The 72,089-nt window shown below is 36.2% G+C and overlaps 2 protein-coding genes across 2 annotated transcripts; one reads left to right on the top strand and one right to left on the bottom strand.

The window, feature by feature from the left end:
- Window positions 1-27,467: 27,467 nt before the first annotated feature.
- On the bottom strand, window positions 27,468-31,404 carry LOC108467762 (uncharacterized). Its single transcript, XM_017768519.2, has 7 exons — window positions 30,421-31,404; window positions 30,291-30,322; window positions 29,395-29,492; window positions 29,212-29,294; window positions 28,916-28,993; window positions 28,740-28,838; window positions 27,468-28,034 (listed from the first exon to the last, which is right to left on the bottom strand). The coding sequence occupies exons 1-7, from the start codon at window positions 30,502-30,504 to the stop codon at window positions 27,738-27,740; spliced, it is 771 nt and encodes a 256-aa protein (XP_017624008.1). The 5' UTR covers window positions 30,505-31,404; the 3' UTR covers window positions 27,468-27,737.
- Window positions 31,405-40,036: 8,632 nt separating this feature from the next.
- On the top strand, window positions 40,037-45,067 carry LOC128296621 (uncharacterized). The gene is made up of 3 exons (XM_053032053.1): window positions 40,037-40,306; window positions 44,535-44,765; window positions 44,885-45,067. The coding sequence occupies exons 1-3, from the start codon at window positions 40,037-40,039 to the stop codon at window positions 45,065-45,067; spliced, it is 684 nt and encodes a 227-aa protein (XP_052888013.1).
- Window positions 45,068-72,089: the final 27,022 nt, after the last annotated feature.

A 72,089-nucleotide genomic window follows, 5' to 3' on the forward strand; every position in this document is an offset into this window, starting at 1 on the left:
CTTTCAAGCACATATGCAAAATAAGCTTCACAACCTTTTCTTACATATTTTTGAGCTAATATCGAGGAAATCATTGCCAGTAAACTATTCAGATCATTAGATTCAATCCGAATAATCTCATCATTCTGGCACTGAAAATCAATAGTCTTTGTCTTACAGTTTACCACAGCATCATGCAAAGTCAACTAATCCATACCCAAAATTATGTCGAACAAATCAAATGGCAACAACATCAGATCAGCGGGAAAGCACGAATCTTGAATCATTAAGGGACATTCTTACATACTTTATCAACCATAACACACCGGCCCAAGGGGTTCGATACTCTAATAACAAATTTAGTAGACTAAACAGGCAAAGTCTTACTGAATACTAAAGTCTCACATACATAAGAATGAGTTGAACCAAGATCAATCAATGCAATTGCTCTAGTATCATAAAGAATCAATGTACCAGTAATAACATCTGGTGATGAAGCCTCCTCGCGTGCGCGAATAGCATAGGCTCTGGAAGGTGCACGAGCCTCAGATCGAACTGCTCTACCTTTCGTCCTTCTCTGACTGCCGCTCACATTACCTGAATGCCTGATGGTCTACCTCGTACTGACATATTACTCGGTGTCGTGTTCTGAATAGTGTTTTTCTCGGCTAACATCGAGCAATCTCAGATAAAATGATCCCTCGATCCACATTTAAAACAAGACCGATCATGCAATTTACAATCTCCACAATGCCATTTACCATAATGCTTGCACTCGACTCTAATTTGTCAAACATTGCCAACACTAGCAATCGAAGTGGCTCGTGAACTCACAGGAAGTCAGTCTCTATCTCGTCTAGAAAAGTCTGAAGTATTCTTAGATCGACTAGAATCATCTCTTGTAAATCCCCAAAAATCCTGAAAACCAAAAATCTCGAAATCCTGAATTTTCTTTATTTTCGATTTTGATAAAAATTGTGTTTAATATTCTTCTCCAAGCGATAATTTTAGTAGGTCTTAGCTAAGGTTGAGTTCGAATTAAAGGGTAGAATAAATTATAATTTAATTATTAAGAGAATCAGGGCTGACAAATAGATAGGCTTTTGAATAAATGAATAATCAATTGGACACAAAAGGAGCCTGTGGTGGAGTGGCTAAGTGACGCCACATAAGGTGTAGTGAGGTGGCGTTAGTAGCTAGTAAGGGGGTCCAAGGTTTGAATCCTAGCTTAGTATTTTTAGAGTTTAATTTTGTCCTTCTAGAAGGATGGAAGTGGCGTGAAGATGGACTCCAAGGGGAGTGTTTAGAAGAGAAAATTAAGGAAAGGATCAAGGGGTTATTAGGGAGAAAAACGAGGAGATGAGAAGTGAGGGGTAAGTGGAGCCGAATTGGGAACTTGGGCTTGAAGAATTCGGTTATAGGGATATAAATAGGTGCCGAATGGGAGGGTTGAAAAGCTAATGACGAATTTCCCTTCACTTTCTGCCAGAAACCCTTTTCTCTAAGAAGCCGAAAACCTTTTTTTTCTTTTCTTTCTTTGTGCCGAATTCTTATCCCTTCTCTACTCAATATTTTCTTTGCTTAAGTCGATTCTTCTTCCTCTCTTCTTTGATGTTGATTAATCAATTGTTGCCATTCAAATCTCTAAGAGTCGAATACCCTTGGTGCTGCCACTACTCTTTCCACCCAGTCGATTCTAGTGTAAGTGTTCACTCTCCCAATTGATTTTTGATAAGTATCGACTACTCGGTCCCTCACTTCTTTCTATTTGACTTTGGTAGGGAATTAGTGTCAGATCTCAGTTTTGGATTCCTGTCGATTTGCTCTTCAGATCTGAAAAATACGCATGTTTAGTGATCAAAGTAAAAGCTAGTAAAGGCTTGGCGTTTAGGTAAGGTTAAAGTGAGATTCCGGCTTTTGGTAAAGTAATCGATAAGTACATGTGATTAATCTTGAGTGATATTGATTGTAGGTTTGGGCTAAGGAGATCGCATCACGCTTGCTTACTAGGTGTGTACATACACTGCACACACATTATGTATCAACAAAAGCCGAAATGCAGAAAAGCCGAAAAGCCGAAATGCCGAAAAGCCAAAATGCCAAAAAGTCGAAAGTTTGGCTACGGTAGTCTTGCAAGTGTGCAAACACTCATAAGGGGGAGACCGATAGGTTGCTTGAGGCCCACGGGAGATTTCGTGGACTTGGGTTGTGATTTGGCCATATGGGTCGAAATGGGCTAAATGGGCCCAATGCACTGTTGGGCCCATAATAGGCAAAAACTGAATGTTGATGCTATGTGATAGGAACTTACATGTGAGCATGAATATGAATGTAACTGGGCCTAACGGACCATATAAATGTGATTTGGGCCTAATGGGCCATATACAAGTGATTTGGACCTAATGGGCCATATAAATATGATTGGGCTTAGTGGGCTAGATACAGGTATCTGAACTTGTTTGGGCTTTGTAAGGGGTTGTAGGCCTAGTATATGATATCCACATAAGACTTAATTAATATATTGCGACTGTGGACAGGTCAAAGGGGTTAAGGTGTGGCAACGGGTATATGCATGTCTAGGATTGGATCTAGGGAGAGCTTGGTACTTAAGCGGTCTTAATGACCCACCTCCTCTTCTCTGGAATCCTACTTGGTGCATAGTAGTCGTTCATCTTAGCTCGTGGGACTTGTTAATGGGCCAAGGTAAGTGAAAACCATAATTAAGGAAAAATTACAAACGCCCCTAAGGGAAAAAAATGATCGAATTACCCCTAGGTGTTGAATGTAAGTTTTATGGATGTGACATGCATACATATGATATCCTGCTTAGGTTGCATATGGGTGGGAATTATGGAACGGATGAAGTATATGAGGATCGCATGGTTGCTTAACAATCGTGGATCCACCGACAGCTTTTAAAGCCCAATATGTAAATGAAGGTAGTTCCGCAACCGGGCTACCATGGTGTGTGGGTTAGGTGGGTCGATATTTATATCCCCACATGGTGTGACGGGGGACGGAGCTAGTGTGTAGCGGATGGATAAGTTGGATGGGATTGCATTGCATGATTGATGAATAATGTTTTTTTTTATTTTGAATGCTTGTTTTTGCCGAAGGTTGTACACACTGAGTTTACGAAAACTCACCCCCTCTTTTATTTTATTTTCAAGTGACGCTCAGTAGAAGGTTCGGTGTTTGGAGGGACTTTAGGTGGCCATCTAGCAAGATGTTTTGGACTTGGGTTTTTTTTAGCATTTCAGTTTTTATTTCTTTTTAAGTATTTTTCAGACCAGATTGTAATAAGGTTTTCATTATGTTATTATTACTTGAATTATTGTTATTAATTTTCACTGTAATTACAAGAAGTTGAACATGGGTTTTCTAAATTATAATGTGTTTCTACGTTTCCGCAATTAAATTCTTAAATATTAAGTTTTCTTAAATCAAATGTTTTAAACAAGGTTTTCGCAACTGAAAGGTGTTTTTCTTTTCCTAAAAGTTAATTAGGGATTCTTTCAATTTAAGAAGGGTTTTCAATGGAAACACGGTTTTTGCTAAAACACTTCAATGTGACACACCAGATTCGGCCATAGCGTCTGGGCTGGGTTTGGGGTGTTACATCTCTAAACTTCTTCAATGCTGAGTGAAAAGTCTTACCTGATGATCTTTTACGGGAATCTTTGACTTTAAAATCAGCTTTTCTTTTCTCTTTTCCGAGCTCTTTAGCTTTGCAAGCTCGCTCAACAAGTATACCAACAGCAATTTAATGTCTTCGTTCAAACCGTCTTCAATCTTTTACACATGATAGCTTTAGTTAAAACACACTCACGGCATATCGACTGAGTCTCACAAATTTTCGCTCATTTTCTGTCACAGTCATACGACACTGTTTTAGTTCGAGAAATTCCTTGCGCTTCTGATCAATGAATCTCTGGCTGATATATTTCTTCCAAAACTCAGTCTAAAAGAATTCCCAGGTCACTCGCTCTTTCAGAACCACCGATACTAGTGTATTCCAGTAGTGATATGCGGTGTCTCATAACAAGGATATGGCACATTTTAAGCACTCATCATTGGTACAAGATAACTCATCAAACACACGAATAGTATTATCAAGCCAGAATTCAGCTCGCTTAGCATCATAATCAGGGGCTTAGGCAATCTCAACAAATCACTCATTTGAGGTATAGCAGGTATCGAAGATGGATTAATCAGGGGTGGAGGTTGTTGTGCAGTTGGATTAGTCCGGATATATTGAGTAAACCAATCATTCATCATTTGATAGAAGGCTTGTTTAGCCTCCCCTTTATGGCTACTCGAGGTCGGCCGAGAATCAACTGGCGCTGTCCCTTGTGTGGGAGTAAGCACTATACTCTCGACATCATTAGCTACAGCTCTGTCGGGATCCATTTACTATATGAAAGCAAATTTTCAAATGTCAGAAGTCATCACACTATCGCAGTAATTATTATGGCATGTATAGCTAGACTCACACATGCTATGTTAGTCCTAGAATCGACTAAACCGTAGCTCTGATACCAATAAAATGTAACATCCCTAACCCGTATTCGTCGCCGGATTGGGATTATAAGGTATTACCGGACATAACACAGTTCGATACAATTACTCAATTCAAAAATATTTATATAGAGATTTAATGCTTAACTTATAACCTGATACAATTCATTTCATATTCAAATGGAATATGTGAACTCAACAGTCAAAGCATACTAATAGTTTATAAATAAATGGATCTCTCAACTTCAAAATTTATAAAGTTACATATCATCATATTCATATAAGTAGCATATATCTCAATGTCTCATTCATTTCAATGCTAACCAAAATTTGTATACCAATCTCCAAAAACAAACATATTAAATAATACACATATACCAAAATAAATTCTAGTCATATGAATGTATAGTCAATACATTTTAATACTAAAACATGATATAAAATATACTTTTCAAAGATAATTTAATCATCGATTATGGATACATATGTATATTCAAGATACAACTTCCATGAGCCATATTTAAAAGAAACATACAATATATCTCCCATCATATTTGGTCATTATAATATATCCTTTATTACCAACGCATTTATAGCACGTTAACCTAACATAATAACCTAAATTTCATATAGAACTTTTCCTATACAAACTGCATCCAAGTTGAGCAAACATATTTATACATGTAATATGACCATTTCATTTATCAACCAATCTCAATATGCACACACACAACACGAGTTCTAATCATCCAAGGTATAAGACATAATATAAAAAATAGACTTAAACCATTATTTAACCAAAACAACTCAAGCATAGAGATTAAGCCATTTTCGTATGGCCTTTATACATAAACCAAAATACAGCATTCCAAAATGCATTCCAGCCCATACATGCCATAGTTCCAAAATGTAATTTATAAAATACCGAAGATGGTTGATAGTGTGATAAACTTTGCTGACGATCGCCGAGCTTGTAACTTGAATCCAAAATCTATAAAACAGAATGAACATGAAAACACAAAGTAAGCTATAATAGCTTAGTAAGTCATAAGCAAATAAGCATCCCATTGATATAATCAACTCATTTTAAGCTAATCCAAATTTCATTATCATTATCAAGCTTAACCTCAAACCTACAAATGAGATAAATAACACATTTACATACACAAAAATCTACCCTGGCCGAATGCTCACTTAATTAATTTGACCTACTATTATACATCTTTCAAAGCCAAAATGTCTTAATATAATCAAACGTACACATACACATTTATATAAGCTCAAGAACCATAATATAACATCATGTACATATACCGCTTATATGGCCAAATTTACATGATCACATATATGCACATATCCAAGAATCAATTCTACAATATTCATACTATTTATTTACAAGGCCGAATACACATACTAAATTCACATGTAATCTTCATTTGTATCACACATAATTAGAAACAAATATCAAGATACTTATTTAACTTATCTAAAGTAAACAACAAGCTAACTCATACCTGATCATTTAGCTCGTTTAACATATTCAATTACCACATCAGCATAAAGTCTTTTAGGCAGAAACTTATAATAATTCACCAGCATAAAGCCTGCTAGGCCTAAGCCTGTATTTCACACCGGCACAAGGCCTGCTAGACTTAAAGTTTGATTTTATACACTGGCAATAAGCCTGCTAGGCATAAGCCCTATTTAATTCACCAGCACAAGGCTTACTAGGCTCAAAGCCTGAATATCACTATTATAAAGTTGTCTCATAAACAATTCATATATCGAAAATTCTAGATATTCCATATAGTTCATACGGATTTTCAAATGTTATAACTCAGTCGAATTAAACTCAAATACATTATTTTCATGCTTAATCATATTCGGCTAACTCTACTATAATTCTATGAATTCCAAATCAACATATTAAACTAATTTACATTCAAAATTTACGATGTTTAATTGCTTAAAGACTTACCTCGGATATCAAAGAACAGTGTAAATCGACTATTCGACTATTTTTGCTTTTCCCCGATCCAAGTCTGATTTCTTCTATTCTTGATCTATACAATTTCAAATTAATCTCATTGAAACACAATTTCATTCAATTTAATCCAACAACACATAAATGGGAAAATTACTATTTTACCCTTGATATTTAATACTTTTACAAAATTGCGTAAAACACAAAATACACAAAATCTCACAACAACATAGTTAGGCCGAATCTTCCTTATATTCATATTGGCCCATATATTTCATTTATTTCACATTTTAGTCCCTCAATTTATTATTTTTACAATTTAGTCCTAATTACTCAAAATCATCAAAAACTCCAATACAAAACATGTTAATCTAAAACATATCTTTCATATTCCATCATTAACAACAAAAATCTCAAGCTCTCATCAATGGCATAACTCAAAATATTCATCAAAATCAGAAATTCAAGCATGGGTCGGATAGTATTCGAAGCAACGATCTCAAAAACGTAAAAATTATCAAAAATCGAAACCAAACTAACCTTGAATTTGAAACAACAATAGCTGAATATAATTTCTTTCTCTTTTTCTTTTCTTTTACAAGTTTTGGTCAAATAAAATGAACACATGCATGTTTTTTTTTATGTTTTATTATATTATAACAAATTAACTAGTTTGCATAATTAGCCTTGGATTTAAAATATAAAATCATGTTATATTAAGGCCATTACCGTCCATTGCATGTCATCATGGGCTAACTACCACATAAATCCCTCCATTTACAAAGACAAACACATTTCAGCCCTTACACATTAAACCATTAAATTTTTAATTTACGCGATTAAGTCCTTTTTTTTAATCAGACACTCAAACGTCCAAATTAAATTACGAAAATTTCACAGGCATAAAATCACACAAAATAAACACAGAAAATAATAATTTTTTAAAAAATTTTCAGACTCAGATTCGTGGTCTCGAAACCACCGTTCCGACTAGGGTCTAAATCGAGCTATTACACGAGCAAAGACACGGCTGTGTGTCTCAGCCGTGTGAAGGGCATGGCCTAGCACACGGGCGTATGCCTTGGCCGTGTGGTCCTTAAGGATTGCTGACATCAGAAAAACAATGTCCAAGTTTTAGCATACGAGCTAAGACACGGACGTGTCATGGCCGTGTGAAGGACACGGTTCATGGACACGGGCGTGTGTCAGGCCGTGTGAAAACCCCTGTAGGTTCAAATTAGAAAATAAATTTACACGGGTAAGGGACATGGGCGTGTCCCAATGTGCTTAGGCCGTGTGAGCCATACGGCCCATCAACACGACCATGCCTAAACGGTCACACGGTCGTGTTGCCCCTCTCACATGGCCTTGTGCCCCTGTATTAAGTATTATTTTTAGAATTCTTTAAAGGACCCAGATTGATTTTGAATGGGTTCCAATGGATGTTTTGAACCTCGTAGGCTCTTATTAAAGAGTTTATAATAAAAATTGAAAAAGTTTTTAATTTGACCATGTTTTGGTGATATGAAAACATTTGTATGCATAAGTTCAAATTAGGTAATGCCTCATATTCCGTCTGGCGTAGGGCACGAGTGTGGTGTGTTACAGCCTGACAACCCTAAGAAGTCATAAAGGTGGGAATTAACCCAAAATTGGTATGGCCTATCCGTGAACACCTCCACCCTAAGCCAGTCTAGATTGTGAGGTTGGAAGATAAGTAGTCCTTGCTGACTCGTTATTTTAGTGGATGTATCAGAAGCTCCTACAAACATATCGATTAGTTGATTGATGAGAAACTCAAAATAATAATTGATAAATATTACCGAAGTGGTCTAATTACCCATAACTAGATTTGATTAATTTCAATTTTCAATCTCTTGATATTTATTTCTTTATTATATTTTACTATTATAGAAATCCTAAAAATTCCTTTAATTTATATTTTCATATTATAACTTCTTTCAAGTATTAATTAGATCTTTTGGGGCTTAGGTTAAAATTGATCTAGCACTAGCCTCCCTTAGGTACTATCCTCAGAGTACTCACCTACTCTGTTGTAACTATATTACAACTGGACCCGTATACTTATGGATACCTCTTTATTTATATTTCTTTTAATATAGTATTCACACTCTGGATGTTAGTACATCTGGAGGCAGTCAATTTGTTGGTGTCGTTGCCGAGGAGACAACGTCACTAGTTTGATTTTAATTTTTACACTTTAGAAAGAATGAAATTTTAGGTTATAGATACGATTCTCAATTTATTTTGTTTAACTAATTAACATTACTGATATATTTTTGTTGTTTTAGGAGGACTTTAGTGAACATTTTTTAATACAAACCACAATCATAGTAACTATAGGAGGTTAGTCAATAAGACCATGGACAATTTTGATTATATGTGGTCAGATGAAGACTTAGATTATGATGCTAATATTTACGAAGAAGTGAGGACTGGGAGATACAGGAGAACCAACGAATATTAATGCTTGAATTAATTCAACTCTAAAGAGAAGCCTCAACTCTTTCCTAAAATGACAACAACATCAGTGTACACTTAGGAAGGCATCAAGATAAGTCAAACCAAGAATTGAGCAAGGAAGAGAATGCCACTATAAATGCTTGTGAGATGAGGGAACTCCTAGATAATTATTCATCCCTGTAAATAGAAGAATACACTAATGAATTAAACGAAAGGGCAACAAGAGAAGCTATAAAACTAGTCGAGGAAATGATAAGAGAATAGAAGAGTCACACAGGCATAGAACTTATCTTCCCAGCAACTTTAGCTTCTTTTGATGATGCCAAAATGCAAGAGTAGTGTAATACGAACCAACAATTAGAGACAATGATATTTGCTTCCAATTTAGTGGAAAAAATCCCAACGTCCTGAGATCTCACAAAGAAAAAGGATAAACCTGCAATTGCAAAAGATAAACTTGACTTGACTATCATTTGCACATCCTTAGTCCTAAACCAGGCACTTGGAAATTAAATAATCTAGGAATTTTCTAGATGCTGACAAGAATAAAAAAAATATGTATTGATAGGACTTATGATGACATGGCAGGCATCAACAGAGCTGGACAATTGATTAGCATGGAGATCAAACTGTGGACGCCACGAAATGTTCGATTATTAAAAGAACCACTCCAAAGAGTTATCTATAAAGAAGTGGAAGTATCCGAAAGCTCTCGGAGTTAGAATCCTAGTAGTGTAATACATAACTCCTTGCTAATCAAGACTTTAGAGAATATTCCTACAAAGTTATTCTTGATAGATGAGATGAACAAATATAACAAATACGAATTGCAATTCTCAACCTTCCTACGAGGAAATGATGTTTAGTAGAAATTAATGTGGCTACACGGTTACATAATCCTACAAGTGATTAATAGTTATAATCTGCGAAAAGAATTATTGATAGTTAGGGCAAGCCAAAAAGGTAAATTTAGAAAGAGAGATAACCGCAAAGGAATAGAATGTCATGATGGGTGTTAGACCAATGCAGACATAAATAATTTACAATGAGCATCTAAGTGTATATTAACTGAGCTGCCAGACAAATTCGACAGCAAGACTTGGCATTTTTTTACAAAAGCTCTAACTAACTATACAAAATTGCATATTTTGCTGACCAATTAATTGATGTATTATAGGAAGATAAAAAAGAAGGACAATAGGAATTTGAAGCACTCTAAAGATAAAAAATTTGGGAAAACAACGTCAACGTCAGGACACGATCACTCGTGTCGCAACACTATGTTCAGTAGCAACGAATTACGAAAATCATATCGACATTGCGACACCATTCTTTTATGTTGCGACATGGAGAACAAGTTCCCAGAATTCCAAAACTGTAGGGTGTCGCGAAAACAAACCACAGTGTCGTGACATTAGTAGTCTGTTAGGGATGTCGCAAAATAGAACCCTTGTGTCGCAACACCGCTACAATTTTTGAAGGGTTGACCCGACCCGTTTGTGCAACCTAGGTGTACAACCCTCATATTACCCAGTCATTCAGTCCAAAAACTCTTATTTTTAACCTAGAATCATCCTGATTCAAACTCTTAACCTCTTTTTAACACTAAACCCTTTTCAAATCCTTCAAAATCCAAAACATCTTTTCTAACCTAAAACCCTAACCATTCAAATCTCCAAACTACTACTAAAGCACTAGTGGGGAAAGCTTTATCAAGCATTTGGAAAGGCAATATAAACATTCACAAAGAAGTCAAGGTTAAGTAATCCATTACTCATTTTATTGTTCCATTGATTTTTTTTTTATTTTCTATTTACTCACTTTCAAATCAAACAATTGAAAATTCCTCCTCGCAAGAGCAAGAACCTAAAACTCCAAATTTTTCGGGTCCAATCAGATATCATCATTTAAATGTCGAGAAATATTTTCTCGAGTCTCAGGGGAAACCTCTCATACAGGAGCAAGGGTTCGAACCCTCTATGGTCCATTGCAAGGAAATAGGGGCTTTAGTCCAGTACCATCGTTGGAAACTATTTTGTATCACTTCCAAATAAAATGTAGTTATTCTCATAGCCCATGAATTTTATGCTTCTCTTAAACACCAGATAATTTGAGATGGAATTAGGGTCTATGTAACTGATGTCACAGTTTGAGGGGTAGAAGTCCCCTTAACCCCCAATGAAATATGCGATTTTTATGACACTCTGTACTATGAAAGCGATTTTCTAAATAGTACTGATTTGGATAAATTTGGAAATATTGATATGGAGAGTGTTATAAAATATTTGACTCAAGGTAGGGGTACTTAGAACTATAGACCAGATACTAGGTTCCCAACAAATTTTAATCAGACTATAATGTTTCCTGTAGCAAAATTGTGGGTTCAATTCATAGGTACTAGAATTGCACCTGGATTGAATGTTTATAATGTTAATACTTTTTGATCTGTTCTTTTGTAAAGTATTTTTTTAGCAAAAATAGGTATGCGCAGGAAGATGGATCATCCATGAAACGAAACGATGCGTGAGTGAGTAAAAAGCCAAACTTTTCTTTCCTCGCCTCATAACAGCATTGTGTCGAAAGGCGGGAGTTTGGACGAGCAAAAATAAGCAATTTATGAAGCCTACAAAAAGTGTAATTGGTGGTTTATTGTATATCCAATGTATTGAGCTCCAAAGAAAACAAATCATCGAATGGAACCAAAGAAGGAAAGAGAATATGGACATTTCAGAATCACTTAAATAGAAGGAGCAATCAAAGAGAAAAGGAGCAAGTGGAAGTGTTGAGGAAAAACTTGATGGGATGATTCGATAGATGCAAGAAACAGGGCCAATGCTTTAGGAGTTTGCAAAACTAAATAGGCTACGAGCCCCGAATTATCCAACTGATATGTTTGACTCAACCTCGACCCATCATGATAGAGAAGGGACTGATGAGGGAGGGGAATCGGAAGATTAAAGGGATACATAGGATCCCCCAAGAATAAAGGATGAGTATGAAGCGACATTTCAACTACAATGTTCTACTCCAAAAGGGCCCGTCATTCGAAGCCCAACCTGCCATGTGTCCTCGACAAGTAGGTGCTCTCACTAAGAATATGGCTTGGGACAGGGAAAAGCCCCAATATAAACGAGGTGGGCGCCACATTGGGATGATGATGAGGAGGATTGAATATAATAAGTGAAGATTGTATTAAACTTTTATGATAATTTTAATTTGTTTTTAGGATTAGCGACAAATATAGACTTTTAGTTATGTAATATCCCTAAACCGAGTCTATTAGTTTTGGGTATGTTTTCAGGTTTCGAGTGTGAAACTGGGAATTTATAGGGTTTCTTGTAATTTTTAACTTAATTTAAGAGGTTAATTCCTCTAAAATCAATTAAAAATAATCTAGAAAATTAAAATAAATAAATAAATATTTATGAAATTTTAATTTTAAATATTTTAAATAATTATTAGTGAAAATAATTAATTTTGGTTGAAAAAGGATTTTAAAATAATTTTTATTGGGGTAATTTGAGTAAAATTTAAATATTAATTAAATAGGATTTAATTGTAAAACAAGGAAAATTTAGAGTATTTATATGGAAAATAAACCTTAAAATTCAAAATTTTGGAGGAAAAAGATTAAATGGTAAAGTAAGGGAAATGTGGGAGTGGCCATTAGGCAACTTCCCCAATTTTTAAATTTTGGTGGGTGGTTTTAGTTTTAAAGCTAATGTATCTAGCCCATTTTTCACACATTTTACATCAGATTAGAGAGTATTAAAATTTGTTTTGTTTGTATGATTTTAAAAATCTATCATCAAAGAATAGATCCAACCAATTTCCTTCTCAAAATACTCTCTCAATTCACCCGAAATTATTCTCAAAAGTAGCCAAAAATATTCTGAAATTTGTCAAGTTTCTTGAATCAAGATTTTCAATCAATGAATAGAATGAATCAAAGGTAATATTCAATCCTAAACTTTTTTTTATAATGATTAGAAACATTTTTACATGATTTGAGAGTTAATTAAAGGATTTTTATCAATGTCATCTTCTTCCAAGAACACATGGTTCTTTAATGGTGGATCTTGAATTTTGAGAGGAAATCCAAAAATCAATGGATGTTCCAACTCAAAATGGATTTATTAATAGGTTTTTATCTTATTTATCAAGATTAAACATTATTTGAGAGGTAATTTAAAGAAAATCAAATTTCATCATCTTCATGAACCGATTTTCCAGAATTTTGTGAAATGGATTTAAATATGAAATTGATGCTTAGTATAAATGTATATGTATTTGGTCTAATATTGATGATTAAAAGTGTTTAGGAGGGTTGGAGAGATAGATTTTTTGAGGAATCGAGTTTCTGACTTGATGTTACAAGTCTGATAAGGTATCTTTGCGAGAGGATTTCAATTAGTATAGTTAATTAAAATTTGTGTTTATTATAGCATTGGAAAGGTGGTAATGTTTACTTTATCACTGTTGAAGCTCAGCATCTTAAAGAGGACTGAGCTAACCGAAATTGAAGCTTGGATTTTCTTGGTTGAACACTTGTTTGTGGTAGAATAAATTGTGTGGTGAGTGTTTCTAAGGGTGATTTGGTAAGTAGAACCTCATTTATGCTTAATTAGTAGCTTAATTGATATTACAATTGATTAATTATGGTTGAATGACTGATTTTTGCAAGATTGAAATTATATGTACAAGTGTTGAATTTTATTGAATAGTGGTAAGTAAGCACTTAGGTGTTTTTGGGCAATTTAATTAGGTTAACTATATTGATGATTAAAGCATGTTTATTGAAGTTTTTGATCATGATATATATTGGTGTTACAATTGATAATTGAACATTCGAAAATGGCAAATGAAATGCTTGATTTAATTGGATGTTGAATGGCTATGTTACATGTTACACATAAGCATTTTGTCACATTAAATTGAGCACAATAATGACTGATATATATGCTATAATTGACTGAATATATTGGCAATATGCATGGTGGATCCATTGGATATAGTTGGCATGCCATAGGATTTGTAAGTACTCACCTTTATTTGTGGCAATATGAGCATATAGCTCTAGGGGGGCTAATTTGATTGGAATAGATAAGGGGATGTTGAGGATGAGTCTCCACTCATTGGGTTATTTGAGGCACTATAAGGGGGCGTGTGCTTCAGCACGTTCAACTCAGTGGACTGCATTTGATATTTGTGGGAGTTCGAAAATTCGTTTATCCGATGTATGATCACCCAATTAAGCCATGAGAAGTGTATGTCAATATATTTATGTGTGATTGTTGTTATATCATTCAATGTTTGTAAGCCATGAATAATTGATTCTTGATATTGATAAAGCATATGGAAATTAAATTGACATGTTTCATTATTATAGTTGATAATTGGTGATTGGTTGGATGTGATTTAAGCATGATTTGGATGTTGCTTTACTAGTCATTGTTATTAACATTTATTGAGATTTTTAAAGCTCACACCCTAACAATTTGTGCAGATAATCATCGGGCTTATAATTCAGAATAGGTATTGGTAGTTTGCATTTGTTACAATTTAGTCCCTAATAATAAAACTTGAATTAGACATAGTAAACGAACTCAAATTAAGCTAAATATTTTTAGGCTTGTATAATTTGAATAAAAGAAGGCCGGTAAACATTTAGATTTAAAATAGGGTTAGTTTTACCATAGGTGGTAAAATGACAAAAATACCCTTCAGTTAAAGTACCTAGGAAAAGTTTCAAATTGGCTCATAACTTGCTTCCACAATAATAAATAACTAATAATTAGATAAAATTGAGGTCTTATAAGGTCAGTATGTGTCTTGGGTGGTCCCTAGCTAGAGAGTCACTTAGGTGGCTAATGTAATGCTTCAAATTCGAGTCGGTCCGTCCCTGTAATAGCCCGTTTTTAGTCAAATCGAAAAAATGGTTTTGAAACCACAAATATAAGGTTGAAATAATTATTTTATTATTATTTTAATGTTTACAACATGATAATATAATTTTTTGAATATTTCATTAGGAAATTTTATTGTTTGAGTGCTTAATTTGATAAAAAAGGACTAAATCGCGTAAAGTGTAAAACTTGAGTTCTATTAGCTAAAGGTGCCTAATAGCTATAAAACCTTAAATTGGAGGTCCTTATGTTGTAATTAACCCATTTTTAAAGTTAGTGGACAAAGATGGACATCTTTTAATGGCTTTAAAGGTTATATATTAAAGGTTAAATAAGTAAATTAGTTATAAAATTAAAATTAAGTAAAATAAAACCATATTTTATGTCCATCTTCTTCCTTAGCTGAAAATTAGAAGAAGAGAACTCCATTTTTATGTTTGAAGCATTCAGTCACTTCTCTAGCTAGCATGTAAGTAATTTTTAACTCGGTTTTTAATGATTTCTATGTTTTTGAGATCGTTGCAGCTTAATCTAGCTAGCCCAGGGACTATTTTGCAAAAATATTACAGGTTTAGGGTTTTTTTATTGATGAATATGTGTGTATTTTGATGTTTGATGGTAGAAAATGCATGGTTGCTGTTAGATAAACAACATTTATAAAGTGATTTTTGATAAAATTTTCATTTAAGGATTTAATTGAGAAATGTTGAAATTTTGTGGTTAAATTGTGAAATAAATGAAAAATGTGGGATGCTAAGGACTTAATTGAAATTCGGCTAGCATGGCTATAGGATGAATTGCATTAATTTGTATTTTATGAGATAAGGACTAAATTGTAAAAATGTTAAAATATTAAGGGAAAAAGTGTAAAGATGCCTTAATGTGTATTTTGGACTAAATTGAATAGAGTGATAATTAAATATGTTAATTTTGATTTCGTTTAGATCAAGAAAAGAAAAATTCAGATTTAGATCGGGTGAAAAATAAGGTTTTGGACTAATCGACTCGTTCCGTCTTTTTTGCATTTAAGGTAAGTTCGTATGTTAATAAGCATTTGTATAATTTTGTTTTAACTGCTTTACTATTGAATTATTTGTGAATACGACCCTGTACATATAATCGATGAAGATTCGTCATTGAGAAATCTCAGTTGAACCTTAGGAATATATTATGATACAAATGACATGTCATTAGGGTTTATGTGATTTGGGTGTTGGTCCATATGTCCTATCGGTGGCTGAGTTATCCAGCATGTGTTGTGGATTCTCATCAACTTGTGTGAGCAGCACCGTGGAGCTTCATCATGACCGTCAGCTTATGTGAACAGACCCTTTGATAGCTCGAGAGTAATCATTATATGTGATATGAGATTGAGATAGCTTCGGCTATGTATTGGCACTTAGGGTGCTAGACCCAAGAGTATCTAATGTATTCCAAATGGTTCAATAGGTATGTCAAAGACATGGATGGGTATGAGACTAGTACGAGTGGTACAGGTATGTATATTATAACAGCCCGTTTTTGGGTCAAATCGAAACAGTGGTCCGAAGTAGAAATATTTATTTTATTGTTTCTTTAAGGTCTACGGCATGATAAAATGATTGTGTGAAAATTTTGCCAAGAAATTTTATCAATTGAGTGCTCAATTTAACTTGAATGACTAAATTGCAATAGGTGTAAAAAATGAATTATATAATTTAAAGGTCTCTAATTGTTATGAAATTTTAATTTGAGGTCCTTAAATGGAAATCAGACCATTATACCTTTGGATGGACAAAAATGGACATGGTTAGGTGAAATTTCAAAGTTATACATTAAGGGTATTTTAGAAATTTGGCTAATAAGGACAAAATTTACTAAATAAAATATGTCCATCTTCTCAATTTCGTCCCCCCATAGCCGAAATTCACAAGGAGTCCATAGTTAGGGTTTTGGCCACTTTCAAGCTCGATTGTAAGTCTGTTCTTGCCCCGTTTTTAATGATTTCTATGTTTTTGAAGTTGTCTTAACCTAATCTAGCCTTTCCAAGGACTAATTTGAAGAAGGATTAAAGTTTAAAATTTGACCCATGATGAATATGTGTGTATTTTTATGTTTAATGGTAGGAAATGCATGTCTGATGTTAGATAAACAACATTTACAAAGTGATCTTCGATAAAAACGTTAAATAGGGACTTATTTGTAAAAGTCTATAAAATGTGTAGAAAAATGTGAATAAATGAAAAATGTGGGCTGTTATGAGAATAAATAATGTTCAGCTAGGCTTGGGTTGTAAAGAAATTGAAAGAAATTCATTTTACGAGCCTAGAGACTAAATTGTAAAATGTTAAAAAATTAGGGGCAAAAATGTAAATTTGGTCATATTAGGCTGAATTGAATAATGTGATGATTAAATAAGTTAAATGTGGTATTATAGATCAAGAAAAACAAAGTTTGAGTCTAGATCGGAAAAACAAAGTTCGAGTCTAGATCGGAGGAAAAATAAAGTAATTGACGAATAGATCCCTTTGGCCATTTTTGTAACCGAGGTAAGTTCGTATGTCAAACAAGCTTTACTTTAAATGTGTTTAAATGCTTTAATTTATGCATGAATTGTGTAATCGACCTTAGGGAAACATTTGACAACAATTTGGCAAGCGAGAAATCCCAATCGAACCTTAGGAATAGATTAGGATACAAGTGACATGTCACTAGGGTTTTATGTTATGTGATTTTGGGTGCTGGTCCTGTACGTCCTACCGGTGGCTGAGTATATCGACATATGTTGCAGTTACTTGACAACTTGTGTGAGCAGTACTGAATAGCTACGTCTTGACTGGCAACTTGTGTGAGCAGGCCTGTTGTTGGCTCGAGAGCGAGCATATATGTGATATGAGATGGAGGTAGCAATGGCTACATATGTGGCACCTTGTGTGCAAGGTTTCTCGAGAATCTAAATTTATTATTCCGAGTGGTTCATTGGGTATGTCAGTGATGAGAATAAATATGAAACTATTACAATATGGTACAGGTATGTACACAAAGCTTATGTTTAGAAAATTTTTGGATACGGAAAGCTTATGTTTAGAAAATTTGTGGAATGATGCTTTCAAGGCAAGTTGTGATGTAATGAATTATGGTCATGAGATTTTGGTAAATTGCATTACCTCATGTTAAATTACTTGCATGTTAATGTATGGTAAGGTTAGCTTATTTCTTTCATACGAGCTTACTAAGCTATATAGCTTACTCCTTTTTATATTCCATGTTTTATAGTGTCATCAAGCTAGCTCGAGTTAGAGATTTTCGGGGTTCGCATCACACTATCAACTATCATTTTGGGTACCGATGATTTTAAATATTTTGAGAATATGGCATGTATAGGGACTTAGTCATTTTGTTATATGTGTCATTATGAATTTGGCCAAATGTATTGGCTTGTAATTGTCAAAGGCTTGATACGGTGTTTGGCTATGTAACTTGGCTTATTTTGGTTGAATTGGTTGTAAGCTTATATATATATTTATATATGCATGCATGTACAATTATCTTTTGTGCGATATGGTTTATAAATGCTTGGTAAATGGTTGAATGTGGCTTAATGGTTTTGGTCGTTAAATGGTAAAGATTGGCTCATTGGTGTGCTAGGAAAACTAAGTAAAATTATGCATGTTATTGGTAGCCATATTAGAACTTGTGGAATGTGATGTTTGGTAGGATTTGGTTTGGCAAAATATGATGTTGTAAATATGTTGAGTGTGGATAATGAAATGACATGGTTTGGCCTTGTTTGTGGATGTTTTTGGTTACCTAAATATGCCATGATTATTGTAACACCCCGAACCCGAGACCGTCGCCGGAGTCGAACACGAGGTGTTAACAGACTTCAAACCACTTATTGAGAACTTCCCAGACAAGCTGCCAATCCGTGTACTAGTCGCTTCAAAAATCATAACTTGAGTTTTACAACTCGAAAATCAGTTTCGTAATTTTTCCCTGAAACTAGACTCATATGTCCATCTACAGATTTTTTTCTAGAATTTTTGGTCAAGCCAATTAGTACAGTTTATTAGTTAAAGTCTCCCATGTTACAGGGGTCGACTACACTGACCTTCGTGTGTTACAACTCAAATAAATCCCTGTGAAGGGCTTCAATACTGATGCCGTTCATTTCTGTAGAAACTACACTCAAAGAGGAATTTATACATATATGGTATAACTCCTAATTATCTCTGGTTAATTTATAATGAATTTTCAAAGTCGGAACAGGGAATCCAGAAACCGTTCTGGCCCTGTTTCACGAAAACCCAAATATCTTTTAACATACAACTCATATGACCGTTTCGTTTCTTCCATATGAAAATGGATTCATCAAGGTTCATTTACATAATTTATTCACTATTTAATTCCATTCTTACTATTTTTAGTGATTTTTCACATCCACGTCACTGTTGCTGCCAGCATCTATTTCTAGGGTAGACTTTCTCTAACACATAGTTTCTATGATTCAACCACCCCCTTTACATATATAGTCCAAAATATAATCATGATGACCCATTCTAATGGCTGGTCATTGCCAAACATTTCCGTGCTTCTTAATGAGCATATACATACCAAATGATTATAACATTATGCTCAAAACATTTATAAGCCATTTTCGCATGGCTATTCAAAATTTTACATACCAAGTTCAAACAAAACATAATAGCCTATACATGCTGAAATGTACTCCAAGACCAACTACGAAGAAAATACCAAAAGTTGTTAGCGGTGTGATGACTTCGTGACGGTCCCGAATACGCAAAAAGTCGAGTCCAAGAAACCTAAAATAGGTGACAAGCAAACACCGAATGAGTATATAACTCAGTAAGTCATAAGCAATGCACTAACAACCATTAATAACATTATCGCAAGAGGAAACAAAATGGAACGAGGCTAATTACTCCATTCAAACCGAACTATACCATAGTTCCTTAGACCTTTCGATTCAATCATACATCTACATGACCTTTCACTCATTCCGCGATAATTCTTATGTACGTGACTTCAATTTACATTGTCACATAGGTTCAAACTTACCAAGCTCGACCCCAAATATAAACATAGCGCCTATTAGCCATGAACTCAAGGTACTTACCCGATCCGCTGTCCGTGATCAACTCAATAGTGTCGCACACTCAGTGTCAATAGTGATTCAAAAGCATATAGTGAGTCCGCACACTTAGTGCTATATACTCAACCCGCACACTTAGTGCTGTACAAGTTTTAAACCCGCACACTTAGTGCCATTCTCATGATCACAAATGTTTATACCCGCACACTTAGTGCCGAAATCAACAACTCAATACATCTCACCTCTTTTCCTTCCATTCAATACTTCCATCACCACATACACACATGTATATAAATTCATCATTCCTTTCGGCATAATTACATAGACATTATGTCTATTCAAATCAACACAAAATCTATGCTTAGTGACTTACCTTGTGTTGGGTAAAACAGTCCAAGTCGGCTACTCGATGACCTTCGTCTTTCCCTTGCTTGATTCTCCTTCTTTAACTCCTTGAGCTTAATCAATAAATTAACTAGTTTAACCATCTTGCGAAACATTCATAATTCAATTACACATGCATATGTATGTTTGTATATTCGGCAACCATCCTCACTTATTACCCATTTAGTCAATTATCTAAGCCAAGATAAGGCTTCAATACGGTTGCCTCTAACCGAATACATGCACACCAATCTACTTCATTTGGCGAATATGCATGTCTATGTTGAGGCCAATTTTACACTTAATACCACACAAAAAAACAGCATACATTTTACTAACTAACGATTACATATTGTAGCTCAATACACATCTCTCATTTACTACATAACCGAAACATCATCACAAGCAAATATACACCTTGAAATAGTATATATGTCATACTAATTCATCATGTGCAAACACATATTCATGTAGGTGCAAGGGCGAATCTCAAGTTGTTTATATCCAAATATAAACACATATCCAAAGCTCAAATCTTACCTACCATGCAACATGCATGAATCATACTTATGGATATACCATGACCGAATACATCACAACACCATAATTTTGGTCATGATTAAGCAAAGAACTTAATGTCTTACTCAAAATACTAAAAAGAAAGTCCAAGAGCCATCAATCCCCATCACATATACCATTAACAAGCTTCATATTTAACATGCAATGGCATTAACACAAAATCCACCTTGGCCAAATACCATCCCCATGATATAACAAAGATTTGAACCATGGGCTAATAAGAACATCAAGCTAGTAACTAAAACATGCATGAATCTCATGGCACAACCTCAAACATACCTTAATCTTGATGCAAGTATAGCCAAACCCTTCCTAATCCTCTTCCAAACCAAACATGAAGCAAAAATTCTCTTCTTCCTTAGGATTTTCGGTCAAGAGAGAATGAAAGGATGATCAATTTTTTTCTTTTCTTTTCTTCAATACACGGCAATAGGGGTTCACTCACACATTTTTTTTCATTCTTTATTACCCATGCTTATTTGTTTATTTCTTTTCTCCCTAATGCACCAACAAAACATGTCTGTGACATGTTTTGCCCATCCTCATTGTCATGGCCGCCACCTCTTATAAAAGAGGATATTTGACATGCAAGGCCATTGTTTTGCATGCATGCTTTAATTAATCATTACACATTCCCCATCATACTTCCAAAGTTTTCTACTAGGTCCTTTCTAGTGAAATTCACATTTATAACTCTAAATCAAAACATCAAAAATGTCACACATGAGTTAACACATATTATAGGCAATAAAATAAATATTAAATTATTTTTATGCCTCGGTTTTGTGGTCCCGAAACCACATTCCGACTAGGGTCGTTTTAAGGCTGTCACAATTATACCATTAAAATTATGGGTGTGTATGTGCAAATGAGGGTGACAAATGGCTTGGTAAATAACCTTTATTTTGTCCACATAGGTAGACACACAGGCATGTGACACATGGTCTGCCCTATGGGCATGTGTTTCGGCCATGTGTCCCCTGCACCTTAATTTTGAGAAATAGAATGCTCAGAATTGAGCACACGGGCGTGTGTCTCAGCCGTGTGAGGGACACAGCCTTAAGCACGGGCGTGTGTCCCTACCATGTGAAGTCTGCACCTATTTATGAAAATTAAATTAACCATACAACCTAGCACATGGGCGTGTGACTCGGCCATATGACCTCAATTTGTTCATGCTTTGCAAAATAAAGAGTTATACGGGTTAGGGACACAGGCAAGTGTTACCACACGGCTTGTCCACACAGGCAAGTCCCAAACCACACGGGCGTGTGACCCCTGTTCATAGAAAAAATTTTCTAAGTTTGTAAAATTTTCCTAAGTGCTTGGTTTAGTCCTAAACCACTTTCGAAGCATGCTTTGGGTCTCGTAGGCTCGTATTAGGGACTTTGTGAATGAATACAAATGGTTTTAATTTGGATGAAAATTTATGACTCAAAATTTTATGTTTGCTTGTGATATGAGTCCGGTAATGCCTCGTATCCTGTTCCAGCGTTGAATACGAATAAGGGGTGTTACATATATGAACCATACAAGCATTGAAGTGAAGAAACTTGTGAATTTCATATCTAATCTTGTGAATGAACATGTGATAGGTTTGTGGAACTATATGAAATTATTTATTATATGTTTAATTGCATTAATTGTACATGTATGGTAAGTTAAGTTTATTAACTATATAAGCTTACTAAGCTTTATAGCTTACATTGTTTAGTTTTTTTTTTTTTTTGTGAAATCCTTAACTCGGATTTGGGTATCGTTGGAGACCTTATCACACTATCAAGCTATCATTTTGGTACTTTTGAATTTATGTTTTGGTTATATGGCATGTATAAGAGTTATGGTTATTTTGGTATATGTTTATATGAATTTAGCCATTTGAATTGGCTTGGGGATGTTAAGTGGTTGGTTATGTATATATAGCCAAGTGATTCGGCTTATTTTGGTTGATCTAGTTGTATATATATATGTATAAATGGCCTTTGTTATGCATATGGTAAATGCTATATAAATGCCTGTGATGAAAGGTAATTTGCATAACATATGTTTGATAAATTGAGATCGGTATGTATGTGATTTTAGATAAGATGATGCTTAAATGAATGTGGTCTTGTTGATGTTTTGAGAATGTAAATTGTTAGTGTTGAAATGGTATGAAATGTGCTTGGTTGAGGTTGGTTGATTGTCTATTTATGCCTTGTGTTGTGCCATTTGGTTTGGTGTAGGTGTATGCAAATTTGGGTGGCAAGATGGCTTGGTAAATAGCCTATTTTTGTCCACACGAGCAAAGACATGGCTGTGTGTCTCAACCGTGTGTGACACAAGGTCAGGTTACATGGTCGTGTGTCCCCTGGTGTTGAATTAGAAATCAAGTCAGTATGCTCCACACGGCCTAACACATAGGCGTGTGACTTGGACGTGTGGCATAAATCAGTATACCCTACAGGTTTAGCACGGCCTAGCACACGGCCTAGCACACGGGCGTGTGTGGCTATTTCGAAGGGCATACGAGTTGGTCACATGGGCACGTGGTTGGCTGATAAACGCCAAATTATACATATTTTTACCCCAAATTATACATATTTATGGATGTTTATTATTAGATTTATGGATTTTGGTGTTCTTAATCTGGTTATTTCATATTTTGTACTCAGGAGAGCACCAAGAGTCAAAAGGAGCCAAAAATGAGCTAAAAAGGGACAAAACAGACCAAATTGAGAAGATGACATGGCCTAAGCCTTGCCACACAGGCAGCTCACACACCCATGTCTTTCGAGGGTGTCGACCAAGGCTTTCACGATTGACACGGCCTGGCCATTGACCCACACGGCGGTGTGTAATTTAACGGATCGAACACAGCCTGGCAATCACGTCACAGGCCGTGGCACTCGGGAGTGTCCCATTTTCAAAGAGTTGTATTTTACACGGAAAAGGATACTTAGGGAGGAAGAAAGCCAATCCAAAGCCTATATAAACACCCTAAGGATGACTTAGAAAGGGGGCTGCTCTCTTTAGAACTTTTTTCTGGAGTACAGAATCGCACACCGGGAATTACTTGAAGAAAGCCAGACGATCCATCCCAAAAGTCGGAGCTACTCCAAGGCTGAAGATCTCTCTTAAAATTCCTTCAGGGTTTTAGAGTTTTCTTTATGTTTTGTTATTTTCATACTTTTGAGATGTACTCTTATTTTATTATGAACTAAAACCCCTAAATACCTAAGGGGAATGAAACCTAAGACAAATCTTGTTATTATTTTCTGAATCGTATGATAAATATTTAACTTGTTCTTAATTATGTGTTCTTAATTCTTGTTTTGATATCCCAGGATACTGATTCAAGACATGCTCTTATTTAGAGGAGGAATAGACCTTGTCTAAGAGTACTTTTGTCATAATTAAGCGGAGTTGATTGCGCGCCTAGAAATAGGGTGACAAGATTTTGCCGGATTAGGGTGAAACCTAATACGGGGATCCATAGATCGAGTTAATGCAACCCTAGAGTGTTAATTAGAGAAAAGTCTCGGTTATTCAATCTAGGGATTAGACATTATTAGTCTTGAATAGGGATAATAACATAACTTAGGGATATCTGCGGAACAAGTTGAATGAGTAAATCGTCCGGTTCGGAGCCAAAATAACAAGTAAAGTCTAGGTGGATTTTTCCTTAAGTATTGTCTCAAGTCAATCGATTTTCTCAAAAGCAATTCCCCAATTCTCTTCTCTGTGCGTTCTTAGTTTAGATAATTAGTCAATTAAAACAACCCCTCCTTATTTCTAGGTTAAATAATAAAAAGATAGTTATTACTAGTACTTTTGGTTCTCTTGGGTACGATATCCCAGTCTTGCCATTACTATACTATTGTTCAATAGGTGCACTTGCCTTTTCGTCGTGATAATAGTTAGTTTAGGTTTGATCTTCATTATAAATATTTATTACTTGTTACAAATCACGCGATCATTGGCCGTGTGACCTAAGTCACACAGGGTCGGACGCGGGCTGGGACACTGTCATGTGTTCCCATTTTGAATGTCCACACGGGCGTGTCTTTGGCCTGTGAGACATACGGTCGAGCCACATGGGCGTGTGTCCTCTGTATTTTGCAAAAAAAATTTAAGTTTTAAAAAAAATTGAGTTATCGGTTTAGTCCCAAACCACTCTTAATGCATGTTTTGGGCCTTGTAGGCTCGTATTAGGGACAATGTGATTGTTTATAAATGATGTTTATATTTGAAACGGAAAAGTGTATGAAAATTGTATGTGTATTTGTGTAATAAGTTCGGTGATACTCCGTAACCCTATTCTAGCGTTTAATACGGGTGAAGGGTGTTACATTTATTGGTATCAGAGCTACGGTTTAGTCGATTCTAGTACTAACGTAGCGTATGTGAGAGTTTAGCTATACATGCCATATATAACCTGCGATAGTGTGATATCTCCTGACAGTTTAAATTGTGTTTTCATATAGTAAATGGATCCCAATCAAGCTATAGCTGATAATGTTGAAAGTAATGCTCCAGCCACTGTTCAAGGGGTAGTGCAATCTAAGTTGAGACCCATATCGGGTAGTCAAGGAGGAGAAGCCAAGGAAGCCTTCTTCCAAATGATGAATGAGTGGTTTACGAAGTTTGTTCGAACAAATCCGGCTGCTCAACAACCTCCACCCCTACCTAATCCCTAACTGGTTCCCATAGCTCCTCAAGGTTTGGAACCTTTACGATTGAATAAGTCGCCTATTGATAAAATTCGAAAATATGGGGCTGAAGGATTCAGAGCTATTGTTGACCACAATCCTGAGAGAGCCGAGTTTTGGCTTGAGAATACTATCGAAGTATTTGATAAACTATCTTGCACACCAGCTGAATGTGTAAAATGTGCCGTATCACTTTTGAGAGACACAGCGTATCAATGGTGGAATACTTTAGTATTTGTATTACCGAGAGAACAGGTCACTTGGGAATTCTTTCAAGCTGAATTCAAAAAGAAATACATTAGCCAGCGGCTTATTGATCAAAAGTGAAAAGAGTTTCTGGAGCTAAAACAGGGTCGAATGTCTGTGACCGAGTATGAGAGAGAGTTTGTAAGACTCAGTAAATATGCTCAAGAATGTGTTTCCACCGAAGCAATTATGTGTAAACGATATGAAGATGGGTTGAACGAAGATATCAGATTGCTAGTTGAGATTCTAGAGTTGAAAGAATTTGTGGTGCTAGTTGACAGAGCTTGTAAAGCCAAGGAACTTGGCAAAGAAAAGAGAAAATTTGATTTCAAGGCTAGGGATTCGAGAAAGAGGTCGATGAGTAAACCATAGTTAAATAGGATTATAAAATTTGAACCGATTAAATGATATTTGAATTGATTTGATAATATGAAACAATACTACTAATGCATATATGTGATATGTGATTATCGGTAGCATGTGAAAGATCATACGAACCGGTTTATAAAAGCTTGGAGGGTTGATATGGAAACTTAGCGAATCAATAGATTCGATAGAGAAATGTGATATTGGTATAATCAAATGGTATCACATACATCCTTAATGGTAGAAAATTTGTCATGTTATGTTTTTATTGAATTGCTAAATGAGATATGTTTTTATTGAATTGCTAAATGAGATAGTGAATGAAATTAGCATATGAATCATGAATACATTATTTAAATTGGTTAAAATTGAATTATGCATCGGTTATATTCTTATTATGTTAATGTTTTTATTTATATGGTTTGAGCCTTGAAAGTACCACTGAGTTTTTTCATTTAGCGTACGGTTTATTTATTCTTTGCACAAGCATAGGTGGATCTCAAGGTTACGAGAAGTGATCCAACTTCCAAATCGTGACACTCGACTCAACAATGTTTTTATAGTCCTTTTGCTTTGATAAATGACATTTACTAGGTTTGAAGTCGATTTTGTATTATAAATGTTTAAATTGAAAGTACATAAATGGTTGGTTTAATGTATATGAATTTTATATAATAGTTGATCTAGTTGAAATGAGACAAATTTAATTGATTCAAGTTGTGAGTTTTTGGCACCATTTAGACCTTTTGAAAATAGTGACTGACATTGTGATGTCAAGCTCTCAACGTCACAAAGAGGACAAGTCAATGAGTTACATCTCGACCTAGAACCCCCAAAATCATGGCATCAACTTGATAGTTTAAAAGTTTTACAATTTGATCCTTATTCGATCTTGAATTATCTATTGAGCTTCCGTAAACTTATACAAGTCTCGCATACGATTGTATAACATGAAAAAAATGATGTTTTGAACTTAATAGTATGTACTAATTGTTAAATTGAATTGAAATTGATCATGGTTGCTCAGACGACAAGTATGATATCCCGTAACTCGGATTCGACAATTGAGTCTAGTATAGAATGTTACAAATTTATAATGTAGCAAATCATCCAGCGGTTTTACCTTATGCAAGAAAACTTCAGTGGCGCAAATTTCAAAACTCAAACCTTCATCTATTAAATTCCATTACAGAGCTTTTTTTCCCACAAAACTGGTTCGAAGTTTTGATATCAAAGAGTTTCCCAAATTATTTATATTATTATTTCTTTAAAGAGATGGATTCAAATAATTTCCTCCTTGAAGACAATACTAATGACACTTGTCTGTTCAGGAAATAAAAAAGAAAGAAAAGCCACATGACATCATTCATATCAACAAGCTATATGCAATTGAAAGGATACAAGGGTCGAGATCAAGAAATAAATTGGGGAGAAAGACTGGTGATACCCCGTACATGATAGTTTGTCCTGATCCTTCAGTAAAGAAAAGAGGACCTGAAATTATGCCTCTAGGTTCTACCATCCACATCAAACCCTGCCCCTGTCCAGCCAGGTGCTATAGATCCGCTACCCTTTGGCACGGCACCAATTCCTTTTCCTCTTCCATGAAAATGACTTTTTTTTGTTCCTTTTAGTTCTCCATCATCTGTGGGCAGTTTATGATGCAATTTCATTGCCGGAACATTTCCACCATTACCTAGATTAGGTACATTATCTGAAAAAGTAGGCCTCAGATCTGTTGTTTGAGAAACTGAGGAAGATTCCACAGTCGCAGCACCCTGTATTAATCCAATTGCTTTCACGTCCTAAACATGATCCAAGGGAAAACTTTTAAAATTCAATGACTTGTGCACATATACCCGAGCTTAGAAAAATCCAAAACCCTGACAATATAAAAGAGATTCAAAAATAATGCCCAAGAATGGAGCAGTTAAGACGACAATTAATTTTGGTTTCTGAAGAGTAGCCATCTCCACAATGATCCTAGGTCACCTGAGCAAACCAGGAAACTGTTCCAGGTATTCTTGAAATCAATGTCCATACATCTACACTCCAGAGTAGCTTATTACATAAGAACAAACATAATCGCAGAAAGATCAGCAAATTAAGATGATAATCTCGCTTCATTTTCCCCCTTCTTTATATCACAGATAAGGGGCAGTCTGGACTGATTAATAGAACAATTTTCTAAAGGGAACCAAACATTAACAATGAATCAAAAAGGACTATAGTAGGTAGTCAGGAAAAGTTCTTGAGTTTGTAAACGCTCAAACACATGAATATGACACCTCCTTATCAATCCAGTTTATAACACAGTGAATGCAAAAATGGTCAGCAATAGAAAATTAAAAAGCAGAGCACACAATAACAGAAAACCAATTTTTATCTGGTGGCATGCTTATTTTAATGATTGTTCTAAAGAAGTTATCTTCTCCTAGAACACCATATAAGTATTGGATACTACATGAACTACTTGTAGTGTAATAAGAAAGAATAAAAAGAAAGCTCACATGACTAGACAAAGCGGATGCCCTACTTGGGTTCAGAGCTTCTAATCGCCTTTTCAACTCCTCAAGTCGAGCAAACTGGGAGTTACTGCTTTCTTGAACCTATCAAATGAAAGAATCAATTTAGTACAGTGCAATAACGCAAGCTTATCCACCTACAGCAAAGAAGCAAAGTATACCAGATTTTTGAAGTCCTCACATAACTTATGCTTAAGTGCTTCCTCATCATTCAAAGCCTTCAATGCTGCTTCCCAAATCTGAAATACATATTAAAGAGCTGCAATAAAACTAAAGCCACGTGGCACTATACTTGCTAGTAAAATGGATTGTAAAAGAAACTGAAAAATTATTCAGTAGCCTGTAGCAAGTCCCAAAAAATCAATTCAGGCCTTAATTAATTCAAATACAACCATAATTATCATGTATAAGTAAATTCCAGAATCTACAAGAGAGAGAGAGAGAGAATGCAACAAACCTTTCGTGCTTGTTCTTCCTTCTGCTTCGCAATACGTATTCTCTCAGTTGACATTTCAATTTTCTTTCTCATATGTTCAAGGGCTGAAAGTATGTACCACACATCATACCATGTAAGAATCACCCCATTATAGAAAAATGCATATAAATGAAAAAATATTTATACAGGAAGCAGCACATCAACCTGCTTTTTTGGGCCCAGCAGTGAGTTTCATCTCCATTGTAAGATTTGCTAGTTCTCTTTCAACATCACGTATTTTAGAATAGTTTTCTTCTATGTATCTGGAAGTGTGAATCAATAGAGATCAGATAAAATCTCCAGCAATTGAAATCACGAGAAACAAACTGAAAGAACATTAAAGAGAAGGGAAATGACAACCATATAAAGCACAATCCTCTTTCAACCTTAATTTGTACAAGTAAATGCTACAGACTAGATAATAATTTTCCAAGATACAAACAGAATTCTTTTTTGTACTATAAATTGTTATATTTTAATAACTGAATCCCAAGAAAATAAACAAAAGAGCTTTCTTAAACTTGATTAATTGAGTAAATAAAAATTGTCATATTGAACTTTTTGTCAATGCATATACGTAAAAGATAATCCTAAACTTAAAGACACAAAAGAAATGCCAGAGCTTCTAAGCAAGTGCAATTCGAATCTGTTTCAGATTTGAATAATAAGACTTAGTGAAGCTGTAAATTCAATTAAGATTTAGGACTAAATTAAAGTTTTAAGTAGTATCAAACTGACATGAAAGTTAATGCACCAGCACACATCACTTCTTATCCCTCTAGATTAGTATTACAGTAAGGATTTAAGGTAATTCTTCAAAGGCTGACCATTTATAGAAAACTCATATATACTCTCATCTGTTTTTCTACCTAAACACGTGCATTGCAGTGCAGGATTAGAAGAACACTCTCCTTACTATTACTGGATTAAATCCCAGAATTGAACAGAGTCGTCCATATAAGCCAGGTTTACAACAATTGAACCAAGGCAAGTGAAAAATAAATTATCTAAAAAAGCACATATACAAAAATAGAAATTTAAAATTAACAAAATGAACATACTTCTTGAGTTGAACCCGCTCTTCTTCGATTATCTGCCGCCACAGAAGAAAAAAACCATAAGAATTCGCCATGACATTTTCAGCAGAGTAACAACGAAACACAAAGAGAAGAGAGGAGAAAGAGAAGCGACCTTCTCAGTGTAGGCGATGACAGGAGCTTCCCTAGCGAGTCCATCGGGTCCGATCTCGGGTTCTAGGGCACGATTCGTGGCCATTTTTCTTCTTTTTGCTTTGGTTTGGAATTGAAATATAAACTGGAAATAAAATGGAAAATAGTCTTTATGACCTACCTGGTAAGATTTACAAACACTAAGTGGACTCGTTTCATTTTAGGAAGCAATGCATTGTTGCCTCTTTATTGTTGCTTTTGTCTTCGTTCTTTCTTTTTCTGTTTTGGGGTTTCGCTCTCTTCAATAGATGAAAAAAGAAAATAAAAATAATCTCTTCCGATCGTGGCAAAACGTGTTTTTGCCTCAGATTTGGTAATTCAATTCTGCATATATATATATATATATATATCTATATGTGTATTTGATAAAATGCATATGCATATTTTTAAAAAATAATTCCCGGATTTAATTTATTGAACAACAGAGGGTTTACAAAAAGTAAAGACATATGAAACGACAACACAGTATCCAACAATCAAAGCAACAAAAAATAAATAAACCCTTTCTCTATTCCCCGTAATAACCCGGTCAATAATAAAGGAGTTGTTCATCCCTCCTTAGAGGCATATGGAAAAACAAAATCAGGGGCTTCTGCAAAAATCAATCGTCTCCCTCCATGTGTTCTGTTCACCGATTGTCTTCTTTATCGCTGCTATTGCATATGGAGGCACCCTTTCAACTAGATAAGTAGTTTCCTCCCTTCACAAATCACAAACCTTACCACTATGTTCTATGAACTTTGTTTACTTCTCAAAACCTTATAAGAAATAAAGGAACCTTTAACAACTACACCAGAGGATGCATTCCGTGTGAGGCTTATAGTGATTTTGTATTATACATAACAAATCAGAGTGGCATCAATGCTTGAAATCTGAAAAATAATATTTTGTAACAAAAATTGTATGCACCAAATGACGTCCTTTCCTTAAATCTTTACAATGAACTTTCTTGTTTTAAAAATGTTTGGGCCCTTAAGCTTAAATGTTTTATTTATTATAACTATAGCAATTACCTATTTGTTTTTTGTTTTTATAAACTTGAGGTTCCACCAATTACGTTACTGTAAGAAAAATACTTTAAGCTTGTAACACCCTCACCAATATTCAACGCCGGAATAGGGTTACGGAGCATTACCGAACATATCACACATTTAAACATACATTTCTTATACAATTAGTCAATTCAAATACAATTCATTCACAACCAATCATATTGTCCCTAATACGAGTTCAAGAGGCCTAAAACATGAATTCGAGGTGGTTTGGGACTAAACCGATAACTTTAGAAACTTTTAGTACACTTAAATTTTTTTTCCAAAAATAGGGGACACATGCCCGTGTAGCCCAACCGTGTGTCTCACAAGGCCAAAGACACGCCCATATCGCAGGTCGTGTGGACATTCGAAATAGGAGCATATGGCCATGTCCCAACCCTTTTCTTTCCCCGTGTAACTCTCTAACTTGGGTCACATGGCCAACACGCACGCCAGTGTTGTAACATCCTGAAATAAGGCCTAATCGAAATAGTGGTTTCAAAACCACAAATCCAATGTTAAAATAATTATTTCATGATCATTATGAGGTTTAGGATATGAAAATATGCATGTGTTAAAGTTTCATGAAAAAATCCTATGTGTAAGCTATCTAATTGGAAATTAAGGACCAAATTGAACAAGTTGCAAAACTTGGGTTCTAGAAGCAATTTGTATGAAATTACTTTGGAACGTTAATTAGAGGTCCTTAAAGAGTAATTTTCCTAATTTTTAAGTTTTTGGAAAAAAATGGGCATGCATAGAAAAGTTTGAAAGTTTAGTAAAGAAGGGCATTTTGGTCATTTGGTAATAAAGTTAATAAAAAGAGAAAAATGAAGCAAAATTCAGCCATTTCTTCTCCATGACTGCCGAAAATTAAAGGGTCTCCATAGCTAGGGTTCTCAACATTTTCAAGCTCAATATTAAGTGCTCCTTAGCCTCATTTTTAACGTTCTTTGTATTTTTGATATCCTTGTAACATGTTATCTCTATTTTTGCCCATATTTCAAGCTAGGGTTCATATTCAAAAAATTTATCCATGCATGAGATGTTTGTGTTTTGATGATTTATGGAGGAATATGAGAGTTTAAAGGATAGTAAACAACTTTTACGAAGTAGTTTTTCATGGAAATGGCTTAAGGGACTATTTTGTAAAGTTGTGAAAATGGATTGAAAAATGCGACATGAAAGAAAATGTGGGTTGTTATAGGCAAGAAAAATATTTGGCTAGGCTTGGGTAACTTAGAAATTTCATGCATTTCATTATACGGGCCTTAGGACTAAATTGTAAAAGTGTGGAAGGTTAGGGGCAAATTGGTCATTTTGCCCGGGGGTGAGTCTTACACTGAAAATGAATAATGTGAGGTATTAATAATTTATTTTTACTGATATAGACCCTGAGAAACCAATTCCGGAGGTCGACCGTGGAAAACGAAAGGTTTCAGAATAACCGAGACACGAATCCAAAACGACTACCAGATAAGTTCGTATAACCCGAAGTAAACTCTTAATATACTTAAATATGTTATGTTCTTGAATGTATGAAAATTTAGATATTCATTGCATGAAAATCCATAAAATGTGGTGGTGTAATTAAAAATGATGATAAATGTCCCGGTTGAAATAGAAAAGGAAATCCGATGGATAAATTATAACTTACATGACATGAGATACTGCATGTGTTGCAGAAAAGGATTTAGCCCGGACAGGTAATCCGATGATCTCAAAATAGAAAGGATCTAGCCCGGACGAGTGTTCCTTGAGTGATCGAACCTCCCGAAGAATATAGTGCATTAAGGATTTAGCCCAGACAGGTAATCTGATTGAGGACTGAATTTAGCTTAGACTGGCAAATCAAATCCGAGCTTATGAGAGCAATTGTCGTTGAAAGGGATTTAGCCTGGACTGGTAATCCTGACATTGCTCTATGAGTTATTACTACGGGGGATTTAGCTTGGACTGGTAATCCCACTGTGAGATATAAGGTTCACGGGAATACGTACTCGAGATGATCACTTGTATGACTTGACGGTGAATGGCTATCCATTGAGATTTTCGAGAAAGTTCAACGGCATTAACATGAGAAATAAAGAATGGAAATATTGAATTGATGAGATCATCTAATGACTAATAACATGATGTATTGTCATGAGACTAACTTGATGAATGAATGCATGTGATAGGGAAACTGTTTCATGCTTGATGGAATTATTGCGTAAATATGGTTGTATGCTAATTAACCGGTAAGTTTACTTTCCAGTTATCCAGACTTACTAATCATATAAATGCTTACCCCCTTCTCTTTTCTCTGTCTTACAGAGCTCGTGGACTCGTGAAGATTGGAAGATGGTTGGAGAATCAACATACTATCGACTTGTCCTGCTTTGGTATATAGATACTTGCATTTTGTTTAATGGCGTGTATAAGATTTTTGGTTATTTTGTTATATGTGTCATTTGGCTAGCCAATGTAAGGGCTTAAACGATATACCTATTCATTTTTTATATGGCCATAAAACATGGCTCATTTTGATGTAGGTTGTAACTTACTAATTGTGCAGGTTGGTGTTTAAATGTTCATTAGACGGTTAAATATGGTATATCATGAATAGACAAGTGGAATGTGGCCAAATTACTTGGAGATGGCTAGGTCATAATTGGCAATGAGTTATAAAATGAGCCAAGCCTAAATGTGTTTGATGGTATAGTAATCTTTAATACAAAAAGGATAATTTAGCATGAACTAAACCGATGAGATGAGGTTAAAGTACAATGAGTTATGCTAAGGTTGCTTAAGAGTATAGTTAGGCCATGTTAAATACCCTTCAAATCTTTACGTGTGTATGGATGTTAGAGGGTGACCAAAGGCTAGAAAAATAGCCCTAAAAAGGTCCACACGGGTATGTGTCTAGGCCGTGTGTGACACACGGTCAGCCCCCAGAGGCGTGTTACCTGGTTGTGTGTCCCCTGCACTTAAAATTTTAGGTTAGTTTACATTGTAGTAAACACACGGGTAGAGACATGACCGTGTGTCTCAACTGTGTGGAGGACACGGCCTAGCACACGGACGTGTATCTTAGCCGTGTGCCTCAAACTGAGTGATGATGTCATAAACAGAATGTCTAAATTTTTGGACACGGGTGTGTCTAGGCCTTGTGAGGGACACGAACCAAGGACACGGGCGTGTGCTCGACCGTGTGAAAACCCTTGTAGGTTTGAAATGGAAAATAAATTCAATTAATTCCACATGAGTAAGGGACACAGGCGTGTGCATTGCCTCTACATGGGCGTGTGAGGCTTGAACCTAGAAATTTTCCTAAGATTTTCTTAAGCTCTCGGTTTAGTCTCGGACCATTCTTAATGCATGTTTTGGGTCTCTAGGTCTATAATAGAGACACTATGAACGTGTTTTCTAACACCCTAAAAATTTAGAGTCTTTGATTTGATATTATCTAACACAAATTTCATGTTTTCTTTACTGGCTTAATGATTTGGGTGTGTTTGGGAGTGTTTGATAAACATGGGTCCAGGTCTTGGCTTTTGCAAAATTTTTAGTGTTGCTCTTAAATGAATCTAGACAATGTCAATAGGCCTTGTAAATAATAGTGCTTGTTTTATGACACAAAGAGAGCGTGTGGTCCTTTGGCAAGGTGGCGTGTTGCTTTTGCTAGGGGACTTAGGTTCGAGTCCTAAGTTGTACAGAGGAGTATTTATTTTGCTGTTGAGCTAGGTAGGTAGTGGAGTTGGATTGAGACTCTGAGGTTGAATTGCTCATGAGTGTTTGAATAGAGTTTGAATGTAATGTTGGAGTGATTTGTGGAGAGAATCAGGGAGAGATATTGGGAGAAAATCAAGGAATTAGAGGGTGTGGAGGTGGTAGTGCCGAATTGGGTTCTAGATACTCAGAATTTCGGCTGTAATTCCATAAGGGGGAGTATTCCTTGTTCGGTTTTTCTTTTGGTCATTTTTCCTCTTTTGGCATTTTTCTCTCTAGCCGAATACACTTTTGCTCTTCCCCATTACTCTATCCTTTGGTTTTCCCTCCTAGCCGAACCTCTTTTTTCCCTCTTATCTGTTCCTTTTCCTCTTTCCCTCTTTACTCCCTTTTGTTGGTAATCGATTGCTCACTACCTCTTCTCCAAAATAGATCTTCATTCTGGGTATCATCAGCTGAGAGTTAAAGAGACTGATGTGTATAACATAGCATTTAGGACTCATTATAGTCATTATGAGTTCTTAGTGATTCCATTTGGACTGACGAATGCACCAGCTACCTTTATGGATCTGATGAACTGAGCGTTCCAGCCTTATCTGGATCAGTTCGTGATAGCATTTATAGATGATATCCTGGTGTATTCAAGAACTGAGGAAGAAATCTATCCCACTGGTTAAAGTGCTTTAGCATAATCACAGATCGAAGGAAGCCACGTGGGAACCTGAGGAGGCTATATGGCAACAATACCCTTATCTTTTCTGATCAGGTAAATTTCGAGTCGAAATTTCTTTAAGGCTGTAGAGCTGTGACGCCCCAAAAATTTAGAGTCTTTGATTTGGTATTATCTGACATAAATTTCATGTTTGCTTTACTGTCTTAATGATTTGGGTGTGTTTGGGAGTGTTTGAAAAACCTAGGTCCAGGTCTTGGCTTTTGTAATATTTTTAATGTTGCTCTTAAATGAATCTGGACACTGTCATATAGGCCTTGTAAATAATAGTGCTTGTTTTATGACATAAAGAGAGCATTTGGTCTTGTGGTAAGGTGGCGTGTTGCTTCTACTAGTGGACTTGGGTTCGAGTCCTGAGTTGCACAATGGAGTATTTATTTTGTTGTTGAGCTAGGTAGGTAGTGGAGTTGGACTGAGACTCTGAGGTTGAATTGGTCATGAGTGTTTGAATAGAGTTTGAATGGGATGTTGGAATGATTTGAGGAGAGAATCAGGGAGAGATATTGGGAGAAAATCAAGGAATTAGAGGGTGTGGAGGTGGTAGTGCCGAATTGGGTTCTAGATACTCAGAATTTCGGCTGTAATTCTATAAGGGAGAGTAGTCCTTGTTCAGTTTTTCTTTTGGTCAATTTTCCTATTTTGGCATTTTTCTCTCTGGCCGAATACACTTTTGCTCTTCCACATTACTCTATCCTTTGGTTTTCCCTCCTAGCCGAACGTCTCTTTTCCTTCTTATCTGTTCCTTTTCCTCTTTCCCTCTTTACTCCCTTTTGTTGGTAATCGATTGCTCACTGCCTCTTTTCCTCCCCTTGTTCATCAATTTCGGTTTAGCCATTGGTTCATGACTGATTCTTTCCTCTTCATCTCTTCATCTTGATTGCAGCCTGACGACTATTGTAGGTACATTCCATTCTTGCTGGTTTCTTTAATCTTTTTCATGTTACCTCTGCTTAAAGCTGAATGCTTTTCCCTTCTCTTGTTCTCTATAGTCGATTCTTGTCCTCTTCTTTTAGGCAGGCTATTATTGTGATTCTCTGAATTTCCTAGAGAAGTAAAGGAGCTTTTCGTGATATTTAGCCGTCAAAATTGTTTCCTTATCACTCGATTTAATGTAAGTATGTGGGCTAATATAATAGGATGTTGGCTGAATGCCCTATCTCTGGTTTTGAGTTTTATGTAGGCAATAGGTATCAATTCAAGTCTTTGGTTGATACGATCGTTGTTAATGGGTTCCCTGGATGATGCAACTTTTCGGCAAAAGAGGGTGTGGCCAACCTTCGATTAATATTATTGGTAGGTTGAACCACATCCGTTGACTAAGGCAAGTGCTCTTTTTGGATTTAGTATTAATAAGTGGGTGTTGACCCTAGTGATAAACATTTAACCGAATGTCTTGATTAATGTAGGTTCCTATTCGAAGGCTTTTTGCAAATATTCGCAACCAAGTTTGTAATCACACCCCCTGTCAACTGTAAAACGGAAAATGCCGAAAATTCAGAAATACGGCGTTTGAGGCCACACGAGGGTGTGATCGCTCGTAAGGTAAACTGAGCCACAACACATGGGTGTTAGACGGTAGAGGCCGCCATGAGCTTTCTCATGGGTTTGGGCCGTTCTGGGCCACGATGAGCCAAAATGGGCCGTGTGGGCCTAATGGGCTTGTGGGTTCCACACGAATGAATTCCATAATATATGGTAATTACTGGACTGGGCAGTGTAGTTCGCATGGCCGTGGTAATTTCCAGGCCTGATGGGCTACACGGGCATGTGGGCCTACTTGGACCGCATAATGGGCCTTAGGCCCATTTACATTGTTAGGACTGTTAGGGTTACACGAGTTGCTCGAGGCAACTGTAGGCCTTCTGATAGGTTAATAAGAGTAGCTAGACCCCAAAGCAAGTTAAATGACCAAAATACCCCTATAGGGTAAAATGACTATTTTACCCCTCGAGGGTAAATGACTGATTTGTGCTATGATATAATCGTTCTTTCTGTGCATGACATTCTGCATACACGTATGATTTATGACATGACATTCTACATGGGGTTGGGATTCTGTTAAGGTGGAAGTGTACTGTTACTAGTGGCTCTACCACATATACTAATACTGGTAGCTTTGCTGCATTACTGTTACTGGCAGCTTTGCTGCGATGATATTACTAGCAGCTTTGCTGCGTTTTTGGTATGTTGACTGGGTGGGTCGACTTTGTCCCCACATGGTGTGTTGGTGGTACGGAGTGGTGTGTTGGCTGGATTGGGATGGGTTGCATTACTGTATTGTTTTGTTATTATATTAGACTACGACCCACTCTGTACTATTTCTGAATAGGGCTTAGGCCGAGACTGTTACTGTATGTTGTATATTGAATGACTGATAAGGGATTGCATACTGAATTTTCGTAAACTCACTCTTTCTCTTTGACTGTACAAGTAATCCCCAACTTTAGGCGATTTGGCGCTGCAAGGCATTCGGAGGTGGCCACACGACTGCAATTAATTTACATTTAGTTTTATTTATACTTAAAGTTTCGTTTTGGGTTCATGTTTTGTAATAAGGCCATTTATGGGTTATAATTTTTAATTGGGCTTTTATATATTCACTTAAAAACTGCTAGTTTTAAGAAGAAGTGTTTTCAAAATAATAACTGTTTTTCAAAAACACGTGTTTAAACTCCAAGGTTTTAAAAGGTCCCGCAAGTCTTAAATAGTTTAGCATATCAAAGGTAATAAAACATGTAAAACTTTTTGACAAGAAGATTTGGTAATAGCAAAAAACCTAACTCTCTAAAGTTTTCGTAATGACACTTCGGTGTGACACGCCAATTTCAGCCATAAAGTCTGGGCCGAGTTCAGGGTGTTACATTTAGTGGTATCAAAGTCAAGTTGAAAAACTCGACTGTGGAATGGGTTTTGAAAGTGTTTAGAATTTTTAAAAAACCGTTCTTGAAATATTTTGAAGGATTCGCAGGTGTGGCACACTAAGTCTTCGCGCCAAATCCGTAAATTTCTCGATAACTAATGGTTGATCAGACTGAAATACAATACTGAGATTACTCTAGATATGAGACTGTATTGTAATACTCTAGTTAGAGTAAACTAAGACCGTAGGAAACTGAAAACTGTAGTGAGACCTCAATCTGTGAAAACCAACTCTGAATACTATTTTTCATAAGACACTTGTTAATAATTACTGGAATTACTAACTGATATATCAAACTTCTAAACCAGATAATACGCGAATCGGTATGAGTACAAGGGGTACTTGCGGAAGGGGTACAAGAGGCCGTGGTAGAGGCCGTGGAAGTGCTAGGGTTGGGTCTTCAGCATTGAGCCATATGCCTAACGTTGAGGCTAGGGAGGGACTAGCCTCACCGGTAATTGAGATGGGATCATACGATCGAGCAACTCGGGATGATGCATTATCCCAGGCTATGTTCTGAATCCTGGAGAGAGTTGTTGGAACCAATAGGGGTGCTATGGGCCGAGGGTCAATCTCGAAACAACTCCGGTCAAATGGAGCAGAAATTTTTAGCGGTATTTATAGAGTAGCCCTTAATGTGGCTGAATACTGGTTGGAAGCTACGGAGATAATAGTGGACGATCTCGACTGCACTTCTGAGCAAAAATTAAAAGGTGCAATGTCTTTACTGTGAGACGAGGCCTATCAGTGGTGGATTACCGTAAGAGAGAGTACTCAGGCCAGCCGGTTAACATGGGATTTCTTTAAGGCGGCATTCCAAGGGAAATATGTGGGCACAAGTTATGTGGACGCCAGAAGAAGGAAATTTTTGAGCTTGACCCAAGGGAATAGATAAGTGGCAGAATATGAGGCAAAGTTCTTACGACTTAGCCGCAATGTCCGTGGGATAGTGGTGACTGAATATAAACGCTGTGTGCGTTTCGAGGATGGCCTACAAGATGAGTAATGATTCCTGTTAGCTCAGCAGAGGGAGCGAGATTTTGCTGCTCTCGTAGAAAATACGATGAGCGACGAGGATGTGAAGAGCTTTGAGCACGAGAACTGAGAAAAAGATAGGGGTAGATATAAGAGGGATTTAGGGTCCTCAGGTTCGTTTGGTGGGTCTAAAAAGAAACCAGATTTGATGGGCCAGTCCGAGTTGGGGTTCCTGTTGCGAGGTCGTAGCCTTGTGCAGATTGTGGGAGACATCACCTGGGTGAGTGTTGGAAGAAGATTGGGGCGTGTTTCAGATATAGGTGTTTGGAGCATCAAGTTAAGAATTGTCCTCAGAGACCTGTTCAGATGCAAGCTACAAAGTAGGGTTATGTGCTTCAGCAGCCACCGAGAGACCGTGGTCAGGCTAGAGGTGGAAATGGCATGGGGCGAGGTCGTGGAGCACCTGGCAGAGGTGCTGGTAATACTAAGGCAAGGCTGTAACACTCCTAACCTATATCCGTTGCCGGACTAAGGTTATGAGGTATTACTTGACTAAACAAAACTTCTATAAGGTCAAAGATACTTACCAGACATAAATTATCAACAATGCAAACATGTCTCATTGATTTTCCATAAGAGCTCTTATAAATTTCTAAAATGACTCACTATCAAAACATAACCGAATATCTAATAACAAATTAACTACTATCAAGTTATAGCTAAAACATTTCACCACATTAGTTCAATTATAAGGCTTCTCTAAACAAAATGAGCAAGCCATCTTCGCATGGCTATAATGTATACAAAGTCGAAATATCATTCTACCTATAGTCTATCCTATACATGCCTTAAACCATGATGATATACAATCTTCTCAACTCACATAATGACTAGATAGTGTGATGATATCTCCGTCCCTTCCAACTCGAGCTAAAGTATATACCTATAAGAAATGGAAAAGAGAACACGGAGTAAGCTTCAATGCTTAGTAAGTTTTAAGCAATGCAAACAATTAATTTACTTATAGATCGATTATTCAAATTTTCAAGAAATCATTCCTAGATAATTGCCATTTTGGCCAAGTATCCATGAACATAATGCATATTTAGCAAATTCACCTCACTTGAATCTAAACTCAATTAAAACCAAATATTGAAATTACAAATAAGATCATAAGAACTCGAAAAGCATCTCATTAACAAGTTTTAACCATGTTTGCAACAAAATCACAAATTCACTACAAGCTGTCTTCCTGAGCAACAGTCACTAAATTATTTATAACTGGAGCTAAGAAACACCAAATCAAGTGTCATTAATTTTCCCTGAAAATAGACTCATATATCTTCCATCCATAAAATTTTCAAAATTTTTGGTTTGACCAGTCAATACCAGGTTTTTATTGAAGTTTCCCCTGTTTCACTGTTTGACTAATCTGACCACTCTTCACTACGAATCAAATTTCTTATTATAAAGAATTAGAAATATGTTATCGTTTATTTCATTTGAAACTAGACTCATTAAGGAGTCTAAGACTATAAATTTTATCTTATAACCATTTTGTACCATTTATAATGATTTTCGAAAAGCAGAATAGGGACCTCGAAGTCATTTTGACTCTGTTCCACGCCACTTCAAATATCTCATTATTGGCAACTCTTTTGCTTACGGTTTCTTTTATAAAACTAGACTCATTAAGATTTCATGACATAATTTATTCAGCCTCTAACTCAACTTCAACAATTTATGGTGATTTTCCGAAATCACGTTACTGCTGCTGTCCCAAGCAGATTTATTACCCATTCTTTGGATTCATATTATTTAACATGTATATCACCAAATCAATCTCACATAACCTTTCACCATAACCAAATACACACATACACATATGAGATTGTCACATATACTTCTCATTTCGCATTCATGATTCAATTCCGATCAATCTAACATATAAAAGTATATAATACATACCTGACCGACTTAATGTATTGAACATATATATTCAATGGTAGTTTACTACTAACATTCGAAATCATAATCTTACTCCAATCATCGGCATTAAGTTTGCTAGATTTAAAACCAAAATCAAATCACCACCACAAAGCATGCGGGACTTTAAGCCGGATATAATACCAAAGACGAATGCCTTCGGGACTTAGCCGGATATAACACCAAAGACGAATGCCTTCGGGACTTAGCCGGATATAGCACCAAAGACGAATGCCTTCGGACTTAGCCGGATATAATACCAAAGACGAATGCCTTCAGGACTTAGCCCGGATATAATACCAGCATGAATGCCTTCAGGACTTAGCTCGGATATAACACCAAAGACGAATGCCTTCGGACTTAGCACGATATTTTTCCAAAGACTTAGCTGCGAACTTTAAGTCCGGATATATTTCGAAGATAAAGCCTGCGGACTTCAAGTCCGGATATATTTCCAGCATAAAGCCTATGGACTTCAAGTCCAGATATTTTTCCAATACCATGCATACTTAGTTATATAGTTAACACATCTCAATCAACCTATCACTTAGTAATCATTTAATACATTCGGATATAAGTTCAATAGGCACATCATCATTAACATTTCAACTCAAAAATTATACCTAATATCAAACAATCATTTCGCCATTCAAGCTTAAACTCAAAGTTACCATCGACCTCAAAGTCATATACACGCATTGTTTATTAAACAACTTTGTACAAGTGCTAACTGAATTTCAATTCACCTATTATACTCTTATAAACCAGCATCAATTATATATTAAAGGAAACTACTCAAAACTTACCTCGGATATTTTGAACAGTTGCAGATAGGCTACTCGACTGCTTTTTCCTTTCCCTTATCTGATTTAGACCCTCTTTGCTTTGAGCTTAATTAAAACAAATAGATTTATTTAATGACTTATTCAACTTTACTAAATACAAATATCAATTTTTTTCAAAACAATATTCAAACATTATATCCAATGAACCACAACTATCGAGTATTTAACTTATAATCGGACATATGATATTACCCGTATGTCATAAGTGATTACCAACCTATTACTTCAATTCATGTACATATCGAATGGAGTGATCCTTACTTGAACTATTAGTCAACCTTATCAAATGGACAAATATACTTAAGATACCTTATATATATATATATATGTGCATAGATACCATGTTACCGAAAATTATTTTTCTAGCTTAGTTGCCGAACCAATATACAAAACCCATATGCTAAACAACTCGTCAATGTTACCTATATATATATATATCAAATTCATTCCTCATCCATTCGACTAGCTAAGTTAATATCACGACACACTATCATATAATCCTTATGGCCACAAAGCATGCTCATTATTTATTATTTCCAAACCAATTTATAAGCTTATACAATCAAAAAAAGTCTATAATAAACCACAACCTAATCATATCCACCAACCACATTTACTTTACTTAAACCGAATAAGCAAGCACATTTAGTCCTTGGCCGAATATCACTAAACACAAGTCAACAATAGTCTTAATATTTATCACCCTATATATATCATTTGCAAAAGAAAAGAAAAAAAATGGATTAATCATACATATATACTACAAAAGCCGAATACAAAAATTTAACCTATGCATAACATTACTTACATTCCAATACTCAAATTATTCAAAATCAAACTCTTAAAAGTTTTGCACAAAGTCAATCCCTAATATGAACAAACCTCAAATTCATTCATTTCAAACATCCACACGGTATTTGTTCAAGTCATTAAGTAAATTTATGTTCGGATATAGTACTCATGAGTATTAAAAATTTATAACTTAACTAACTCCAACCTTCCTCTTCAACAATTCTTCATAAAACATAAAGACTATAATCCAATCTCCTCCTTTAATAACCAAAACCGAATGCTCAAATCATCACCAAATTTCAAAATTTTGACATGGGCTATGTATGAAACTATCTAATTAACTAAAATCAAGCTTAAAATTTCAAAAACTAACATAATTTACTAACCTTCCCCAAGCTTAAAGTGACCGAAAATCTTGTCCCTTTTTCTTTCTTCAATTCGGCCAAGAAGAACCAAAAAAAAATGAAGCTTTGTTTTCATCACCTCTTTTTCTATTATTTTTTTTATATACATTAATACTATAAAATATAAAGCCACTTCACTAATAAACAATACATATATTCTAAATAAAACCACATCATGGCCGGCCATTACACAACAAAATAGATATTTGACATGCAAGTCCATCTTTTTGTATTTATGCATTAATAGGCCACTTTAAAATTAACCTAACATATTTCACAATTGTCTCACCTAAGTCCTATTGAATAAATTTTACATACAAATGACAAAATTAAAGCATGAAACTTTCACACTTGCATGTACACATACTATAAGCATAGAATATAACAGTTAATTATTTTTTTATGACTTGGTTTTGTGGTCCCGAAACCACTTTCCGACTAGGGTCATATTAGGGCTATTACAAAGGCAACCACTCTATTATATGCTACACGTCACCGAAAATATAGAGATGCCCCAGATGTTATAATCGGTACGTTCCTAATCCATAATGTACCTTATACTGCTTTAATCGATATTGGGTCTATGCACTCATACATTGCATGCATTGTGTCTTGAACCTTGGGTATTTTGCGTGAGAATACTGTTAGTGAAATGGTTGTAATAAGTCCACTGGGACAGTCAATAAGGATAGATAAGTTGTTTAGGAATTTGCTCCTAGAGGTTCAGGGAGTAATCTTTCCAGTGGATCTGATGGAGCTACCGTTTGGTGAATTTGACCTTATCTTGGGGACGGATTGGCTGGTTAAATATGTTGCAAGTTTGGATTGTACTGCTAAGCGTATGGTGCTGAAGATTGCAGAGGATGAGAAGGTGGTTGTGATTGGGGAGCGAAGGGATTATTTATCAAATGTAATCTCTGCATTGAGGGCAGAAAAATATATGTTCGCAAGAGTTGTGAGGAGTTTCTAGCCTACATTGGTGTATCTAACTCTGAGGGTTCTTCGGTCAAAGGTATTAGAACTATTTAGGATTTTCCTGATGCATTTCCTGATGAACTCCTTGGGTTACCTCCGTCCTATGAGGTCGAGTTTGGTATTGAGCTCCTACCGGGAAAAGCTCCAGTGTCCATTACCCCTTATAGGATAGCACCGAAGGAGCTGGTGGAGTTAAAAGCTCAAATTCAAGAACTACTAGACAGAGGGTTTATTTGACCTAGTGTGTCTCCGTGGGGAGCACCAGTGTTGTTCGTAAAGAAAAAGAATGGATCTGTGGGTATGTGTATCAACTATCGGAAGTTGAACAAGCTAACTACCGAAAATAAGTACCCTTTACCGAGGATAGATGATTTATTTGATCAGTTGCGTGGAGTTTCAATTTTCTCCAAAATAGATCTTCATTCTGGGTATCATCAACTGAGAGTTAAAGAGACTGATGTGTATAAGATGGTGTTTAGGACTCGTTATGGTCATTATGAGTTCCTAGTGATGCCATTTGGGCTGACGAATGCACCAGTTGCCTTTATGGATCTGATGAACCGAGCGTTCCAGCCATATCTGGATCGGTTCGTGATAGTATTTATAGATGATATCCTAGTGTATTCGAGAACTGAGGAAGAAATCTATCCCACTGGTTAAAGTGCTTTGGCATAATCACAGATCGGAAGAAGCCACGTAGGAACCTGGGGAGGCTATGCGGCAACAAATACCCTTATCTTTTTTGATAAGGTAAATTTCAAGTCAAAATTCTTTAAGGCTGTAGAGCTGTAACGCCCCAAAAATTTAGAGTCTTTGATTTGGTATTATCTGGCATAAATTTCATGTTTGCTTTACTGTCTTAATGATTTAGGTGTGTTTGGGAGTGTTTGAGAAACCTGGGTCCAGGTCTTGGCTTTTGCAAAATTTTTAGTGTTGCTCTTAAATGAATCTGGACACTGTCATATAGGCCTTGTAAATAATAGTGCTTGTTTTATGATACAAAGAGAGCATGTGGTCTTGTGGTAAGGTGGCATGTTGCTTCTGCTAGGGGACTTGGGTTCGAGTCTTGAGTTGCACAGTAGAGTATTTATTTTGTTGTTGAGCTGGGTAGGTAGTGGAGTAGACTAAGACTCTAAGGTTGGATTGGTCATGAGTGTTTGAATAGAGTTTGAATGGGATGTTGGAATGATTTGTAGAGAGAATCAGGGATAGATATTGGGAGATAATTAAGAAATTAGAGGGTGTGGAGGTGGTAGTACCGAATTGGGTTCTAGATACTCAGAATTTCGGCTGTAATTCCATAAGGGGGAGTATTCCTTGTTCGGTTTTTCTTTTGGTCATTTTTCCTCTTTGGCATTTTTCTCTCTGGCCGAATACACTTTTCCTCTTCCCCATTACTCTATCCTTTGGTTTTCCCTCCTAGCTGAACCTCTCTTTTCCCTCTTCTTTGTTCCTTTTCCTCTTTCACTCTTTACTCCCTTTTGTTGGTAGTCGATTGCTCACTACCTCTTCTCCTCCCCTTCTTCATCCATTTCGGTTTAACCATTGGTTTATGACCAATTCAGTCCTCCTTATTTCTTCATCTTGATTGCGGCCTGACATCTATTGTAGGTACGTTCCATTCTTGCTGGTTTCTTTAATCTTTTTCATGTTACTTCTGCTTAAAGCTGAATGCTCCTCCCTTCTCTTGTTCTCTATAGTCTATTCTTGTCCTCTTCTTTTAGGTGGGCTATTATTGTGATTCTCTAAATTTTCTCGAGAAGTGAATGAGCTTTTGGTGATATTTAGCCGTCGAAACTATTTTCTTATCACTCAATTTAAGGTAAGTATATGAGCTAATATAATGGGGTGTTGGACGAATGCCCTATCTCTAGTTTTAAGTTTTATGTAGGCAATAGGTATCGATTCAAGTCTTTGGTTTATGCGATTGTTGTTAATGGGTTCCTTGGATGATGCAACTTTTTGACAAAAGAGGGTGTGGCCAACCTTCGATTAATATAATTGGCGAGTTGAACCACATCCGTTGACTAAGCTAAGTGGTCTTTTTGGATTAAGTATTAGTAAGTGGGTGTTGACCCTTGTGATAAACGTTTAACCGAATGTCTTGATTAATTTAGGTTCGTGTTCAAAGGCTTCTTGCAAATATTCTCAACCAGGTGCGTAATCACACCCCTTTCAATTGTAAAATGGAAAATGTCGAAAAGCCAAAAATACGACATTTGAGGCCTCACGAGCATGCGATCCTTCGTGATGTAAATCGAGCCAAGATACATGGGTGTTAGACGGTAGAGGCCGCCATGAGCATTCTCATGTGTTTGGGCCATTCTAGGTCACGATGGGTCAACATGGGCCGTGTGGACCCAATAGGCTTGTGGGCTCCACACGGATGAATTCCATACTATATGGCAATTACTGGACTGGGCTGTGTAGTTCGCATGGCCGTGGTAATTTCTAGGCCTGATGGGCCACACGGGAATGTGGGCCTACTTAGGTTGCATAATGGGCCTTAGGCCTATTTACATTGTTAGGACCGTTAGGGTTACACGAGTCGCTCAAGGCGACTTTAGAGCTTCTAATGGGTCAATAAGAGTAGCTAGACCCCAAAGCAAGTTAAATGACCAAAATACCCTTATAGGGTAAAATGACTATTTTACCCCTCGAGGGTAAATGACTGATTTGTGCTATGATATAATCGTTCTTTCTGAGCATGAAATTCTACATACCCGTACGATTTATGACATGACATTCTGCATGGGGTTGGGATTCTGTTAAGGAGGAAGTGTCTCACATCGGTGGCTCTACCACATATACTATCTTGGTAGCTTTGTTTGCATTCTTGTTATTGGCGCTTTCTTTGCGATGATATCTGAGTGACTTTGCTGCGTTATTGGTGTGTTGGCTGGGTGGGTCGACTTTGTCCCCACATGGTGTGTTGGTGGTACGGAGTGGTGTGTTGGTTGGATTGGGATGAGTTGCATTACTGTATTGTTTTGTTATTGTATTGGGCTATGGCCCACTCTGTACTATTTCTGAATAAGGCTCAGGCCTAAACTATTACTGTATGTTGTATATTGAATGGTTGATAGGGGATTGCACACTGAATTTTTGTAAACTCACTCTTTCTCTTCGACTGTGCAAGTAATCCCCAGCTTTAGGCGATTTGGTGCTGCGAGGGACTCGGAGGTGGCCACACTGCTGCAATTAATTTACATTTAGTTTTATTTATACTTAAAGTTTCGTTTTGGGTTCATGTTTTTTAATAAGGCCATTTATGGGTTATAATTTTTAATTGGGCTTTTATATATTCACTTAAAAACTGTTATTTTAAGAAGACGTGTTTTCAAAATAATAACTAGTTTTCAAAAACACATGTTTCAAGTCCAAGGTTTTAAAAGCTTCCGCAAGTCTTAAACAGTTTAGCATATCAAAGGCTATAAAACTGGTAAAATGTTTTGATAAGACAATTTGGTAACAGCAAAGAACCTAACTCTCTAAAGTTTCCGTAATGACACTTCGATGTGACACGCCAGATTCAGCCGTAACGTCTGGGCCAAGTTCAGGGTGTTACATTTAGTGGTATCAGAGGCAAGTTGCAAAACTCAGCTGTGGAATGGGTTTTGAAAACGTTTAAAATTTTTAGAAAACCGTTCTTGAAAGATTTTGGAGGATTTGCAGGTGTTGCATACCGAGTCTCCGGCGCCAAATCCGTAAGTTTATCGATAACTGATGGTTGATCAGACTGAAATACAATACTGAGATTAATCTAGATATGAGACTGTATTGTGATACTCTAGTTGGAGTAAAATGAGATTGTAGGAAACTAAAAACTGTAGTGAGACCTCGATCTGGGAAAACCAATTCTGAATACTATTTTTCGTAAGACATCTATTAATAATTACTGGAATTACTAACTGATATATAAAATTTTTAAACTAGATAATATGGGAATTGGTATGAGCACAAGGGGTACTCACGGAAGGGGTATAAGAGATCATGGTAGAGGCCGTGGAAGTGCTAGGGTTGGGTCTTCAGCATTAGGCCATATGCCTAACGTTGACGCTGGGGAGGCACCAGCCTCACCAGTAACTGAGATGGGATCATACGATTGAGCAGCTGGGGATGATACATTATCCCAGGCTATGCTCCAAATTCTAGAGAGAGTTGCTAGAACCAATATGGGTGCTATGGGCCGTGGGTCAGTCTCGGAACAACTCTGGTCAAATGGAGCGGAGATTTTTAGGGGTATTTCTGGAGTGGCCCTTAATGTGGCTGACTACTGGTTGGAAGCTACGGAGAGAATAATGGACGATCTCAACTGCACTTCTGAGCAAAAATTAAAAGGTGCAATGTCTTTACTACGAGAGGAGGCCTATTAGTGGTGGCTTACCGTGAGAGAGGGTACTCCAGCCAACTGGTTAACATGGGATTTCTCTAAGGCGGCATTCCAAGGGAAATATGTGGGAGCAAGTTATGTGGACGCCAGAAGAAGGGAATTTTTGAGCTTGACACAAGGGAATAGATTCGTAGCAGAATATGAGGCAGAGTTCTTACGACTTAGCTGCTATGCCCGTGGGATATTGGCGACTGAATTTGAACGCTGTGTGAGTTTCGAGGATAGCCTACGAGATGAGTTACGAGTCCTGATAGTTCAGCAGAGGGGGCGAGATTTTACCACTCTCGTAGAAAAGGCAAAGATCACCAAGGATGTGAAGCGCTCTGAGCGCGAGAACCGAAAAAAAGATAAGGGAAGATATAAAAGGGATTTAGGGTCCTCAGGTTCGTTTGGTGGGTCTAAAAATAATAGTAAGTTTGATGGGCCAGTCCGAGTTGGGGTTCCTGTTGCGAGGTCGCAGCATTGTTTAGATTGTAGGAGACATCACCTGAATGAGTGTTGGAAGAAGATTGGGGCATGTTTTAGATGTGGGTCTTTGGAGCATCAAGTTATGTACAGCCAGTGAGAGGTGTTCAGCTACCACCGAGAGGTCGTGGTTTGGCCAAAGGTGGAAATGGTATGGGGCGAGGTCGTGGAGTACCGGCGAGAGTGTTAGTATCTTGAGGCGAGGCGACCAAATTGCTATATTATGCTTTTGCACATCGAGAGGACGGAGATGCCCCAGATGTTATAACTGGTATGTTCCTAATCCATAATGTACCTTATACTGCTTTAATTGATATTGGGTCTACGCACTAATACATTGCATGCACTGTGTCTGGAACCTTGGTATTTTGTGTGAAAGTATTGTTGGTGAAATGGTTGTGATAAGTCCACTAGGATAGTCAGTAAGGATAGATAAGTTGTTCAGGAATGTGCCCCTAGAGGTTCAAAGAGTAATCTTTCCAGCGGATTTGATGGAGTTACTGTTTGGTGAATTTGACCTTATCTTAGGGATGGATTGGCTGGTTAAATACCGTGCAAGTTTGGATTGTGCTACTAAGCATATGGTGCTGAAGACTGCAAAAGATGAGGTGGTGGTTGTGATTGGGGAGTGAAAGGATTATTTATCAAATGTAATCTCTGCACTAAGGGTCAAAAAATATGTTCACAGCGTTATGAGGCGTTTCTAGCCTGCATTGGTGTATCTGATTCTGAGGGTTCTTCAGTCGAAGGTATTAGAACTGTTAAGGATTTTCCTGATGTATTTCTTGATGAATTCCTTGGGTTACCTTCGTTCTATGAGGTCGAGTTTGGTATTGAGCTCATACCGAGAAAGCTCTAGTGTCCATCACCCCTTATAGGATGACACTGAATGAGCTGGTGGAGTTAAAAGCTCAAATTCAAGAACTACTGGACCGAGGGTTGATTTGACCCAGTGTGTCTTCGTAGAGAGCACCAATGTTGTTCTTGAAGAAGAAGAATGGATCTATGCGTATGTACATTGACTATCGAAAGTTGAACAAGCTAACTATCAAGAATAAGTACCCTTTTTCGAGGATAGATGATTTATTTGATCAATTGCATAGAGCTTCAATTTTCTCAAAAATAGATCTTCGTTTTGGGTATCATCAGTTGAAAATTAAAGAGACTGATGTGTATAAGATAGCATTTAGGACTCGTTATGATCATTATGAGTTCCTACTGATGCTGATTGGGCTAACGAATGCACCAACTACCTTTATGGATCTGATGAATCGAGTGTTCCAGCCCTATCTGGATCGGTTTGTGATAGTATATATAGATGATATCCTGGTGTATTCGAGAACTGAGGAAGAAATCTATCCTACTAGTTAAAGTGCTTTGGCGTAATCACAGATCGAAGGAAGCCACGTGGGAACCTGAGGAGGTTATGTGGAAACAATACCCTCATCTTTTTTGATCAGGTAAATTTTGAGGTCGAAATTTCTTTAAGGGGGTAGCGTTGTAACGCCCCAAAAATTTAGAGTCTTTGATTTGGTATTATCTGACACAAATTTCATGTTTGCTTTACTGGCTTAATGATTTGGGTGTGTTTGGGAGTGTTTGAGAAACCTGGGTCTAGGTCTTGGCTTTTGCAAAATTTTCAGTGTTGCTCTTAAATGAATCTGGACACTATCATATAGGCCTTGTAAATAATAGTGCTTGTTTTATGACACAAAGAGAGCGTGTGGTCTTATGGCAATGTGGTGTGTTGCTTCTACTAGGGGACTTGGGTTCGAGTCTTAAGTTGTACAGTGGAGTATTTATTTTGCTGTTGAGCTGGGTACGTAGAGGAGTTGGACTGAGACTTTGAGGTTGATGAATTGGTCATGAGAGTTTGAATAGAGTTTGAAATGGATGTTGGAGTGATATGTGGAGAGAATCAGGGAGAGATATTGAGAGAAAATCAAGGAATTAGAGGGTGTGGAGGTGGTAGTGCCGAATTGGGTTCTAGATACTCAGAATTTTGGCTGTATTTCCTTAAGGGGGAGTATTCCTTGATCAGTTTTTCTTTTGGTCATTTTTCCTCTTTTGGCATTTTTCTCTCTGTCCGAATACACTTTTGCTCGTCCCCATTACTCTATCCTTTGGTTTTCCCTCCTAGTCGAACCTCTCTTTTCCCTCTTATCTGTTCCTTTTCCTCCTTCCCTCTTTACTCCCTTTTGTGGGTAATTGATTGCTCACTGCCTCTTCTCCTCCCCTTGTTCATCCATTTTGGTTTAGCCATTGGTTCATGACCGATTCTCTCCTCCTCATCTCTTCATCTTGATTGCGGCTCGACGACTATTGTAGGTACATTCCATTCTTGCTGGTTTCTTTAATCTTTTTCATGTTACCTCTGCTTAAAGCCGAATGCTCCTCCCTTCTCTTGTTCTCTATAGTCGATTTTTGTCCTCTTCTTTTAGGTGGGCTATTCCTGTGATTCTCTGAATTTCCTCGAGAAGTGAAAGATCTTTTGGTGATATTTAGCCGTCGAAACCGTTTCCTTATCACTCAATTTAAGGTAAGTATGTGGACTAATCTAATGGGGTGTTGGCTGAATGCCCTATCTCTGGTTATAAGTTTTATGTAGGAAATATGTATCGATTCAAGTATTTGGTTTATGCGATTGTTGTTAATGGGTTCCCTGGATGATGCAGCTTTTCGGAAAAAGAGGGTGTGGCCAACCTTCGATTAATATTATTGGCGGGTTGAACCGCATCCGTTGACTAAGACAAGTGCTCTTTTTGGATTAAGTATTAGTAAGTGGGTGTTGACCCTTGTGATAAACGTTTAACCGAATGTCTTGATTAATTTAGGTTCGTGTTCGAAGGCTTCTTACAAATATTTGCAACCAGGTGTGTAATCACACCCCTTTCAACTGTAAAACAGAAAATGTCGAAAAGTAAAAAATACGGCGTTTGAGGCTACACGAGTGTTCGATCGCTCGTGAGGTAAACTGATCCACGACACATGGGTGTTAGACGATAGAGGCCGCAATGAGTATTCTCATGGGTTTGGGCCATTCTGGGCCACGATGGGCCAGAAAGGGCCGTGTGGGCCCAATGGGCTTGTGGGCTCCACACGGATGAATTCCATAATATATGGGAATTACTGGACTGGGCTGTGTAGTTCACATGGCCGTGGTAATTTTTGGGCCTGATAGGCCACACGGGCGTGTGGGCCTACTTAGGCTGCATAATGGGCCTTAGGCCTACTACAGTGTTAGGACTGTTAGGATTACACGAGTTGCTTGAGGTGACTGTAGACCTTCTGATGGGTCAATAAGAGTAGCTAGACCCTAAAGCAAGTTAAATAACCAAAATACCCCTATAGGGTAAAATGACTATTTTACTCCTCGAGGGTAAATGACTGATTTGTGCTATGATATAACCGTTCTTTCTGAGCATGACATTCTGCATACACGTATGATTTATGACATGACATTCTGCATGGGGTTGGGATTCTGTTAAGGAGAGAGTGTCTTTATTCGGTGGCTCGCCACATATATCGACATCTTGGCGACTTTGCTTCTTTTTATTCTTGGCGGGTTTGCTCTGTTGATATTTCTAGCACTTTCTTTGCATTATTGGTGTGTTGGCTGGGTGGGTCGACTTTGTCCCCACATGGTGTGTTGGTGGTAAGGAGTGGTGTGTTGGCTGGATTGGGATGGGTTGCATTATTGTACTGTTTTGTTACTGTATTGGCTACGGCCCACTCTGTACTATTTTCGAATAGGGCTCAGGCCCAGACTGTTACTGTATGCTGTATATTGAATGATTGATAGGGGATTGCACATTGAGCTTTTGTAAACTCACTCTTTCTCTTTGACTTTCAGGTAATCCCCAACTTTAGGCGATTTGGTGTTACGAGGGACTCGGAGGTGGCCAGACGACTACAATTAATTTACATTTAGTTTTATTTAAACTTAAAGTTTCATTTTGGGTTCATGTTTTGTAATAAGACCATTTATGGGTTATAATTTTTAATTGGGCTTTTATATATTCACTTAAAAACTGCTAGGTTTAAGAAGACGTGTTTTCAAAATAATAATTGTTTTTCAAAAACACGTGTTTCAACTCCAAGGTTTTAAAAGCTTCCACAAGTCTTAAACAGTTTAGCATATCAAAGGCAATAAAACTGGTAAAACGTTTTTGACAAAAAGATTTGGTAACAACAAAGAACCTAACTCTCTAAAGTTTTCGTAATGACACTTCGTTGTGACACGCCAAATTTGGCTATAACGTCTGGGCCGGGTTCAGGGTGTTACATGTTTGATTGGTTTTAATTTGGAACAAAAATTTATAGCCCGTGATTTTCTGGAAATGTCATGTTTGTGTATGATAATACCCCGTACCTTGTTCCAGTCTCAAGTACGGGTAAGGGGTGTTACACGTGTGACTAGCCCGTGTTCCCTAAAAATGGCAATATACACCTATGTACCAGACTGTCTACTAGGCAGTGCCAAACCTTTAGGGTATACTGACTTATGCCACACGGCCAAGCCACACACCCATGTGTGAGGCCGTGTGGAGCATACTGACTTGGTTTCTAATTCAACACCAGGGGACACATAGCCGTGTACATGACCATGTGTCACACATGGCTGAGACATATGTTCATGTCTCTGTCCGCGTGGATAAAAATAGGCTATTTACCAAGTCATTTTTCCACCCAAACTTGTGGACACCTATATCAACCCAATTGACACCAAAACATAGCATAATTTGGCATTTTAACCAACCAATTCAAGCCCAATTCATGCATATTTTATACCACCTTTATTAATACACACAAGTCACAAAATAGACTACACCATTTATACCAAAATCACATATACAATTCAACTAATTGTACACTTCCAAATATGCATCAATGTGCTCAATTTCACAAACATTTATGTTCTTTAATTTCAACCATTTAGCATCCACCATGTCTATATCCACAAGCTTCATAATATAAGCCATGCACACATATATATATATACATGATTCAAGCATACCAAATAAGCCAACTCCTATGGCAATATACAAAACTAAATATTTAACATTTATAAGCCATTTCAAATGACCAAAATCATTATCAACTCATAACCAAAATAGCCTTAATCCTATACATGCCATAAAACCCAAAACATAAACTCAACGGTACCAAAGTGATAATAGGATAGTGTGACGAAGTCTTCGACGATCCCTAAATCTGAACTAGCTTTGAATTCACTATAAAACATGGTAAAAATAAACAAAGTAAGCTTTATAGCTTAGTAAGCTCGTATAAAATAAACTCAATCTATTCATAAATGCACAATTCAATAATTTGAATATATCAACATGTAACTCATTTTAACTAACAAACCTTTCATATATTCAATCATAAGATTAAACGTGTCATTCAAAAGTTTCTTCAATTTAAAGCTTATACGGTTCATGTACATACCTGTACCATCTTGTATCAATCTCATACTCAACCACGTCTTTCATTTACCCGTTAAACCATTCGAAATACTATTGAATATAGAGGCAACTCGCACCCTAAGTGCCACATATATAGCTGAAGCTATCTCAATCTCGTATCACATATACTGCTCACACTAGAGCTATTAACGGGCCTGCTCACACAAGCTGTCAGTCAAGACTTAGCTACATGGTGCTGTTCGCACAAGTTGTCAAGTAACCACAACACATGCTGGTATACTCAGGCGCCGGTAGGATGTACAGGACCAGTACCCGGATTACATAATCACAATAACCCCTAATGACATGTCATTCGTATCCTAATCTATTCCTAAGGTTCAACTGAGATTTTCACGTTTTTCAAATCATCATCGAACATGTCCATAGTCTCGTATTCACAGTTTATGCAATATCAAAGCATTTAAAATACATTTATAATGAAACTTATTACATACGAACTTACCTCAGATGCAAAAGCGTCGACATGAGTAAACTATTTTGAAACCTTGTTCTTTCCTCGATCTGAGTCCGTATTTCGCCTTTCTTGATCTAAATATAATCAAAATTAAATTATTTAATTACCTCTCTATTCAATTTAGTCTAAAATTCAAATTAAAGAACTTTTACACATTTTTCCCTTTAAGGACTTCCACTTTAAGGTTCTATAGTTATTAGACACCTTTAACTAATAGAACACAAGTTTTGCACTTTACCCGTTTAGTTCTTTTTATCAAATTAAACACTTAAATGATAAAATTTCTTAACGAAATTTTCACACAATCTTACTATCATGCTGTAAACATTAAAATAATCAATAAATAAAATAATTATTTTGACTTTGGATTTGTGGTCTCAAAACCACTGTTCCAATTTGACCAAAAATAGGCTATTACAACTCTCCCCCTTTAAGGATTTTCGTAACCAAAAATCTTACCACAAAAGAGGTTAGGGTACTGTTTTCTCATAGCTTCCTCGGTCTCTTACGTAACTTCTTCGACACCGTGCCATTGCCAAAGTACTTTTACTAAAACTATGCTTTTATTTCTCAATTGTTTAACCTCTTAAGGTAAAATTCTGATCGGTTCTTCGTTGTAGGTCATGTCGGGTTGAATTTGAATCTCTACAGGAGAAATTACATGTGATGGATCTGATCTATAACGACACAACAACAACACATGAAACACATTAGGGATCTTTTCTAATTTTGACGGTAATGCTAGCCGGTATACCACTGGTCCTATTCTTTCAATGATCTCATACGGCCCGATAAATCGCGGACTTAGTTTGCCTTTGCAACCAAATCGAAGAATTTTCTTTCACGGAGATACTTTTAGAAATACTTTGTCGCCAATTTGAAATTCAATATCTTTTCGTTTTAAATTTGCATACGATTTCTGTCGATCTGAAGCTGCTTTCAAACTGTCGCGAATTACTTTTACTTTCTCATCAGTCTCTTTGATCAAATCAATCCCATGAATCTTTTTCTCACTTAGCTCGGTCCAATACAATGGAGTTCGGCATTTGCGACCATACAAAGCTTCATACGGTGCCATCTTTATGCTGGATTGAAAGCTGTTATTATACGCAAATTCAACCAATGGTAAATATTTCTCCCAGTTTCCTTCGAACTCTAGAACACAATAATGAAGCATATCTTCGAGAATCTGAATTACTATTTCAAATAGACTGTCGATTTGCGGATGAAATGGAGTACTAAAGTTCAGCTTCGCACCCAGAGCTTCTTGCAACTTCTTCTAAAATCGCGACATAAACCTCGGGTCTCTATCCGAAATAATTGAAATTGGCACCCCGTGCAATTTAACAATCTCTGAAATGTACAATTCAGTCAATTTATCAAGTGAATAGTCTATACGTACCAGAATGAAATATGCAGATTTCATCAGTCGATCAACGACAACCCAAATAGCATCTTTCTTCCTCAGATATAGGGGTAATCCCAATACGAAATCCATTGTAACTTTATCCCATTTCCATTTTGGTATCATCATAGGCTATAGTAATCCCGAAGGAATTTGATGTTCGGCTTTAACTTGTTGACAAACTAAACATCTCGACACAATTTCTAAAATGTCTCAGTTTCATACCTGACCACCAATACAATTGTTTCAAATTATTTTACATTTTAATACCCCCGGGTGAATAGATAGACAACCACTATGTGTTTCGTGTAAAATTTTCTGAATGAGCTCAGAATTCTTTGGTACGCAAATTCTATCTCAGAACATAAACAATCGTCAGATCCGATCTAATAGTCTGAATTACTAGTCATTCACATTGCACTCTTTTGGCTTGCAATTCATTATCACACTTCTAAGCTTTACAAATTGCTGAAGAAAAACCGGTTTAGCTTTCAAATCTGCTAAAATCAAACCATTATCAAACAAGGTTAACTGAGTATTCATCGCTCTCAAAGTAAATAAAGATTTTCTACTCAGAGCATCCGTGACTACATTCGCTTTACCCAGATGATAATCAATCACTAATCCATAGTCTTTCAGTAACTCGAGCCATCTTCGTTAACGCAAATTCAAATCTTACTGAGTCATTAAGCACTTCAAACTCTTATGATCAGTAAAGATATGATATTTTTCACTGTATAAATGATGTCGCCAAATTTTTTATGCAAAAACAATAGCGGCCAATTCTAAATCGTGTGTCGGATAATTCCTTTCATGCGGCTTCAACATCTGGAGGCTTAAGCTATCACTTTTCCCTCTTGCATCAAAACACAAACCAAATTGTTCAATGATGCATCACTAAAAATCACAAATTCTTTACCCACTTCTGGTTGAACCAACACTGGTGCCTCAGTTAACAATGCTTTCAACTGTTCAAAACTCTGTTGACATTTCTCGGACCACTCAAAATTTACATCTTTTTGTAGTAATCTAGTCAAAAGTGTAGCAATCATCGAGAATCCTTTAACAAATCGTCGATAGTAACCAGCTAACCCAGAAAACTTCTAACTTGAGATGCATTTCTCGGTGGTTTCCAGTAAACAACTGTGGAAATCTACTTGGATCAACTCGTATACTTCCGCTGAAACAATATGTCCCAAAAATTTGACTTCTCGGAGCCAAAACTCACATTTACTGATTTTAGCAAATAGTTGCTTATCTCTCAAGATTTGGAGTATAATTCTTAAATGCTCAGCATGTTTAGACTCATCTCATGAATAAATCAAAATGCTGTCAATGAAAACTACAATAAATCTATCTAAATACGGTCTAAAAATTTGATTCATCAAATCCAAAAAAAATGGCAGGAGCGTTAGTTAATCCGAAAGACATAACAAGAAATTCATAATGTCTGTACCTCGTTCTAAACGCAGTTTTCGACACATCTAAATCTTTAACTCGTAACTGATAATAGGTAGATCTCAAATCAATCTTCAAAAACACAGTTGCCCCTTTCAACTGGTCAAACAAATCATCTATTCTCGACAAAAGATACTTGTTCTTTATCGTAACCATGTTGAGTTGACAATAGTCAATACACATTTCATTGATCCGTCTTTCTTCTTTACGAACAATACTGGCGCATCCCAGGGAGAAAAATTAGGACGTGCAAAACCTTTATCTATTAACTCTTGCAACTGAGCTTTCAACTCTTTCAATTCTGTCGGAGCCATTCTGTACAGAGCTATCGATATCGGTGATGTTCCCGGTACTAACTCAATAGCAAATTCGACCTCTCTGATTGGTGGTTATCCTGGTAACTCTTCTGGAAACACATCCAGAAATTCACAGACCACTGGCACTGATTCAATCTTAGGTTCAGACACTTTAGTATCCAGAACATAAGCTAGATAACATCACAACCTTTTCTCATATATCTCTGACCTGACATCAATGAATGACAACAAGCAACCCACTCGACTCATCTGATTCAATTCAAAGAATCTCACTATTCTGACATTTCAATTTAATTGTCTTTTGTATACAATTCACAATAGCATCATGTAGCGTCAACCAATCCATACCCAGGATTACATCGAATTCACCAAAAGGTAGTAGTATCAAATTAGCCAGAAAATAGTAACCCCGAATCATTAAAGGACAGTTTTTACAAACTTTATCAACTAAAACATATTTTCCTAAAGGGTTCGATAATTTAATCACAAACTCAATCGATTCAACAGACAAACTCTTACTGGACACTAAATTCATACAAATATACGAATGACTCGATCCAGGATTAATTAATGCAACTACATTAGTGTCATAAAGAGAAAATGTACTGGTGATAACATCGGGTGATGACGCATCTTCGCGAGCGCAAATTGTGTAAGCTTTAGCAGGTACTCTAGCCTCTGATCTCACTGTAGAACCTCTCATAGAACCATGATTACAACTCATACTTCCAGTGTTTCGGGTTGGTCTCCCTCTAGTAGTCGTATTGCTTGATCTTTCATTCTGAGGCATATCTTTCTCATTTAACTCAGGACAATCCCGGATAAAGTGATCTTGTAAGCTACATTTGAAACAAGCCCGATCATTCATTCTACATTCACCAGGATGTCATCTTTCGCATCGTTGACATTTAGGTCTATTGAACCTAGCATTATCAAAGCTTGTTATTAACGTAGCTTCGGCTTTAGAACTTGAATGTTGCTTCCCATGATCTCTATTGGAATATCCCACTGAAGTAGTTGAATGATTATATGAATCTTTTGATTTCTTTGACTAGGATTGATATGGTTTATTCATCAATCTTTGTCTTGAATCCCTAGCTTCAAAATCAGCGTTTCTATTTACTTTACCAAGTTCTTCTGCTTTACAGGCTGTCAACCAACACAAAAAATTCTTTCAACTTTAAAATCCCGAGCAGCAATCTGATATCCTTATTCAACCCATCTTCGAATCTTCTATACATAATTTCTTCGGTTGAAACATATTCCCGAGCATATTTACTGAGTCTCACAAATTCTCGCTCGTACTCAGTTACAGACATGCAGCCTTGTTTCAGTTAAAGAAACTCTTTTCGCTTTTTATCGATAAATCGTTGACTGATGTATTTCTTCTTGAACTTATCTTGAAAGAATTCCCAAGTAACCCTTTCTCTCGGTACCACAGACACTAAAGTATTCCACCATTGATATGCAGTGTCTCTCAGAAGTGATACAGCACATTTTCATCAAAAACTCTGATAGTATTTTCGAGCCAAAACTCGGCTCACTTAGGATCATCGACAACATTGGCTCTAAGCTCTTTGGCTCCGTGTTTTCTAATCTTATCAACTGGCGGCTTATTAAATCTTAGAAATTCCACACCTTGAGAAACTATAGGAACTGGTTGGGGATAAGGTAGGGGTAGAGGTTGTTGAGCAGTCAGATTTGTTCGAACAAATTCCATAAACCACTCGATCATCATCTGGAAGAAGGCTTCTTTAGCCTCTCCTCCCTGGCTACCCATTACAGGTCTAGACTCGGATTGCGCGACCCTATGTACAGAAGCAGGTGCATTACTTTTAACATCGTCAGCTATAGCTCGATTGAGATCCATTTACTATACAAAAGCACATTTTAAATTGTTAGGAATTATCACATCACAAGTTATATATATGGCATGTATAGCTAGACTTTCATATACGCTACGTTGTCCTAGAATAGACTAAACCATAGCTCTGATACCAATAAATGTAACACCCCTCACCCATATTCAATGCCGGAATAAGGTTACAGAGCATTACCAAACATATCAATATTTAAACATACATTTCTCATACAATTAGTCAATTCAAATACAATTCATTCACAACCAATCATATTGTCCCTAATACGAGCCTATGAGGCCCAAAACATGCATTCAAGGTGGTTCGAGACAAAATCGGTAACTTTAGAAACTTTTACAACACTTAGAAATTTTTTCCCAAAATAGGGGACACATTCTCGTGTGGCCCAGCTGTGTGTCTCACACAACCAAAGACATGCTCGTGTCACAGGCCATGTGGACATTCGAAGTAGCAGCACATGGTTGTGTCCCAGCCTGTGTTTGACCCCATGTAACTCTCTAACTTTGGTCACACGGCCAACACACACGCCCGTGTGACTAGCCCGTTTGCCCAAAAAATGGCAATATACACCTGTGTACCAGACTATGTACTAGGCCGTGTCAAACCTGTAGGGTATACTGACTTATGCCACATGGCCAAGTCACACACCCGTGTGTGAGGCCGTGTGGAGCATATTGACTTGGTTTCTAATTCAACACCAGGGGACACACGGCTGTGTACATGACCATGTGTCACATACGGCTGAGACACACGCTCGTGTCTCTGCCCGTGTGGACAAAAATAGGCTATTTACCAAGTCATTTTTCCACCCAAACTTGTGCACACCTACATCAACCCAACTGGAACCAAAACATAACATAATTTGGCATTTAAACCAACCAATTCAAGCCTAATTCATGCATATTTTATACCACATTTCTCAATACACATAAGTCACAAAATAGACTATAGCATTTATACGAAAATCATCACATATACAATTCAACTAATTATACACTTTCAAGTATGCGTCAATGTGCTCAATTTCACAAACAATGTTATCTAATTTCAACCATTTAGCATCCACGATGTCTATATCCACAAGCTTCATAATATAAGCCATGCCCCTCCCACACATATATATATATATATACATGATTCAAACATACCAAATAAGCCAACTCCTATGGCAATATACAAAACTAAATATTTAACATTTACAAGCCATTTCAAATGACCAAAATCATTATCAACTCATAACCAAAATAGCCTTAATCCTATACATGCCATATAACTCAAAACATAAACTCAAAGGTACCAAAGTGATAGTAGGATAGTGTGACAAAGTCTCCGACAATCCCCAAATCCGAGCTAGCTTTGAATTCACTATAAAACACGGTAAAAGTAAATAAAGTAAGCTTTATAGCTTAGTAAGCTTTTATAAAATAAACTCAATCTATTTATAAATGCACAATTCAACAATTTGAATATATCAACATGTAACTCATTTTAACTAACAAACCTTTCATATATTCAATCATAAGATTAAACATCTCATTCACAAGTTTCTTCGATTTAAAGCTTATACGGTTCATAAACATACCTGTACCATCTCGTATCAATCTCATACTCAACAATATTTTTCATTTACCTGTTGAACCATTTAGAATACTATTGGATACATGGGAAACTTGTACCCTAAATGCCACATATATAGTCGAAGCTATCTCAATCTCTTATCACATATACTGCTCACACTAGAGCTATCAATGGGCCTGCTCACACGAGCTGTCAGTCAAGACTTAGCTACATGGTGCTGCTTACACAAGTTGTCAAGTAACTGCAACATATGCCGGTAAACTCAGCCACTGGTAGAATGTAAGGACCAGCACCTGGATCACATAATCACAATAACCCTTAATGACATGTCATTTGTATCCTAATCTATTCCTAAGGTTCAACTGGGATTTTTGTGACACCCCTAATTTGACCCTAGTCGAAAAGTGGTTTCGGGACCACAAAATCAAGTCATAAAAATAATTAGCCGTCATATTTTATGTTTATTATATGTGAATATGAATGTGTGAAAGTTTTAAGCTTCGATTTAGTCGATTGCATGTGAATTTAGTAATAGGACTTATGTGTGACACTTTTGAAATGCGATAGGTTAATCTATAAGGACCTATTAATGCATGTTGTATAAAAGAAAGGTTTGCATGTCAAATTAGCCAAAAATCTAGATGGTGGCCGGCCATGCTATGGAAAAAAAAAACATATTATAGACATTTTATGCTAATATGTATGGGAAGAATAATAAAATATGAGGGGAGTGGAAGGAGAAACCAAAGTTGTCTCCCCCTTACTCCCCATTGCCGTGACTAGAGAAAGGGGAGGAAAAACAAAATTCTTTCTTTGTTGTTCAACATGGCCGGATAGAAGAAACAAAGGAGGGGAAGAATTTTTGGTCACTTGAGTCATTAAAAAGGTTAGTATATTATGTCAAATTGTGAAATTTTAACTTGTTTTAGGTAAATAATCATGGTTCTTACTTAGCCCATGCTAAAGTTTGTAATTTTGATGGATGATTGGAGCATTCGGCTATGGTATAAAGGAAGGGATTTTGGTTGTTTCATCTAAGTATTGATGATAAATGTGTTATGGAAAGAAATCGGTCTTCCTAAGAATATGATTTGTGAATGTTTATATTAGTAATAGCCGAAATTAAAGAGGTTTGATGTCTTGAACAAATGTTGATTATATGATCCAAAAATGAGATATGTTAATGATGAAGTATAATCGGCCATGGAAGTAGCTCATTTTGGAAGTGTGATTTGTGGTATATTTTTTTTGTGGTTGATTATAAAAAATTTGGCTTAAGTGAGGTAATTGGTAAAAGATGTGTTTATGATGTAATACATATGTTTTCATAAGCTAAGTTATGTATATGTGATATCTTGCATATTGGTTGTTATGGTAAGGTTTGAGATATTAACGTATGAATATGTTTTGTATACTAATTGATGTTCATTTAGGTACGGTTATAAATGATGCAATTAGTTTTGATTTAAATTGTGAAATTGGTTGAATTATTAAAGAATAAATTTTATGACCGAATATATGGTTAAAAGGTTGGCCATGCATATGTATTTTGGAAATGGTAAAGGGTTGTATATATATATTAACGATTAATAAATCATGTGGTTTGGCTTGACTTAGTAAATAGTGAAGAAATGCATATTTATACATAGTGTTTATGAAAGGTAGTTTTATAAATGTGATATGAGTATTTTGTTTGTAAATGAGTGGTAAATATGTTAAGAATGGTTCTAAAATGTATATGGATGTCGTGTGATTGTGTTTGATTGGGAAGTAAATTGTTTGATTTAGCTCGAGAGCTTAGAGGATCAAAGTCGGATAGGAGAAAAGAGAAAGTAAACGAATAGCCGTGGATATCTAATCGTCGACCACTCCCGAGGTAAGTTTTAAGTGATTAAACGTTGAGTAAATTCAATCATAATAGGACATAATGAGTTGATTTAATAAGATATGATGTGGCCATGATATGTCTTAAACTCAAATGGTAAGTTCATAAGTGTTTGGACTTGGAAATTTAAGAGCAAATTGTAATAGTTTGCTTTGGACAGCAGCAGTAATGTGATTTTAGAAAATCACTATAAATTTTTGGTGTGGAATTATAGGCTTAATAAAATATGTAATCAAAGCTTAGTTAGTCTAGTTTCTTATAAAAGAGACCGTGTAAGCAAAGAAATTGCCTATAAAGAGATATCTAAAGTTGTGTGGGACTGTGTTAGAATGACTCCGAAATCCCCTGTTCTGTTTTTTAGAAAATCATTATAATTTGTACAAAAATGGTTATAAGATAAAATTTATATGCTTAGACTCCTTAATGAGTCTAGTTTCAAATGAAATCAAATAGAACACATTTTGAATTCTGTACAATGAGAAATTTGATTCGTAGTGAAGAGTGGTCAGATTAGTCAAACAGTGAAATAGGGGAAACTTTAAGAAAAATCTGGTATTGATTGGCCAAACCAAAAATTCTGAAAATTTGTTGGATAAGATATGTATGAGTCTATTTTCAGGGAAAATTAACGGCACTTCATTTGGAGTTTCGTAGCTCCATTTACGAATAATTTAATGACTGTTGCTCAGGAAAAAAAATAGCTTGTGCTGAATTTGGGATTTTGTTGTAAACCTTAATAAAACCATTTGAGTTGCTTATAAGCTATCGATTGAACATTGGTAATCAAAGTACCAAATCCGTATTAAAGTGAAGCTATAAGCCACAAATGACTAGTATACCTAGTCAATTTTGTTATGATGAAATTGATGTACAAGATATGTATATGTGATAAGGCCGAATGGCCAATGTGATGAATGTGAAAGTGTATATATGTGATAAGGCCGAATGGCCAATGTGATGAATGTGAAAGTATATATATGTGATAGGGCCGAGTGGCCAACGTGATGAATGTGAAAGTGTATATATGTGATAAGGCCGAATGGCCAATGTGATGAATGTGAAAGTATATATATGTGATAGGGCCGAGTGGCCAATGTGATGAATGTGAAAGTGTATATATGTGATAAGGCCAAATGGCCAATGTGATGGATGTGAAAGTGTATAAATGTGATAAGTCCCGAAGGGCATTTGTGTCAGTATTATATCCGGGCTAAAACCCCGCAGGCTTTATGCGAGAATATTATCCTGATTAATGTCCGTAGGCTTCGTGTTCGTACTATATCCGAGCTTTAAAGACCCGACGGCTAAATGCTAGGATTCAAGTAAGACTTTGATATTGAGTATCTGCATTAAGTTACCATCAAATAAGTATTATGTATTTAAGATGTTCAGGTACGTGTTACTTACTCATCGGTGGAGTGATTTGAGGTGAATTATCGAGATCAAAGAGGTAGGTAAATGTGATTAATATTATAACTCCAAATATGAGAATGATCTAATTGGTAATGGTATGTTTGTATAATAAAGTATGTGATGAAATATTCTTATGTATTAGTGCATATTCTGCCCAAAAGCCTTGTGATTTGAGTATGGGTTGGGTTGAGCTAGATGTGCCAGTACAAGGTAAGGATTATGATTTGTAAGCTTACGTATACGTGATAAGGAATATGTTTGGTTCTTTATGTGCCTATGGTAATTTAGTACTTGTCATGTTGAAATACTTAAAAATATGGATGTGATTATGAACAAGTGGAAAGGATTATTGAAAGTTGAAAATCGATGAAGAATGTGCTTTGGAAATATTTGACCATCTAGGTCATTATTATTCGAAAGTATATATGTGACAGCCAAGGGTTGCGTTTAATGATATTATAGTTCGAGATGAAGCTCTAGATTAACTTCATCGAACAGTTGAAATGAATGACCAATGATAGTGATTGAGAACACTTTGTTTTGCTTAAAACTTACTAAGCATTAAATGCTTACTCCGTTTCTTTGATTCTCTGTTTTATAGATTTTGGTTCGTCAGCTATCGGACTCGGGATTTTTGGAAGTCGAAGTCTCCCACACTATCAAAGCCCCCTTTTGGTACAATTTTGGTTGAGCTTTGAAATGGCATGTATAGGACTACCCTTTGTTGTAGGTCATGTACCTTTCGGTTTTGTGTAAATTTGGATAGCCATGCGAAAATGGCTTAAGTATACTTGATCATAGCATTATAATCGTTTGTATGTTGTCCGTCGAGAGGTATGAAATGTTGGTAACGGTTAGTCATGGGAATGATTATTCATGATCGCTTTTAGTATATGTATGACAAACTCTAGTTGATCCATGGAGGATCATGAAATAGGTAAAGTTTACCTTAAAAATAGATGCTGGCAGCAGCAGTGATGTGGATGTGAAAAACCTCTAAAAATAGTAGGAATGGAATTAAATAGCGAATAAATTATGTAATCGAACCTTGATGAATCTATTTTCATAGGAAAGTAACGAAATGCTCATATGAACAGTATATTATGAGATGTTAAAGTTTTCGTGAGACAGGGCCAGAACGGTTTCTGGATCCCCTGATCTGACTTTGGAAATTCATTATAAATTAATCAGAGACATTTAGAAGTCATTCCATATATGTATAGATTCCTTTTTGAGTCTAGTTTCTATAGAAACAAACGGCATCAGTATTGAAGCCCCGTACAGGGAGATATCCAAATTGTAATGCATGAAGGTCAGTGTAGTCGCACCCTGTAATAGGGGAGACTTCAACTAATAAACTGTACTAATTTGCCCGACCAAAAATTCTAGAAAAAAATCTGTAGATGGACATATGAGTCTAGTTTCAGAGAAAAATTATGTAACTGATTTTCAAGTTTTGGAACACAAGATATGATTTTTAAAGTGACAGTGACGCAGTTAGCCAACTGCCTGGAAATTTTTAAAATGGACTGTGAAAGCGAGTGATTTAAGTCTGCAAACCCCTCGTGTCCGACTCCGGCAACGGTCTCGGGTACGGGGTGTTACAATTTTCATGTCTGTTGAATCATCGTTGAACATGTCCATAGTCTCATATTCACAGTTTATGCAATATCAAAGCATTTAAAATTCATTTATAATGAAACTTATTACGTACAAACTTACCTCGGATGCAAAAGTGACGACACGAGTCAACTATTCTAAAACCTTGTTCTTTCCCCGATCTAAGTCCATATTTTGCCTTTCTTGATCTAAATATAATCAAAATTAACTTATTTAATTACCTCTCTATTCAATTTAGTCTAAAATTCACATTAAGACAACACATTTTCCCCTAATGTTTCATATTTTTACAATTTAGTCCTTATTTCATAAAATCAAAATTTCATGCAATTTAATACCAGCTCATGCTAGCCGAATTTTCCTAGTACTCATATCAGCCCATAATTTTCATTTATTTCACATTTTAACCTGAAAGTTTCCACATTTCACAATTTAATTCCTAATTTGCATTTTCACTAAAAATCACTTAACAAAATTTGTATAACTATCATTAAACATCAAAATACTCATAGATTCATCAATGGTAACATCCTAAATCTTTAATAGTTTTGCAAACAGTCCCTGGGCTAGCTAGACCTAGCTCAACATCTCAAAAACATAGAAAACATTAAAAACGAAATAAAAACAGACTTACAATTGAGCTAATGAAGGTGCCGAATAGTTCAAGCCCTAAAATGGTGTTCTCCCTTCAATTTTTTGGCTAGAGAAGATGATAACTAAAAAAAATATGGTTTTGATTTTATTTATTTTACCTTAATTAACCAAATTACTATTTAACCTTATTCATTAATCTTTAAAACCATTAAAAAGATGTCCATCTTTGTCCACTCATACTATTAATGGTCTATTTACAACATAATGACTTTCAATTTAAGGTTCTATAGTTATTAGACACCTTTAGCTAATAGAACAAAAGTTTTGCACTTTACACGATTTAGTCCTTTTTATCAAATTAAACGCTTAAACAATAAAATTTCCTAGCGAAACTTTCACACAATCATACTATCATGTTGAAAACATTAAAATGATAAATAAATAAAATAATTATTTTGACTTTGGATTTGTGGTCCCGAAACCACTGTTTCGATTTGACCAAAAATAGACTGTTACAAAGGTTGTAACACACCATTCCTGGATCCTTTTTAAAGGTCGAGAGTGGGACGCTACAAGTTTTTGGTATTAAAACCTAGGTTTAGCTGATTCTCGGATGAATCGAAGGTATCGTCACGCCCCTGTCATGCATAATGCCTCTAGCTTAATCTTTAGTGACTTGTACTAAGATAATTTCTCTTTTATAGTCAATAAGAAGAATGACTGAAAGTTCAAGAGAAGCGATTAGTGAGGATATGGAAAGCAATGTCCCCACCTAAGAATAGACTACTACAGCCAACAACAACAACGTTGGGAATGTAGAAAACACATTCAGAAAAATGTTCTTCACCATGATGACTCAATTATTTGAGTAGTCAATGGGAACTGAATTTGAGCAACAACATCAACAATAACAAAATCCTCCACAACCGTGCCTAGAGGTAGTACGCCATGCGCCACTTGTTCCACTTGCACCTGCACCTACAATAGCCTCCCCGAAGTATGGTCCTATCTAAGAGATTTGGAAAAGAGGAGAAAATTTTTTTTTTGGGAAATAAAGGAGATGATCCACTACGATGGACCAGTGGTTGTCTCAGTTAAGAAGGGTTATTAAGGAGCTATAGTATACTAAAAAGGATACCATTCGATGCGTTGTATCCTTGCTGGAAGTAGAAGCATACCAACGGTGGGAAAGCATAATTAGCGTTACTGTAACAACCCATTTTTCAGTGGTGTCAAAAATAGTAGTTTCGAGACTACAAATTCAAAAAATGAGTCCGTAAACATTATTATTTAATATTTGCAAGTAAAATATAATATTATATTGTATTTTGATTTGATAATTTTTGGTAATTGAATGAATATTTAAGTACAAGTGGGTTGTCCCTAAAGTCAAGTGGTTTTAGAGAATGAGGTATCGGGACCTCATTTCCAAAAGCCATTTTGATAGTTAATTAAAAAAGGACTAAATCATAAAAGTTACAAAAGTTACTTGCTATTGATTTTTATTAATTAAATGACTTAACTAATAAAATTGGGAGGTGTTATGTTGTAATAACCATAATTAAACATTATCGACGGTTGGTGGAAGTTTGGGTTGAAATTATATTAGTTAAAAATGATAATTAACAAAATAAGGTATTTAAAACATAATATATATATATATATATATATATATATGGTCATCATCTTCCACTCAATGTTTCTTCATTGAAATCAGAAAAGAAAAATCTTTGGAAGCCATTATTAAGCCTTTAAGGTTCAACCAAGCTTTACTCTTATGCATGGTAAGCCATTTTTCACCCGTTTATTGTAATTTTTATATTTTTGAAATCGTTGCAATTAGGTTCTTGAGGGTTAATTTGTAAAATTGTTAAAATTTTAGGGACATAACATGAATGATTTAAATGTGTTTATGAACATATTTGATAGATTCATGAATTTGATAGTTAAATAAAAGTATAAGTGATTTTTGGTAATTTTAATTTTTAAGGATTTAATTGTTAAAATAGTAAAACTTCATGGAATTTTGGTGAAATAGTGATAAATATGTGTTGTAGTGAGTCTCTAAGAAATTTGGCTAGCATGAGTTTTGATTAAATGTGATTAATTTGAAAGTTTTGGGTTTAGGGACTAAATTGCATAAAGGGTAAAATATGGGGGGTAATTTTGTAAATTTATAATGAAAGGGCTTATATGCTGAAATTTAGTTATTTGAGATTTTTGAATGGATTAATTGAATGGAAACTATTATTTAGATCAAGAAACAAATCAACTGGACTCAAATTGCGGAAAGCCAAAGTAGCAGAATAGTTGTTGATTTCATTTTCATAATTGTTTCTGTCTAGGTAAGTTTGCAATTCGGTTAAATTAGATAGTCGTTGTTTTGTGATGATCAAGTTTGTTGGTTGAAATATGAGTAAGACCATAGCTGAAAGACGCTATGGAATCACGATTCAAACGAGTAAGACCATAGCTGAAAAATGCTATGACATCATGATTCAAACGTGGAAGACCATATTTGAAAGATACTATGGAAACAAGACGGAAAATGAATAGGACCATAGTTGAAAGATGCTATGATAGTAGGATGGAAAATAAATAAAACATAATTGAAAGACACTATGGGAACATGACAAAAATGAATATGACCATAGTTGAAAGACACTATGGCATTATGACGGAAATAAATAAGATCATGGTTGAAAGATGCTATGAAATTCTTTGAATAGTTGTTTATCAGGTAATATGAATCGGTGATGGACACCACTAATAGTTTGAGATGCTACATGTATTGCAGTTTCATAGAAGCTAGTGTGAGCATTGTTCTTGTGTAACACTCCTAACCCGTACCCATCGTCAGAATAGCGTTTCAGAGCATTACCAGAACATTTTTCAATTCGTTCATGCAAGTCACTATTCATTAACCCAGATTATTCATAAAATCCCTTAATTGGACCTTCGAGGTCCTTATACTAGCATTAGAATCAAATCGGGACTTAATCAGGACCTCTAAGAAATTTTTACGAATTTACCAAATTTTTCCAAGGTGCAGGGCTCACATGCCCATGTGACCTTGGGACACGCCCGTGTGACCCTAGGACACGTCCGTGCTAGAGGCCGTATTAGACCCTGTATAACTCTCTGACTTGCACACACAGCCATGCCACATGCCCATGTGCTAGGCCGTGTGGTTACTTAATTTAATTCGAATTAGGTGCAAGTTTCACACGGCAAGACACAAGCCCGTGTGCCCAATTCTGAGCATTTTGTTTCTCAAAATTTAGGTGCAAGGCACACACGGCCTAACCACATGCCTATGTTACCAGGCCGTGTGTGACACACGGTCTTGACACACGCCCATGTGTTTGCCCGTGTGGACAAAATGAAGCATTTCCTAGCTTCATTTCTCACCCAAAATCACCCAAAAACCTGCACATAAAACACTCAACCAATTCCAATCATTTCAAACATTTAAAGTAGGCCAATTCATCATTTAACAAGGCATACCACTACATGCATAAATGATTATAAATTTACCTTGGATTAACTTAGACAATAACAACCTTTGATAACATACATAACTTATCACATGTGAACATAACATCATAATCTACTTAATCATACCAAAACAAGCCATTACTAGTCATCCCAATGGCTAGGTTACAAAATAACATTTTCAAGCCACTATTGGCCAAGTTCCCCTATACATGCCATTATACCAAAATGATTTCACTAAAAGTACCTAAAATGCTAGACGATAGTGTGACGATACTCCAATGATCTTCCAAACTTCACGAGCTTCCGAGCACTATAAAATAGGGGAAAAATAAAAGGAGGAAGCATTATATGCCTAGTAAGTTCGTATAACAGAAACTAAACTTACCAATCTTGTTTATTAAAATCTAGGCATACAATGTTATATTTCCATCCATTTGGCTAAATGGCCTAATCACATACATTTCATCAAACATGTTAGTAAACAAACTATTCATATAAATCAAGTAACATAGATAAGCTCATCAAACAATATTCTTTCTAGTCATTATCAAATCATCTCAAAGTTCTTGTGCCATGTCAAGAGTTATATGTCTGTTGAATCGTTGAAATTTTGATGAAGGCTCAAGTAGCACACTCGAGGTGTACGATTCATTAATTCATTAATTCTTATCGAGGGTACCCCTTAGGGTACTTAACCAAGGAATACACTCACGAGCCACCTGTCGTATAACAGGATTACTAGTCCAGGCTAAATCCTTTATATAGCGTATGCTCACAAGAGCTCAATTAGGGTTACAAGTCCAGGCTAAA

Source organism: Gossypium arboreum, chromosome 8, assembly GCF_025698485.1.
Source record: "Gossypium arboreum isolate Shixiya-1 chromosome 8, ASM2569848v2, whole genome shotgun sequence".
NCBI lineage: Eukaryota > Viridiplantae > Streptophyta > Magnoliopsida > Malvales > Malvaceae > Gossypium > Gossypium arboreum.

Excerpts from the sequence above, each read along its gene's own strand:
- LOC108467762 (XM_017768519.2), bottom strand. The coding sequence starts at position 30,504 with ATGGCCACGAATCGTGCCCTAGAACCCGAGATCGGACCCGATGGACTC. Across the intron at positions 29,493-30,290 it reads GAGCGGGTTCAACTCAAGAA|ATACATAGAAGAAAACTATT; the intron begins GTATGTTCATTT and ends TCACACTTCCAG. Across the intron at positions 28,035-28,739 it reads CATCCGCTTTGTCTAGTCAT|GACGTGAAAGCAATTGGATT; the intron begins GTGAGCTTTCTT and ends GATCATGTTTAG.
- LOC128296621 (XM_053032053.1), top strand. The coding sequence starts at position 40,037 with ATGGGCCAGTCCGAGTTGGGGTTCCTGTTGCGAGGTCGTAGCCTTGTG. Across the intron at positions 40,307-44,534 it reads AGCACCTGGCAGAGGTGCTG|TCAATAAGGATAGATAAGTT; the intron begins GTAATACTAAGG and ends CCACTGGGACAG. Across the intron at positions 44,766-44,884 it reads GAAGGGATTATTTATCAAAT|GATTTTCCTGATGCATTTCC; the intron begins GTAATCTCTGCA and ends AGAACTATTTAG.